The 60948-nt window shown below is 42.1% G+C and overlaps 2 protein-coding genes across 2 annotated transcripts in view; both read left to right on the top strand.

Moving 5' to 3' along the window:
- Positions 1-1334: 1334 nt before the first annotated feature.
- On the top strand, positions 1335-41757 carry LOC117503865 (RAB11-binding protein RELCH homolog). The gene is given in 21 exon segments (XM_034163180.1): positions 1335-1501; positions 2568-2658; positions 3019-3051; positions 3053-3091; positions 3240-3342; positions 3345-3379; positions 3784-3951; positions 4344-4491; positions 7092-7248; positions 7381-7504; positions 9650-9698; positions 13806-13885; positions 15617-15723; positions 15920-16019; positions 18415-18497; positions 22105-22168; positions 22249-22387; positions 22471-22587; positions 32254-32342; positions 36837-36907; positions 40665-41757. Coding segments are annotated over 21 exon segments (2064 nt in total). The 5' UTR covers positions 1335-1355; the 3' UTR covers positions 40786-41757.
- Positions 41758-54017: 12260 nt separating this feature from the next.
- tnfrsf11a (tumor necrosis factor receptor superfamily, member 11a, NFKB activator) overlaps positions 54018-60948 on the top strand; it is a 63461-nt gene continuing 56530 nt past the window's right edge. Inside the window, exon 1 of the mRNA XM_034163069.1 lies at positions 54018-54324. Coding sequence (XP_034018960.1) covers positions 54250-54324 — 75 coding nt within the window. The 5' untranslated portion in view covers positions 54018-54249. The remainder of the gene's footprint in view (positions 54325-60948) is intronic.

The raw sequence follows: 60948 nt of genomic DNA, 5'->3' as shown, positions 1-60948 counted from the left end.
TGTGTACAAAGGTAGAAGGACTTTTTTTTTTTTTTTTTGCTGATTGCTGTGGACTTGTCCTAAGTAATGCTATAGCTAGTAGTGTGCAAATTATTAAGATGCTTGGAACGAAATGGCAACTTTCCAAATATCAGAACTTACTGATCATATAGACATAGTGCTCTATTGCTATAGTATCTCAGACTAAAAATATATAATCGTTTTTCTTGTATGTCTGTTTGAACATTAGAGATGGGATAAGGAGCTCAGACATCTGGAAGGTGCACAGATTAAAAAAAGTTGCTTTTTCTGGATTGGTTCTTGAGTTGTAGTTGTGAGACTTAGAAGATACCCAATGACCTAAAGGCGACGATTGAATGGCTTTGGTACTACGTCTCCTCGGAGGATTCTTGGGTACTGCTTGAATGACTTTGTCAAATGAGTGGTTACTTAGTCAGAATCAGATGAGTATCAGTTACGTGTTTCGCTGGACATGATCCAGAGTGCTTCAGTGTTGAGGACACCAGCAGCTACTTTCTGGAGGTGGGGATGGATCAGTTGTCTGCTTGGCTGGTTAACATCCAGGACCAGAAGCAGTTACATGATGTAGTGGATGCATGGGCGCATCACACCAGCACACAATCCCAGACTTGATTTGCAGTGTCTTCAGGTACCGTTGCCTGGTAGGACAGCCTGGTGTACACCCATACAATGCTGGACTAGGTACTGTATATACTCCAGTAGTCCTTGGAATGCCTTGGAAACCCACAGGAGAAGTTGGAGATCTGGCCTGTCTGGTTTACTCTGCTGTTATAACTCTGCTCTGGATTATTGATGGAAAATGGATGAATGAATAAGATCACCTACTGCAACCAAGGCACTGGCTGAGCATGCCTGTATTAAATGATCCAGGGCAAGTGACCTCCAAGAGAAACGCTAGTGGACCCTGAGCTAAATTATCAGAAAGTTGAATATTACAACACACGTTTACGTCAGAACTACAACAAAATCATCTCTGAGATAACTCGACTGTACTTGTACTGGTTTTGACAGTGGTGGAGTTCTGCAGCTGGATCTGAGCCGAGGAATTAGAGACATTTGGTGTCACATTTCAGCATCTTTATTCGCAGTCTGTGGTTGTTGACAGACATGTTGGATTTACAGTGGACCTCTGGTTACTTTTCTCCTAAAATAATACTTTATCTCTCACCCTTTACTGTACTCCTTCTCCCCATCTCCTGCCTTCTGTGCTCCACAGACCTCCAGGCTTGCTAGTGTACACTCCTCCTCGTGTCAACTGCTGCAACCAACTTTTTCCCTCTGTGTTGTTTACCCCAACGTCAGCCTTGTCCTGAAAAGTAGCCCAGACTGATACCATGTCTTTGTCTGTGTGTCCTGTCCTTCAGGAGTTGATTCCACTCATCTTGTGTACTGCCTGCCTTCACCCAGAACCTAAAGAGAGAGACCAGCTCCTTCACATACTGTTTAACCTGATCAAGAGGCCAGACGATGAGCAGAGGGTGTGGGGTGTGGGTGTGGGTGTGAGAGAGAGAGAGACGTTAAGACTCTAAACAGAGTAATTTCCCAAAGACTAAACCCAAAATGTTTGTGTTTTCTACTCTCAAGCAGTGCAGATTTTATTTCTTGACAAATCAGAACACTTCAAGTGAGACATTTTAGTACTGAATTAATTAATGGATGGACAGAAACAAATGACCTGTTTTAATCATTGATCCATTGTTTATGTCGACTAGCAGTGCTAAAATTTTATCGTGCTATAAATGGTATTTTAACATGAATAGTAGTTGCCAATAACTGTTACCTGTGTAAAGGTTCAGAGGCATAACGACATCCTGAGCACAGAATGAAGCCACGCTCCTTCTGTGTGTGTTATAATCTGAGCTTTTCTCTTCGTTGTTTTCATTACAGCACCAGGCACACACGCATATTTAGTGCATGTGAGTGCCGTCAGGTGAAACTGTTGCCTCTCCCCACATTTGTAAAGAGGCAGTAGGCACATTTGTAAAGGGAGGCCATGATCGGGACTGAGATGCTGGTTTGAGTCTGATGTGTCATTTGTAGCCCCTCCTCAAATATGAGGATTACTATTTTTCTGATTTATTCTGTGACATTATTAGCTTAGTGCATCTGACTGGTTGTTGCAAAAAGCAAGATATTTGAAGATGTCGCAATGGGTACTGAAAAAATTCTGATGATTTTTTTGTTTTGTTTTGTTTTTTTTTTTGTAGGTGGGGGGAGCGGGGGAGCGTTTTAACATTTCATTTAATTTATATAGTGCCACATCACAACAAAGCTGCCTCAAGGTGATTCACACAAGTTTTATTGAGTAAATCTGGCGATAGAGAAAGTAACACCGCAACAACTGACAGTGGATGTAATCATTGGTTGCATTGCTAGCAAAGTTGAGCCTTAAATAAAACTGGACTTGTGCTTCTGGACCTGTAAGTTATTATTTTACTGCTAAAAATGAGAAATATGTGGAAAAGCAGACGGGCGCAGGTAAATGCAGCTACCTCCATTAAAGTATGTTGTTGTGTTGATTTTTTTTTTTTTTCCCCCCCCCAAAGGCAGATGATCTTGACAGGGTGTGTTGCGTTTGCGAGGCACGTCGGTCCAACAGTGGTTGAGGCTGAACTGCTTCCTCAGTGCTGGGAACAGGTACAGTCGATTGATCTTATTTTTGTTATTTTAATGACATTGTGCCTTGAAATAATTTCCTCTCATTTTGCTGTGTTTTTGTTGAGATTATCGTTAAATGTCAGTTCTGTATTTCCACTGTGGTGTCCCTGACACAGACACCTGCATTACCGTATGCGCCACATTTATGATAAATACAATCTGCTACCATGGCAACAACAGCTGCAGCAGATTGGAGACTGAGAATCAGCCGAGAAAGACAAATAGTGGTTTCCACAGGGTCAGCGTGTTGACTATAACAGAGTTGTTTCCATTCCAGTTCAGCCTGCCTTTCCTTACTGTGACTTCTGCTCCTCTCAGTCTTTTTCTGTTCTTCTGCAGATTAACCACAAATATCCAGAGAGAAGACTGTTGGGTGGCGGAGTCCTGTGGAGCATTAGCACCTTACCTACCTGTGAGAACACAATGTGTACACTGTAGGAATGCTGGCATAGGCCATGAGAAGGTTGAATTGTTAAGGCAATTCATGCGGACACGCAGACCTGAGGCAACTGTGCATGAAGTCTGTGCTGATGTGCAGGTGAATTTGTGTGTGTCTGCAGAAGGAGATCCGTAGCTCGTTGGTGCTGTCCATGTTGCAGCAGATGCTCGCTGAGGATAAAGCCGACATGGTCAGGGAGGCTGTGGTCAAGAGTCTGGGTATTATCATGGGTACATGGATGACCCAGACAAATACCTCCAGGTGTGTGTGTGTGGTGTTTGTGTATGTGTGTGTGTTTGTGTGTGTGTGTGTGTGTGTGTGTGGTTGGAGTCAAGGAATAATTGCTTAAATACAGTCAGGTCTGTACAGTGACAGGTTTTGTAATTTTAACAAAACAGTTTTTGTTTACATTTCTTAAAGGAGTCGAAAAGGTACAGTGCAACATCTGTCTGTTGAATCATCAGTTATGCAGCTACATAGTGGACTGGCACAGAGAAGGAATTTTACACAACAAAAACATTCAATCTATTCAAGTGTCTCCCATGTGCCTTTGGGCAAACGTAGCTGAAATATCACGTCATCTTTTTAAGACAACTTAAGTTGCATAAGACAGATTTAACCACAGCCTTCCTGCTTGTACTTGTGCGTGTTTGTCTTGCATCCAGGGTTTTGAGCTGATGCTGTTGTCACTGGGGGACCCGTCGGAGCGGGTGGTCAGCGCAGTCCACCAAGTCTTTATCCCTGCCTTTGCTGCCTGGACCACCGAGTTGGGCAACCTGCACATTTCACTCATCCCTTCTTTGCTGGCACGTATAGAAAATTGCTCACTGTAAGTACCTATGCACGTTCAACATCTTTCTTAACAAGTGCAGAAAGAAGGCTTTGATGGGAATGTGAAAAAGGAATTACGTCAATAATTATAAAAAAATTTTTAATTCAGTAAATCTCTGCAATCTGCACTGTCTGGTTCAAACTAATTGTTTTTTTATGTTGGTGTACATTCTGCGGATTTAAAGTTGCAATTACAGGAATCGAATGTATCAATGATTTGTTCTTTTAAATGTGAAATATGCAAATGTAGTATATTCATAGAGCAATTAATTAAACAAAAATGACATGTTTCAGATTTGTCTACAAGTTTCCTCTGTTGCATTTTATCAGAATTTTGCCCATAGTGAACTGCGCTACCTTTTATTTTACTCATCGTGTTTCCTTCTTTCTGCAGCATGGCGAACACAGTCTGGATGAGCACAAATTGCACATCTTCCTGTCGGCCTTACAGTCGCTGATCCCACCTCTGTTTGCTGTAGTCCTGCTGAATGCACCATTCACCAGCCGAGCCAAACTCCACGGAGACACGCCTGCAATAGAAGGTAGGACAACGACACAACAACACACACAGGTCTGATCCAAGAGATTCAGCATCCTTCACACTGTGCAGGCCTGTTCCTGCAACACCATCACTGAAGAGGAGCTGTTTATGTGTATCATAAGAGTTGCATTGTGTATACTGTTGGTAAAAGTTAATATCAGGGGAAGGATTTTGCATGTTTCCTATGTATTGCAGTTGCACTGTTTGTTTCTATTTATTCCTGTTTTGCAGTGATCCAGAATACATCTGTGTTACTGTATGTGAAATATGTGTTACATGCAGATGCCTCTTGGAAGCATTTATATTTTAAAACAAATCTCCTGTGGTCAGTCATTAGTGTCCGTGTAACAAAATTCTGCCATGATACAAATTTTAGACCACACCATAACACGCATGCATGTCAGTAACTAATGTGGCTGGGGGTTATTGTCATTTTAGTCAGCAGGCTCACAGATCTCCAGTTCGTTTATTGTGTGATTCATTGGAAAGGATTTTGAAGATCATTGTCAATTTCAGTTCATTATTAATTCAATTTCAGTTTATTAAACTTGTAGGTTAAAAGGGTAAAAGAAAAAAAAAAAGCATAGTAAACAATGTATTAATCATATAAAATAACCCCTATCAAGGAGAAAATGAACCCCTCAGAAATAACCCCTCACAAGGATCTTTTACTCTCACAAGGATCCTGGAGGGTGCCTGGGAGTCTGCCCACCCAGTCTACATGTGTTTTGTGGACTTGAAGAAGGCGCATGATTGGGTACCCTGGGAGATACTGTGGGAGGTGCTGCGGGAGTATGGAGTGACGGGGTCCCTTCTCAGGGCCATCCAATCTCTGTACTCACAAAGCGAGAACTGTGTTCGGGTGCTCAGCAGTAAGTTGGACTCGTTTCCGGTGGAGGTTGGCCTCCACTAGGGCTGCGCCTTGTCACCAATCCTGTTTGTGATATTCATGGACAGGATATCGAGGCATAGTCGGGGGAGGAGAGTTTCCAGTTTGGTGGGCTCAGGGTCTCATCACTGCTTTTTGCAGATGATGTGGTCCTGTTGGCTTCATCGGCCGGTGACCTCCAACACGTACTGGATCGGTTCACAGCCGAGTGAAGCGGCTGGGATGAGGATCAGCACCTCTAAATCTGAGGCCATGTTTCTCAGCAGGAAACTGATGGATTGTCTACACTGGGTAGGGAATGAAGTCTTGCCCCAAGTGAAGGAGTTCAATTACCTCGGTGTCTTGTTCACTAGTGAGGGGACGATGGAGCGTGAGATTGGCCAGAGAATTGGTGCAGCAGGGGCGGTATTGCATTCGCTCTACCGTACTGTTGTGAAGAAAAGGGAGCTGAGCCAAAAGGCGAAGCTCTCGATCTACTGGTCAGTCTTTGTTCCTACTCTCACCTATGGGCATGAGTGTTGGGTCATGACCAAAAGAACTAGATCGCGGGTACAAGCAGCCGAAATGGGCTTCCTCAGGAGGGTGGCTGGTGTCTCCCTTAGCGATAGGGTGAGAAGTTCTGTCATCCGTAGAGAGCTCGGAGTAGAGTCGCTGCTCCTTTGCGTTGAAAGGAGCCAGCTGAGGTGGTTCAGGCATCTGGTAAGGATGCCTCCTGGGCGCTTCCCAAGGGAGGTGTTCCAGGCATGTCCATCTGGGAGGAGAGCCCGAGGAAGACTCGGGACTAGGTGGAGAGATTATATCTCCACACTGGCCTGGGAACGCCTTGGGATCCCCCAGTCAGAGGTGGTCAATGTGGCACGGGAAAGGGAAGTCTGGGGTCCCCTGCTGGAGCTGTTGCCCCGCGACCCAAACCCGGAAAAGCGGTTGAAGATGAGTGATCATAAAATAGCAAACAAATGCGTCTTCAGACGCAACTTAAAAGTTTCCACAGAGTCTGACTACCTCACTAGTACAGGGAGATCATTCCACAGGATTGGGGCATGACAGGAAAAGGCTCTACGAGACTTCTTATTCACCCTAGGGACACAGAGCAATCCCGCGTCCTGTGAGTGCAGAGCCCGACTGTGGGTGTGGTATTTGTGCTGGAGACCCTCCTGTCCTGTGCGCCAACAGCATTTCCTATATATTTGTTTTGTGAATTGTTCTGTAATTTATGTCTGTAGCGTGGCCCAAGCAGAGGGTCACCCCTTTGAGTTTGGTCTGCTTGAGGTTTCTTCCACAGAGGGAGTTTTTCGTTACCGCTGCTGCTCTGGGGGAGTAAGGTGAGACCTTACTTGTGTGAAGCGCCTTGAGGCAACTCTGTTGTGGTTTGGTGCTATATAAATGAAAATAAATTGAAATTGAACTGAATTGAAGTAGGGCGGTGCCAGTCCGTGAACAATTTTCTAGGCCAGTCGCAGGACCTTAAAATCTGATCTCACAGAGACAGGAAGCCAGTGAAGAGATGCCAAAATGGGTGTAATGTGTTCAAACATTCTGCTTCGTGTCAAGAGTCTGACAGCAGCATTTTGAACCAGTTGAAGACCCCTGATTCTGGACTGCAGTAACCCAGAAAATAAAACATGTCCAGTTGTTACCCAGCTGAGGACATAAAGTTCTAATCGAAGAAGTCATAATTCTTCAAACATGTTCCTGTGTGCTTGTCCCGGCAGTCACCCGGTTCCCCCGACCAGCCTCTCCCCTCCAGGACGTAGCAACAATCATCGGCAGCAGGCAGATGGTGAGCGCCCTGCTGCTGCTCTACGAGCACCAGTTGGAGCACGAAGGAACCACGGGCTGGGACAGCCTCCTCTGGGTGGTCAATCAGCTGTGAGAAGTGCACCGACACAAACTTTGTGTTCAGCATTATAACCGGCACAGACGATGTGCCGAAATATTCCTGATTTCAGATATAAAATGAGGTTTGTGATGAGGATTTCCTTCTGTGTGTTCTGTGTTCAGCCTTCCTCAGCTTATAGAAATTGTGGGTCGCATCAACGTGACCTCATCCACTTGTGTCCATGAGTTCTCTCGCTTCTTCTGGAGGTTCTGCAGAACCTTCGGCAAGATCTTCACCAACACTAAGGTACAACTAGAATTCTTTACAGCAGCACTGTGTGGTGGTTTTTAGATTGACTGAAAACATTAAAACAGTCCAAGAGCAACATTCAGAAATAATAAATGGTAAATGGACTGCATTTATATAGTGCTTTTCCATCTGCATCAGACGCTCAAAGCACTTTACAATTATGCCTCACATTCACCCTGATGTCAGGGTGCTGCCGTACAAGGCGCTCACACACACCGGGAGCAATAGGGGATTAAAGGCCTTGCCCAAGGGCCCTTAGTGATTTTCCAGTCAGGCAGGGATTTGAACCCATGATCTTCTGGACTCAAGCCCAACACCATAACCACTAGACCATCACCTCTCTTTCAAATAATGTAAGAGAAAAGCCAAACACAGTGCAATAAAATAAAAAACAAATGAAAAAAGGTATAGATTAAAATTTACAAATAGTTAAAAATATATATACATATTTACAATATCACGCAATGAGCCACAATAATAGTAAAGTGACAGAAAATTTAATTCATTATTATTCTGTTATTAGTGGAGACATCTTCATATATCTGGTTTTGACCGACCAGCAGTTTAAAATCCAGAAACCATTTAGATCCTTTTTTTTCCAGTGTCCCTGAACAAGACATTGAACCTCAAAGTTGCTCCATTTGGACCACATATATTTTAATGATGTAGAAAAAGAAGGCAGCCTACTTCAGAATGTTGGCCTAAAGTAGTTCAGCAGCATCGAATATCTGCTTTAAAAAATCCTTTTAAATTTGCATGAGAGCACTTTAGAGTATTCTGTTTGTGTAGAACAGTTTTAAATTAGATTAATCGGGTTAAAGTCAATTCAGTATATATTACTGTTCATTTTTAGTTATTTAAAGCATTGAAAATTAAAACTATACACACACACGTACATACATATATGTAGTACTGTGTTGCCTGTGGGGATCCACGGGCTCTAGACTGGTAGTGGTTTTAAATAGTTAGCTGACATTTTTCAAGGTTGGTAACAAATTATGCAAAGTTTCGATAATGATTTGGAATGGTGTGTGAGTCCAAAATGTTTTTAGAACCTTAGATCTCAACAATTTTTAGAAGAAGAAGAACTAACCCTTTTTATTTCCTCTTAATTACTTATTTTTTTAATGTTAATTTACTGTCTTAATGTATTTCTAATTTATTTTTCATATTATCATATACACATTATTATCATTATTAATATTATTATCAGTATTTTTATTTTATTATTACTTCTGTTTTGTCATTTGATTTTTAAATACACCACAATGGATATGTGTTTTCACTTTCTTGTGTCCATGTTTTTTTTGTTTGTTTGTTTTTTGCGTATTTACAGTTATATGATGTACTTACATTGAATTTGCTAAATAAAATCACACACGCACTGGCTCACACTTTTAATATAAAGATGATTTACCACCCCCTGCTGGAATGGTGTGCAAGTCCAGAATGTAATTCACAATGTCCATTGTTCAGTGTTGTTAGGTAATATCCATAGTTTCTCCAAAAGTATTAGTCCTGTCAATGGTCCCTTTTGGTCGCATTCATCCTTGACCCAAAATACATAAGCATAGCAAATGGCAAATGACAGTTCTTCCTAATTTATCTGTGATCGAAGTTAAAGGCACGTACAGCTTTTTGTGTTTTCTGCATTCTTCCGCAAGCAGGTGCTTTAATTTTACAAACCCACAAACTGAGACGGACGGTGGTGGAAGACATGAAACACACTACACTTTTCACGCATGGTAACGGCAACATGGTAATGGTAAAAAGGCACCTAACTAAACTGACTAAACCAATTGAACTACAAAAACACAATAAATCAATAACACTAACAACACTGCTAAACTAACAGGAACCACAATAACATTTAAAACACCAAAAGCCAGAATTCCCAACGTCCGTAATTCACTGTTGTTAGCTCATATCACTAATTTCTCCAAACGGCAAATGTCAGTGTTTCCCAGTTTCTCCATGTTCGAAACCATACACACGCACACAGAGGCCACTTGGCTATTATAATATAGATGTTTTAACAAGGAAATCATATTTGTGTAGCTGGAAGAAGTTAATATTTGGCAAGTTTCTTAAGTGATGAATCAATTGTTTAGTCACTTTTTTTTGGTACTTATGACTTTCTAGGTTAAACCACAGTTCCAAGAGATCCTCCGACTTTCTGAGGAGAACGTGGGTAAGTGCAGCCTAAGCCTGCTGTCCAGTGGGAATGTTGGTGTAAATAAGTTATTTGGAGTCAGTTATGGGTGTTCCCCTCTTTCTCTTTTTTTTCTTACATCGTTTTGGATTCTGGATGTCTTTCTGGAGTCACGAGATGTTTGGTCTTAGCTGGAAGCCAAGTGATTAACTTTAGTATTGTGGCCATTTTTAAAGTATGTTCTGTGTTGAGAACCCGGCCCATGTTTGGGTCACTGTGACTTTGCATTGTTATTATCCAATTTTCAGTGTTGGTCTGTCATACCTCTCACTTAGCTTAATCTGTACTGTGTTATGCTCTGTTGAGCTATGTTGCTTTTTGGAAAACCACATTGATGAAAAATGAACACCGTGGGCACGCTGTGACAAATAGTTGAGAAAAGTGTAGCACGGTGGGATAAAGGGGTGAAGACACAATCCACTTGAAACCATTATTTACAGTGCATCCAGAAAGTAGCCACAGTGCTGCACTTTTTCCACATTTATGTTGCAGCCTTTTTCCACAATGGATGAATTTCATTTTTTCCTCAAAATTGTATACACAACACCCCATAATGACAGTGTGAGAAAAGTTATTTTGTTGTTGTTTTTTTCATTTGTTTTTGTTTTTTTGTTGTTTTTTTTTTTGTTTTTTTAGATTTTTGCAAAAAAATGTACATAAGTATTCACAGCCTTTGCCATGAAGCTCAAAATTGAGCTGAGGTGCATCTTGTTTCCACTGAACATCCTTGAGATGTTTCCACAGCTTAATTTGAGTCCACTTGGGGTAAATTCAGTTGATTGGACATGATTTTAAAAGGCACCCACCTGTCTACATATAAGGTCCCACAGTTAACTGTGCATGTCAGAGCACAAACCAAGCATGAAGTCAAAGGAATTGTCTGTAGAACTCTGAGACAGGATTGTTTCGAGGCACAAATCTGGGGAAGGGTACAGAAACATTTCTGCTGCTTTGAAGGTCCCAATGAGCACAGTGGCCTCCATCATCTATCAATGGAAGAAGTTCAGATCCACCAGGACTCTTCCTAGAGCTGGCTGCCCGTCTATACTGACCGATCGGGGGAGAAGGGCCTTTGCCAGGGAGGTGACCAAAACCCAATGGATACTCTGTCAGAGCTTCAGCATTCCTCTGTAGAGAGAGGAGAACCTTCCAGAAGGACAACCATCTCTGCAGCAATCCAACAATCAGGCCTGTATGGTAGAGAGGCCAGACGGAAGCCACTCCTTAGTAAAAGGCACATGGCAGCCCACCTGGAGTTTGCCAAAAGGCATCTGAACGACTCTCAGACCATTAGAAACAAAATTCTCTGGTCTGATGAGACAAAGATTGAACTCATTGGCGTATGAATGCCAGGCGTCATGTTTAGAGGAAACCGGGCACCATCCCTACAGTGAAGCATGGTGGTGGCAGCATCATGCTGTGGGGATGTTTTTCAGCAGCAGGAACTGGGAGACTAGTCAGGATTGAGGGAAAGATGAATGCAGCAATGTACAGAGACATCCTGGATGATAACCTGCTCCAGAGCGCTCTTGACCTCAGACTGGGGTGACGTCTCGTCTTTCAGCAGGACAAGGGCCCTAAACACACAGCCAAGATATCAAAGGACTGGCTTCAGGACAACTTGGTGAATGTCCTCGAGTGAAATTGGCAGTGCACTGATCAATCAATCAATCAATCAATTTTTTTATATAGCGCCAAATCACAACAAACAGTTGCCCCAAGGCGCTTTATATTGTAAGGCAAGGCCATACAATAATTATGTAAAACCCCAACGGTCAAAACGACCCCCTGTGAGCAAGCACTTGGCTACAGTGGGAAGGAAAAACTCCCTTTTAACAGGAAGAAACCTCCAGCAGAACCAGGCTCAGGGAGGGGCAGTCCTCTGCTGGGACTGGTTAGGGCTGAGGGAGAGAACCAGGAAAAAGACATGCTGTGGAGGGGAGCAGAGATCGATCACTAATGATTAAATGCAGAGTGGTGCATACAGAGCAAAAAGAGAAAGAAACAGTGCATCATGGGAACCCCCCAGCAGTCTACGTCTATAGCAGCATAACTAAGGGATGGTTCAGGGTCACCTGATCCAGCCCTAACTATAAGCTTTAGCAAAAAGGAAAGTTTTAAGCCTAATCTTAAAAGTAGAGAGGGTGTCTGTCTCCCTGATCTGAATTGGGAGCTGGTTGCTCCCCATCCAGTCTGATGGAGCTTGAGAGGTGCTACAAAGAATGCCAAAACTGCTCAAAGATAGGTGCGCCAAGTTTGTGGCATCATATTCCAGAAGACATGAGGCTGCAAAGGGTGTGAATACGTATGTACATGTGATTTCTTTGTTTTATTTTTAATTAATTTGCAAAAATAAAACCCTTTTTTATGTTGTCATCATGGGGTGTTGTAAGTTGAATTTTGAGAGGAAAAAAATTAATTAGGCTGTAACATAATTTATAATTTAAGTAGCTTATAATGCGCCAAATCACAGCAAAAGCCGTCTCAAGGCGTACATATACTCAACAAAAATATAAACGCAACACTTTTGGTTTTGCTCCCATTTTGTATGAGATGAACTCAAAGATCTAAAACTTTTTCCACATACACAATATCACCATTTCCCTCAAATATTGTTCACAAACCAGTCGAAATCTGTGGTAGTGAGCACTTCTCCTTTGCTGAGATAATCCATCCCACCTCACAGGTGTGCCATACCAAGATGCTGATTAGACACCATGATTAGTGCACAGGTGTGCCTTAGACTGCCCACAATAAAAGGCCACTCTGAAAGGTGCAGTTTTGTTTTATTGGGGGGATACCAGTCAGTATCTGGTGTGACCACCATTTGCCTCATGCAGTGCAACACATCTCCTTCGCATCATCGGTGAAGAGAACACCTCTCCAACATGCCAAATGCCAGCGAATGTGAGCATTTGCCCACTCAAGTCGGTTACGATGACGAACTGGAGTCAGGTCGAGACCCCGATGAGGACGACGAGCATGCAGATGAGCTTCCCTGAGACGGTTTCTGACAGTTTGTGCAGAAATTCTTTGGTTATGCAAACCGATTGTTCCAGCAGCTGTCTGAGTGGCTGGTCTCAGACGATCTTGGAGGTGAACATGCTGGATGTGGAGGTCAACATGCTGGATGTGGAGGTCCTGGGCTGGTGTGGTTACACGTGGTCTGCGGTTGTGAGGCTGGTTGGATGTACTGCCAAATTCTCTGAAACGCCTTTGGAGACGGCTTATGGTAGAGACATGAGCATTCAATACACGAGCAACAGCTCTGGTTGACATTCCTGCTGTCAGCATGCCAATTGCACGCTCCCTCAAATCTTGCGACATCTGTGGCATTGTGCTGTGTGATAAAACTGCACCTTTCAGAGTGGCCTTTTATTGTGGGCAGTCTAAGGCACACCTGTGCACTAATCATGGTGTCTAATCAGCATCTTGATATGGCACACCTGTGAGGTGGGATGGATTATCTCAGCAAAGGAGAAGTGCTCACTATCACAGATTTAGACTGGTTTGTGAACAATATTTGAGGGAAATGGTGATATTGTGTATGTGGAAAATGTTTTAGATCTTTGAGTTCATCTCGTACAAAATGGGAGCAAAACCAAAAGTGTTGCGTTTTTATATTTTTTTTTCTTTATGACATCATAAAGGTCTGATGGGGTAAAAGTCAGACGTTTTACTGTTCCTTTGCCAGGTGGCTGAGTTAATAAGATTTAAAAATTGAGTTTTCTCTGAAAAATATTCCCACTAATGTTACTCCTGATTATTTTCATGTTTAAGTACTCTCCATGTGGTGCATGAGGCTGGAGCGACTCTCTAGTTTCTGTTGTGTGACGTAGAGTTTATGACTCATTTTGGCTGGGATTTTTACAAAACAAAACACCAATGAAATTGTAATGTTGGTTTAACAGAACACCACGTTTTTGTTTTTGTTTTGTTTTTTCATTAAATAATTCAGTTCTTTGTGATGGTTTTGAATTTTTTTACATTCTGTACTCTTGCACAAGAGGCAGTATATAAATACTTTGTCTTCTTGTTATATTTCTTCTGTTTTCATATCTTTTTTCTCTTTCATTACCCGATCAGACGCTACAACAGGAAACGGCATTCTCACCAAAGCCACTGTCCCCATCTATGCCACAGGCGTGCTGACGTGTTATAACCAGGTAATTCATTCAGAGCGCTCACATTGTGACAGCTCTTCTTTAAGAGCTTGTGAATGTCGGCTGTGATAACGTCGCACATGTTTCAGTATAAATCACATTTGTTTTTCTAAAATCTGTTATATAGATGGCGGATAGTGCCACATGTTTAATTGGACTTTTTGCTTACTCTTTAATTCACTTCAGAGCACATCAGGTTTGTTTTCACTACAATAAAATGGGATCAGATTTCTTTATGGATATACATACATTATGCAAACTCAAACAAAAGTGGAAGTTAGTTTTTAAAATGTTATTTGTAGTGGCTTGTGCTAATGAAAAGGCAGCAGTGAATGTGCTTTTAGTGCTGCTGTTGCTGTCCCGTGTGTGTTAGACATTTAAATGGAAAAGAGATTTTGCTCACATTTGTCACACAGCAGTGCCTGCTGCATCTTCCATTTATTTGTGCCTAAGATAATACAGGCTGTAGGCCTAATAGGTGACTCTTTTTCTGGAAAATGCATCATGTGCAGTCATTTAGCATCCAGGCCACTGACAGTTCCAACATGACTTCAAGCTGGCACGTCTGTTTGGCTGATCGAATGTCGGTGCGTCCTCATTCTGGTGTCTGAGTGTTCAGACTGCCACGTCAGCCCGGTGTGATCGGATATCACAAGCTGGATAAAAGTCAAGTGAAGTCATGATGATAGTAAGCAGAAATAATAATTCATTAAACAATGATCAGCCTGTCAGCTCGTGCTGAGAAGACTGCAGTGTGTCTGTTTTCATCAAGCTGACCTGCTGAACTTTACACGTGCTTTCATTTATTTGTTATTTCTAAATCACTGCAATTAGCTTTGCTTGCATCAGTGAAAACATAATTGGGGTTTGATGTTAAAGTTAATCTGCTACAGGTAGCAAAGTTGTTCAGAAAACATGTTTACTTCATTGTCCAATTGAAATAAATGCAAATTTATAGTTTAAAGATGCCAAGTGCTTTATTTTCTCTGCTTCCACATCACAAGAGTTCAGCTGTCTGAACGATGCCGTTGCACTTTCAACTTCAACTTCATTATGCAAATGATGTGCAGCCAACAATTTACACACACACACTTACATCCACCCAAAATCATGTGGCACTGGTTATGGTGACAGGCAGCAGCAATGCACTATGACTTGTCTGTTTTTTTGAGGGGCTTCTCCCATACTCTCACTCACTCATTCATCTTCAACCGCTTACTCCAATTAAGGGTCACGATGGGGGTTATCCCGGCAGTCATAGGGTGTGAGTCGGTGTACACCCTGGACAAGATGCCAGTCTATCTCAGGGCCACATATAGACAAAAAAAAACACATTCACACCCGCACCTACAGGCAATTTAATGTTTCCAATCCACCAAACCTGCATGTGTTTGGATGTGGGAGGAAACTGGAGCACCCACATAGAACCCACACAATGTACAATGATATTGCAAACTGGAGGTCACGTAGCACAATTTCTGTGAGCATGTAACTGCAGGTTGTTTTTTATTTATTATCTGAAAATTTTATTATGTTAATCCAAATGTAGTTGAATAAAATGTAATTAGCCATTGGCCCTCGTTCAACTCTTCCTCACCTGACGGTCTAGAAAAAGTCCCTTTTTTAATTGGGGAAAAATGTTGTCCTCCATGTCTTATGGACTTGAACCCAAAATGCATAATTGTTGCCCAGACAGTGTAATTACTACAAAAGCACAATGTCGTCTGTTTATAGGAGGAGGATCGGAAATTGTTGGTGGGTTTCCTCGAGGATGTAATGACAACGTTGTCACTGTCCCATGCACCTCTGGACAGCCTAAAGGCCTCCTTTGTGGAACTGGGGTGAGATTCACTTTTGCAGGTTTTGACGGATATAATTCTCACTTTTTACCTTCTGGAAAACGCTCCAATATTAACATTTAAATGTTGCTCACACTTTCTTTCTTGCTGCTCTCTTACAAATTTGAATGACCTTGAAAGGTTGTTATTGGTTGTCATTTTCTCAGATATTTTTTGATTATTCATTTTGTCCATGCAGTGCCAACCCGGTGTACCATGAACTCTTGCTGACAGTTCTGTGGTACGGGGTCGTCCATACCTCAGCATTGGTCCGGTGTACTGCAGCGAGAATGTTTGAGGTACACAACACTCAGATAAATCTTCAAAAATGTTAGTGAATATTTTTTAAGAACTTTTATCAGAGTACGTTACTGAATATACTGTAACACAGTTATGCTGTTATAGATAAAATGGTAATTATATTGTTTTGGTATCTCATCTAGTCGTATATTCTGAATGAAATTAAATGTGACATATTTGCATAATTAGACATAGTTGTGCTTTCCTTCATTCTAGACAGTTATAGATTATTAATGTTTACCTATTTGCTGTACTTGTGCTAGCTCTGCTTTCTATTGCTGCTCTTTAATATGCATTCAGTAAATTAGCAAAAGACTCCCATACCCCCCCATAGCACCAGCTAGCATACTGGTTCTCACTGTATGTCCAAACGCTGCAACAACCAGACCTTTGACTGTGCACTGGTCTCAGAACTGATGACATAAATATCTGTTGCATGTCAGAGAAAGGTTGAAAGTCAGCATGTTGGAGTTACAGAAATACAGTTTTCTCAGCACAGTACTATCCAGCTAAAAATAAGTTTGATCCTCCCTGGCCCACAATGTTGTTGGTTCTCTTTAAACATCGATGGAGAATCTGTCATTGGCAGATGATACACCAACAATCCAGAAACAGCAACACAAGCCAAACAGTCGACAATAACGTAAGGCTTTGTCGATAATATCTCCTCATTACCAACAATTACCGACACGTCTTATGTTGTGTCTTGTCTGCTGACTGAGCACTGTTCATAGTTAACTTTTCAAACAATGCCAAGGAGAGACATGGCTATTACACACTCGTCAGGTCAACTGTGCACAAGCTATAAAACTGCGTGGCCTAGAACCCCTATTGGAGGGGGATTGTTTTGACTGTTGCATTTTTATAATTACTCTTGGAGAGTGTACAGAAATGGCTAATGTCACTCTTCTAGCAGCTGTCTGATTGCATGCAACAAATAAATGATCAGGAATGCCAACATCATCTAAACACAAATCGAGTACTATGAGCTGGATGTGTTTTAATGTATGATTAAAATTATTCGTTCACATGTCTGCATCAGAAAAACCGTCACAGCAGTCGTTACAGCAGCAGATGTCTGTCATCTGCCGCAGTTGATGTAAGGCACAGTCATTTTTTCATTGCTAATGACGCGGACAGTAATTTTTGCACAGCATTCTATCAAAAAGGGAATCCCTGGCTCTGATGGCAGTTTAAAAAGTTGAATTTTTGTGAGGTTATAAATGAATTTATTTCTGAAATATCACACATTATTCATGTTTACCCATTCAAAACCAGGTGACTCTCTGCACTTAAACAATCCAAACAACATTTGAAAAACAAACATCAAAGCATCAAAAGTTGAAATTTTTTGTAACTTTTGGCGGCCAGAGGTGATGGAATATTTCTGTCAGCCTTTCATTGAAAATAATAGAACATCTGGTTTTCCATCCACCACTTAGTGCCGACATGTGAATGCAGTTGTAACTGCGTTAGCTGGCTAGCTGTACCACTTTAAACCTGTGTTTTGCGAAACCTTGGCAGTCTAATATGTCCCTGGATCAGTAAAGCCCTGAAGTATGCATTGAAGTCTTCAAAACCACCTGCATTTTTAGGATTAGTTGCTAATCAGTGTTTATCATTAGCTTTTAAATTTCAGTTGTAAATGCAGTTTTGTCAAGATTTTAACAGTATAAAAAGGAACAGATGTTGATCTTTAAATACACCTATTTTTTAAACAGATAGGTGTGATTATCTTGCCTAATTTAATTCCACTGGTCAAATCTCTGAGGCAGGAGTCCCGTCACCACAAACCAAGCTGTTTTTCCTTTGAGATCTGTGCATACTTAAAGTGTCGTGATAAAATCAGGTTTCTGTTGTTGTTATCATCTGGGGAAGAGGAGGGTGGTTTAACTATGCCCTGTTCATTTCCCCCCCCACCAACACCTCCCTGTCACCATCCCATAGTGTGCAGCTGTCCTCCATTGTCCAGACAGTGGGCTGTAAGGTGGCGCTCTGCTACAGATCCTGGATCAGATTTACATCCTGTCAGATGTTTGTTTTTAAGAAAGATGAAATGATGATCTGACCCGGAGTGTGTGCACCGAGCCTGCAGCTTTATGCCCACTGTAGTGTAGCAGCATTTGTGCAGTTTAGCCATTGTCTTTACATGCGTGTGTGTGTGTGCATGTGTGTGTTACACGCAGTGCTGCTCGCTGCCTTGCAGGTTCTTGTCATTGTATATCACTTTTCTTTCTATCTTTTTTGTTTTTTCCTGTTTGTTTTGTTTTTATTCCCCCTCCCCTTTCTGTTGTGCTTTTTCTTCCTTTTATCTATTGGCGGTGTTGCTCGCGCTTGTCCCAATGCCCCGCCCACCTCTGTGACATCACGGCTGGCCGTGTCCAATCCAATCAGCTGCTGGTGAAGGGGGTGAATGAGACGCTGGTAGCTCAGAGAGTGGTGCCGGCTCTCATCACACTGTCCTCCGACCCCGAAATGTAAGTGGAACCACAGCAATGACAAACTGCTCCTCGTCTCTCCTCCCCCCTTCTCTTTGCCACCTGACTCACACAGGAGCACATTCTGCACAGATCGCTTCGCTCGTTTCCAGTTGGAGGGTTTTGTGTTGTTTTTTTTTTGTTGTTTTTTTCCCAGATTGTGCTCCTGTTTTTCAGTTTTGGCTGCTTCATTGTCCTAACATTCACGTTCGCAACACTAACAGCACCCATGCAGCCACATCTGTGCATGCTACATCAGCGCAATCCCAGCATGCTCATCTGTGACCCCTCCCCTCCTCTTCCTCCTCCTCGTCCTGCAGGGCCCCTCCTCCTCCTGATTGACCTGTTAGATGGTGGTTAGTTATCTTCACCGTCTCTCTAGGTTTTTTATTTTATTTTATCCCTCTCTCTAGTCTCTCTCTTTCTTCACCTCTTTCTTTCACCTCTCTCCCTCCCTCCCTGTCCGTGTCTGTCCCCTCCTGTCACCCCACCCTCCCTCCCTCTCTCTCATCCTGCTGTGTGGTGGGTTTGCAGTTGGTTCTCCGAGGCATGAGCGAAGCGTTAGTAGATCGCCGGGCGGCTCCAGCCCTTATAACTCTGTGCAGTGGGCCCGAATTGTGAGTCACTTGACACAAGAGAAACTCTGTACATGTTGTCGTCACGCGGACTGCATCCTGACAGCGTGCAGCATGACGCTGCACGTCTGACCCATAAAGCTTTGAAAGGAAGTGATTCAGTGACATCATGAAGAGCTGCTTTGATGAGATAAACAAACAAGGAATCCCCTCTTGTTTCAGAAAGGCATTTTTTTTTGTGTGTGTGTGTGTTTTTTAATTGCTGTTTCCGAGGGTCTCATACTTTGCTCATGCCTGTGTTTCTTATCAGGCTCATTGAAAAACTCATTAACCAATTCACACATCATTTGATGAAACATCAGTGAAGCCTGCAAATGTAAAGATATACAGTGAAGCAAATAAGTATTTGATCCACTGTCGCTTTTGCACGTTTTCCCACCTACAAAGAATGGAGAGGTCTGTAATTTTTATCGTAGGTACACTTCAACTGTGAGAGACCGAATCTAAAAACAAGAATTCTGAAAATCACATTGTATGATTTTTAAACAATTAATTTGCATTTTATTGCATGAAATAAGTAAAATGCAATACAATAGGAAAAACAGACCTTAATATTTGCTACAGAAACCTTTGTTTGCAAGTACAGAGGTCAGATGTTTCCTGTAGCACACTGCAGCAGGGATCTTCTCTGTACAGGTCTCCAGATCTTTCAGGTTTCACGTTTCAGCTCCCTACAGGGATTTTCTATTGGGTTCAGGTCTGGAGACTGGCTCGGCCACTGTGGACAGTGATGCAAGTTTTGTAATTTTGCCTTATTTGAAACTAAATGATGAAGACGTTTGTTATGTAGACTTTTAGTTGTAATTCAAAGGGTTCAACAAAAAATATTATATTAAGAAAGAGTTAGGACTTGGTCATTTTTCTACACAGTCCTTCTATTTTCAGAGTAATTGGATAAATCATACAAATCATCACTAGTTTCCTTTTTACACAGTCACTGCCTGTCCCAGATAGATTTACTGTACAGTATATATTACCGTAGTACCGTACAATTTGTGTTTCTTAATGATTGATGGAAATTAAGTCATATATCCATCCCCTGACCAGTCTACAGAAAACTGGCTGTAAAACTGATCATTTGTATGAGCAATAATCATATGTTTAGTTTGTCCAATTACTTGTGGCCCCCAAAAATATAGGGGCTGTGCATAAAAATGGCTGTAGTTCTTGAATTGTTTATGCAATGTTTTTGTTAAACTTAAATTAAAGTTGGAAGTCAATGCTGCAAACAGTGTTTAATTTCAACTTGATTATTTTGTGTACCCAGACAAAATTACAGGAAGTGTGTCAGTGTCCAAATATTTGTGAATCTGACTGTATTTACAGTACTGTGCAAAGATTTATAGGCACCCTAAGAATAAATGTAGTTTTTTTTTCTCCTAATTATTTGTTCAACAGAAAATATTATTTAAAATGTTCAAACATTCTTGTGAGAAGAAACGTTAGTCACTCACCAGGAAATAACCCTCACTGTTTTAAATAAGCTGTTCATCTTTTAAGTCCTTTATCAAAACAAAAGTTCAACAAACTTTTAAAGTGTTACAATTTAATGAGGTTTGTGAACTTTGGTCAAACAAAACATGTTATTTAGAGTCTCAACATTTAAGAGTCTAAACAGCAAACAAATTATCTTAAAAATAATTGGAAGTCTCATCCTGAAAAGTTATATATGTTTTTTCACAGTTTCACTTACAGCCCTTTAATCGGTTCCTTTAATGTGTTGATGAGGATCCACATAAATGGCCACAGCCACACTAGTGCTAAAATGTTTTTTATATATATGATTACAACATGGTCATGAACAATGGAACGTATTTTTACAAAACTTGATAAAAGGTTTGGCCATTTCCTGGTTTAAATATCACAAAATTATTCGATGCATCCATATAAACCCTAAAAGTACCAGTAGGTCTCGTTCTATATCGGACTTCTTCATGTATTATTAGGCCGATGTTGTGGCTTATTTTTAGCTCCAGGAGGATAAAGCTGTTTGGTTGAAACAGATTTTTTTATTTAACTTAGCAGAGGTTTGGACTCTCAGAAGTGCTGTCTGTGTAAAAGGAAAATAAGTCTCATTAATGCAAAGCAGCTCATCACTTTCATGTTTTAGCAGACGTGGCCTTCATGTTTGTGATAAGAGAAGTCGTTACTGTTGTTGGATTGTAGCCCCCTTTAGATTGATTGTTGTCTGTTTTTTTTTTGTTGTTTTTTTTTGTTTTGTTTTTTAAAGGCACAGTAACGCAGTGTGGCTGGATTAAATTAACATAATGTCACTAACATCACTGAAAACATTTCATTTCAGTCTTTCATTGTGAGATATCTGTTTTAAAAGAAACTCCATTGTCTTGTATTTCTTTTCTTTTTTTAATTCAACACATTTGAACATTATAAGAGTCTTCATCAGAAACTGGTACAGTTTCTGTACAATCAGAATTCTTCAATTTTCTAACTGGTTGAGTTATAAAGGATTAGAAACTGTGGTCCTGTTTAGTAATGTAGTCCACATTCTACAATGCAGATTTTATTTGAATACATTTACAAATTGTTGTTGTTGTGCGTTGTTTTTATGTTTTTGTGGAATTGAACAAAAGGAAAGTGGAACCTTGCCTGACATGAAATTAGTAATTTAAGTTGTTGAAAACACTTTTACAATACTGTTTGACTCTTTATAAGCTGGCTTTGTTTTAAATGTTTTATGTGCATTAAGTCAGCCATTATGAAAGAAATTATGTGTTAAATATGTGGACCTTAATTCATCTTTTAGATCCATATTTTAAACACAGATCACAAAATGAGGAAAAAAACCCAGCAAAGTTGCATTAATTAAACCAAAAAAAAAAACCTCAAACTGATGCAGTAAGTAAGTAAGTGGCGCTTTACTGTCAGATCGACACCAGTGAGTTTCGGCTGATAGTCAGACTTACTTTGTTTTGTACTTTTAGGCCGATGTTTTGATTTGGTTTTGTCTTTAGCTCCGTGAGGATATCCACTATTCCGGCCTTCGGTACCATCATGGAGACTGTCACGCAAAAAGAGGTGAGAAACCCTCAAACAATCCCCGCACATTTCTTAAGTTGTACTGCACACACGAATGTCCTTTTATATTCTGTGAGCAGCTGCAGGAGCGTGTAAAAATGCAGTTGGCATCGTTCCTGGAAGACCCTCAGTACCAGGATCAGCACTCTTTGCATATGGAGATCATCAGGACGTTCGGGAGGGTCGGACCCAACGCAGAGCCGCGCTTCAGAGACGAGTGTAAACATAAGTGCCACGCACAAAAACCGCTCTCTCCTCCTTTTGTTTGCACATATCTTCTGTATTGTGTATCTTTTTTGTAGTTGTGCTGCCACACCTTCATAAGCTAGCACTGGCTAACAACAGCCAGGCAGTGGACAACAAGAGGATTGACATTGCCACCCAGCTGTTCGAGGCCTACAGCGCCCTCTCCTGCTGCTGTATCCTTCTGTGCAACTGTGGTTCTGAAACTGTGGGTCACATCCAAATCTTTTTATAGGGTCACCAAAATACAAATCAGTGTTCATTCAGATCTTATTTGTCTCACAAGCTACTGTGGCTAACAACATTTAGATTGGCATACGAGCTGGTCTGTTAAACTGTTTCTAATTGGATTGTTTCAACCATGACATTGACTAAGAGAACTTTAATAGAACTCTAAATGTAAAAAACTTCTCCACCAATGTCCTTGTGAATTCTGATCGTTTATACGAGGGATGGCACGACACCATGATTTCATGTCCAATTCGATACGGATACTGGAACATCTGCCGATACCAACAGGATACAATTTTCCCCTTCTTAACTAATATGTTAATAAATACATTTGTCTGGATGTACTTTGCTAACCTTGCTATGTAACTACTGCATTTTCCGAAGTTTAAGTCGCACCGGAGTATAATGGCCCATTTACACCCTGAAGATTAGCCTGACACTTGCTAACACAGAGTGAAAAGTTGATTAACGCCGACCAGCGCCGGGTCCATCAAACTCCGCAGGAGCAGAGTTGACATCACTCAGGCAACGTTGATGTTCCTCGTGATCCTGGAAAAAATTTTCAACATGCTTAAAATTTTCGACATTCATGCTAAAATGCTGGCGAGGATTATCCTCCACTACCACTACGACACCTCCAGTAGTACTCTGTTACTATTTCTTTGCCTCTGTCGGCCTACGCTGGCCAACATCAGAGGCTTAACTGGATGCACCACCTCACGTGGATCCATTGGGCATGAAGAAATATACCTGTATATTGTGTAGTGCTTTGATTCCTGGAAAAAGCCCTATATAAATAGTAATTATAATTACTGTTATAAATAACAAACTTGTTTGGTATACAAGTCACACTGGAGTATAACTTACAAGGACTCCCAAACTAGAAAAAAAAAACATGGCACACTCCAGAAAATACAGTAATCATCAACTCAAACAGCAGAACAAACATTCTGCTCCCCTAAAGGAAAAAAATGCACAGGCCAAAACATGACGCAGATGCGAAAAAGAAGACTCTCTCTGGGTGCGGTTGTTGAGCCCTCCCGATATCGGATCTACTAGTGTTGGCCAATATTTCACCAATACCTATTCAAAATATTAGATTGGTGCATCGCTAATTTATACTTGATTATGGGTGGGAGGTTTATTTATTTATTTTGGTCTAAGGATTATATTGCGGTGGGTCTGTTTATTAATTTAAACTTTTTGTTTTCCGTTCAGTTTTGTTTGAGCACTAAAGTACTCTGAGATGTGTACAAGCAGAGTGTACATGTATCATGAACCTAACCTAAGGCACATCTGAATATGGCGCCAGATAAATAACGACAAAAAAAAAAAAAAAAAATCAGAAGTCTGCACTCAACGTTAAACCAGTTTAACAGCAGAGACTGCACCCACCTCTGAAACCAAAATGCTCAGATGGGCAAGGGCATGACTGGGCGATATGCCCTAAAATTCATATTACGGTATAAATTGAATCTCTTCACAGTAACAGTATATGTTGGCGATATAAAGTTAAGTGAAAAATTATAATGGAAGTTTTTTTAAATGGGTTATATACTCCCTTAGCAAAGCTAAATTGATTTAAAAAAATAAATAAATAAAAAGCAACAAATCAAAAATAGATATAATGCCATTTGAGAACCTTTATTGTTCAGATCTCAAAATTAATCTCATCCTCTGGCTCTCCTCATACTCAAGGACATGTTTTTAAATGGTACAACAAATTGCTCGTGTTTGTTACCTTTGCTTGCAGGCACGGTCACTCAACACATCTTGCAAATGACATTTTTCTGCTCACCATTCAATTTATTTTTTAATCCAAACCAAGTCCAAATCACTGATGTAGCACCGTTTTTTGTTTGTTTGTTTGTTAACCAGCTCCTCCTGCTCCGTGATCTCTCTTGCAGCCATTGTCATACTGAGAAAGATACGATGACATCATCAACAAGCATTATCGCGATTGGTCAGTGGAGTCTAAATCTCTACCGTAGGCTAAATTTATATAATTTATATTGATTATACATTCACCCATAGACACATGTGCATTTAGGATTTTGCACAATGTGGGCACTCCGCTGCACATGAAAAGAATTGTCACTTGGAAACTAGCCGTGTCACTTGGGCATGGCGCTGTGAGCTGCTGCTGTGCGCCGCATGGAATATCGGGTCCTCGGGGTTCACTGGAACATACTGTCCAGATCAGCCTTTTGTTTCAAACCTGAGATTTGATCACGTTGTGAAACCTGAAGTATAAAAGTGTGTCCGCTTGTTTTCCAGATTCGACAGCTGTAACTGCTGTATGTGTTTGAAAATGCTTAACTGTAACTTTGAGTTGGGCTTGACCTGGATTCAGGATTTGCTGTCTGAACAGTGATTCAGAGGGAAGGCCTTTCGCTCAGCGAGCCGCGCACTGGTCACATGTGCCCAGAAAGGCCGGTGGTTGTTGTTCTAGTGCCTGTGAGCTTGCTCTGGTATCTGTGCGGTGCATGTGAGTGTGTGTGTGTTGGCACAATTTGCCTGTTATTTGGCAGGAGGAGAAAGGGAAAATCAGCTGCCTCCATTTTGGGACGGGAGGTAATTACAGGGTTGTTTAGGTAAAGGAAAGGATGAGAGTGGAACAAAGAGACTCTGCATCAATTCCACGCCATGGTTACTGTTCCCAGGATAACCCTTATGTTTACGTTTCTTCTCTGTGATTTTTTTTCTTTGCATATTTCCCTGTTCTCACCCTTTTTATATAAAAAAAAAAGTTCCTTTTACCCGTCTGCTTGTGTCTAATCCATCAGCCCCACCCTTCCACATCCAGCGCGGACATGGAGGTCTGAGGTTCGTTCCTGTGGGTCTTTGTCAGGCTGTGATTTCACAGTGCAGTAGCGTTCAGGAGGTGAAACTCCAGCCTCAGCGGCTTTACCTCCCACTGCTCTTTTCTCTTGTAATCAGGCTGTCGAGCTCTGAAACTGTACGTTCCCATCTCTATAAATATGCCCGTTCACAGTGTATCCGTACGGACTGTGACAGGTGGCAGAACTCTGACAACCTCGGGCACATTCCCAGTGTACTCAGAAAGTCTCTTCCAGTCAGTTGGGTGGCACATACTGGAAAGATCATTTTTCTATTTAAATGTATGACATTTTTTTTAACACAGAATGTTCTCTTCTGGTAATTTCTGAATGAAATGGCCAGAATCTAATTTAGTTTTTAAAGCTGCAATATGTAGGATTTAGGGGCGTTCAGTAACATAAATATAATATAGCATTCATAACCATCTGTTCATTGGTGTATCATTACTTGCAGCAGTGATTCCATGTGTTTTCATAATCTTAGAATGGGAACAGGCTGCCACCTTTGACTATTCTGTTGGCACAGTAGCCCAAAAAGGACAAACCTGCCTTATTTTCTGAAGTATAAGTCACAGGGTTGGTGTTTGTTTTTTCTTTCAAGTTTGGGGGCTCCTATGCTCGTGTGAATTAAATACCGAAAAATCACACCTTTGTTTTTATTAACAGTAATAATAACTGTTTGTATCGGGCTTTCCCAGGAATCAGTACACTAAAATCAAAGGAACACCCATAAGAGAAGTACTGTACGCTACAACAATGCACAAAAAACCTAAATTAAAGATCTGATAAATCAATTGGACTCACATTTTGTGGGCCACAATTGGTGGCCTTCTGCAACAAAGAACATCCAATATGTTGTCTGTCATATTCACTTGTCCATGTTGCATATTTTTGAAATTTAAAAGTCCTTATGGTACACACCACAAGCTGAGGGCTTCCTCCATAAATCCAGACTTCACTTCTCTGTGTCCATCTCACATTTTCTGTTGTCTAAACTGTGTCAGATAACAACAAATATGTTGTCTTTCACACATTTATTTGTCCATCTTGATTAGTTTTGGAATTTAGAAGTCCTTATATTAAGTAACAGCACAGTGGTGTGTATGTGCTACTGAGTTTCCCTCCATTATTAAACTCACCCCCAGGGAAACGTTCTATTAAAAAGTAAGTTCCAAGTACAGAAAAAGGTGCGACATACTTTGGAAAATACATACTCCGCCTTTCACATTTTGTAGCATGCCCCGAAGATGAAGAGAAAAAAGAAAAGTAATCAGTAGTCAGTGGTTGTTTGTTTTACACTATTGATTTCTAGTGCAGGCTCATGAGTTTGAAAACCCTCATGTAAGTAAGCTCTTGTAAAGCACTAGGTCAGTCTGGGCCACCAGTTTTCATATTTGATTAGTCCGATGGACCAGCAGTGAAAGTCAGTATTTAAATTTTATGATGCAACGACTGCAATGGTGCACAATTTTCACGTTTCTTCTTGACATTCCGACTGGCGCCCTTGTCCAGACAAAGGACTTTATCTTCTGTTTATTTTCACATTGAAGCCAGTAATTTTTAGAAAATGGATCACGGCAGTTAATCACCATTATTAGTGGCTTAAGGTGCCCATGGGTGTGGTCTGAATCAGATCAGGATCAGCTTGTTCTTCCAGTTAGGGATGAACTGATTGTCTGGGGTCAACCGATTATTGGTATGAATCGGTCATCTATTAGGGGCCAACTGATTATCAGTGCTGATAATCAGTGAGATATATATATACACACACACACACACAGTGCAGCTGGAACATATTCACAGCGCTTCACTTTTTCCACATTTTATGTGAGCCTTATTCCGAAATGGAGTAAATTCAATTTTTCCCTCAAAATTCTACTTACAACACCCTGTAATGACATGATTTTTTTTTTTAATTTGTGCAAATTTATTAAAAATAAAATCTAAGGAATCACATGTACATAAAGCCCCAGTAACACGGCACTAACGAAGGACAACAAAACGAAACAAAAAATCTGGACTTTTGTTGACTTTCGGAGACATCGTTTAACCCTCGTCCAGCTTCGTTCCTGTAGCTGCCGCTTTGTCAGAATTTTCAAACTGTTGAAAAATGTGAATGAATCCCGACGACAACCTCAGTTCATCTGTATTCTGTTTTGCTTTCTGTCTTGACGGTTCCTCATCGTTTGCATAATTCCTGTACCGTCAGCGTTCCGTTTGATTGTCGTTCAACTTCGTTCAACCTCCCAAGTCTGATGTTTTGCATGAACATTGACGATATCTGAACGGATCTATAACTTAAGCTCAGACGAGCTGAACTTGACTCGTCCACATGTGGGACGAAAAGCAACGTTTTCATACAGAAACAGCGGCAAGAACGTTTTATCAACTATTGTAACTATTCACGCACGTCCCCGACCATCTGTGGATGGAACGTGCGTGTGTGCACACGTCGTTGTTGTGAAGACAAACCTGCTGTCAAGATAACCAGATCCCACACCTGCAGGGGCTGCGGACAGCACAGGCTAGCGCTCAGTCTGATATCCACTGTCAAGTCTTGTCATCATGAATGTTTCATTTTGATTTTGTTTCAAGTGTCAAGGTCGCTGTTCACTTCGTTTTTCTTTTGTTAGTTTCAGTTTTGTTTCGTTCTTTTATGTGCTCTGGACACGCAGGCTTTTCGGTGATGGGAGAAGTGCAGGCTCATTCGTCCATATTTTCTAGACGATTTGTGATTTTGTGACTTTTTTTTCCCCTTCATTCTGCTATCGTCGTGTGCCGCGTGACCGGCCCTAAGTATTCACACACTTTGCTCAGTACTTTGTTGATGTACCTTTGGCAGCAATTACAGCCTCAGGTCTTCTTGAATATGATGCCACAACCTTAGTCCACCTATCTTTGGGCAGTTGTGTCCATTCCTCTTTGCAGCATCTCTCAAGCTCCATCAGGTTGGATGGGGAGCGTCAGCGCACAGACATTTTCAGATCTCTCCAGAGATGTTTAGTCAGATTCAGGTCTGGACTGTGGCTGGGCCACTCAGGGACATTCACAGAGTTATCTTGAAACCACTCTTTTGACACCTTGACTGTGTGTTTAGGGTCATTGTCCTGCTAAAATATGAACTGTTGCACCAGTCTGAGGTCAAGAGCGCTCTGGCGCAGGTTTTCATCCAGGATGTACATTGCTACAGTTATCTTTCCCCCAATCCTGACTAGTCTCCCAGTTCCTGCTGCTGAAGAACATCCCCACAGCATGATGCTGCCACCACCATACTTCACTGTAGGGATGGTGCCTGGTTTCCACCAAACATGACTCCTGGCATTCACACCAAAGAGTTCAGTTTTTGTCTCATCAGACCAGAGAATTTTGTTTCTCCTGGTCTAAGAGTCCTTCAGGCGGCCTTTTGGTAAACTCCAGGCAGGCTGCCATGTGCCTTTTACTAAGGAGTGGCTTCCGTCTGGCCACTCTACCATACAGGCCTAATTAGTGGATTGCTGCAGAGAAGGTTGTCCTTCTGGAAGGTTCTCCTCTGTCCAAAGAGGAATGCTGGAGTTTGGTCACTCTGTCAGAGTGACCAAGAACCCATTGGTCACTCTGTCAGAGTGACCAATGGGTTCTTGGTCACCTCCCTGACTAAGGCCCTTCTCCCGCGACCGCTCCATTTAGATGAGTGGCCAGCTCTGAGAAGAGTCCTGGCAGATCTGGACTTTTACAGATGATGGAGGCCACTGTGCTCATTGGGATCTTCAAAGCAGCAGAAATGTTTCTGTATCCTTCTCCAGATTTGTGCCTCGAGACAATCCTGTCTTGGAGGTCTACAGACAATTCCTTTTTACTTCATGCTTGGTTTGTGCTCTGACATGCACTGTCAACTGTGGGACCTTATATGTAGACAGGTGTGTGTCTTTCCAAATCATGTACAATCAACTGAATTTACCTCAGGTGGACTCCAGTTGAGTTGTAGACACATCTCAAGGATGATCAGTGGAAACAGGATGCACCTGAGCTCAATTTTGAGCTTCATGGCAAAGGCTGTGAATACTTATGTACACAGGATTACTTAGTTTTATGTTTTTTTTTGTTGTTTTTTTTTTTTTTTTTAATTTGCAAAATCTCAAAAAATAAAAACTTTTTTCACATTGTTATTGTGGGGTATTATGTGTAGAATTTTGAGGGAAAAAAATTAATTTAATCCTTTATGGAATAAGGCTGTAACAAAGTGTGGAAAAAGTGAAAAGCGAAGCGCTGTGAATACATTGTGTATGCGTGTGTGTGTATATATATATACAACCCCTGGCAAAAATTATGGAATCACCGGCCTAGGAGGATGTTCATTCAGTTGTTTAATTTTGTAGAAAAAAAGCAGATCACAGACATGACACAAAACTAAAGTCATTTCAAATGGCAACTTTCTGGCTTTAAGAAACACTATAAGAAATCAAGAAAAAAAATTGTGGCAGTCAGTAACGGTTATTTTTTTAGACCAAGCAGAGGGAAAAAATATGGACTCACTCAATTCTGAGGAATAAATTATGGAATCACCCTGTAAATTTTCATCCCCAAAACTAACACCTGCATCAAATCAGATCTGTTCGTTAGTCTGCATCTAAAAAGGAGTGATCACACCTTGGAGAGCTGTTGCACCAAGTGGACTGACATGAATCATGGCTCCAACACGAGAGATGTCAATTGAAACAAAGGAGAGGATTATCAAACTCTTAAAAGAGGGTAAATCATCACGCAGTGTTGCAAAAGATGTTGGTTGTTCACAGTCAGCTGTGTCTAAACTCTGGACCAAATACAAACAACATGGGAAGGTTGTTAAAGGCAAACATACTGGTAGACCAAGGAAGACATCAAAGCGTCAAGACAGAAAATGCAATATGTCTCAAAAATCGAAAATGCACAACAAAACAAATGAGGAACGAATGGGAGGAAACTGTAGTCAACGTCTGTGACCGAACTGTAAGAAACCACCTAAAGGAAATGGGATTTACATACAGAAAAGCTAAACGAAAGCCATCATTAACACCTAAACAGAAAAAAACAAGGTTACAATGGGCTAAGGAAAAGCAATCGTGGACTGTGGATGACTGGATGAAAGTCATTCAGTGATGAATCTCGAATCTGCATTGGGTAAGGTGATGATGCTGGAACTTTTGTTAGGTGCCATTCCAGTGAGATTTATAAAGATGACTGCCTGAAGAGAACATGTACATTTCCACAGTCATTGATGATATGGGGCTGCATGTCAGGTAAAGGCACTGAGGAGATGGCTGTCATTACATCATCAATAAATGCACAAGTTTACGTTGATATTTTGGACACTTTTCTTATCCCATCAATTGAAAGGATGTTTGGGGATGATGAAATCATTTTTCAAGATAATGCATCTTGCCATAGAGCAAAAACTGTGAAAACATTCCTTGCAAAACGACAGATAGGGTCAATGTCATGGCCTGCAAATAGTCCGGATCTTAATCCAATTGAAAATCTTTAGTGGAAGTTGAAGAAAATGGTCCATGACAAGGCTCCAACTTGCAAAGCTGATCTGGCAACAGCAATCAGAGAAAGTTGGAGCCAGATTGATGAAGAGTATTGTTTGTCACTCATTAAGGCCATGCCTCAGAGACTGCAAGCTGTTATAAAAGTCAGAGGTGGTGCAACAAAATACTAGTGATGTGTTGGAGCGTTCTTTTGTTTTTCATGATTCCATAATTTTTTCCTCAGAATTGACTGATTCCATATTTTTTTTTCCCTCTGCTTGGTCTAAAAAGTAGCCGTTACTGACTGCCACAATTTTTTTTTTTCCTGATTTCTTACAGTGTTTCTTAAAGCCAGAAAGTTGCCATTTGAAATGACTTCAGTTTTGTGTCATGTCTGTGATCTGCTTTTTTTTTTTTTCTACAAAATAGGTAGCTTTAGCATTTGGCTAAAGCCAAAGAAATACATCACTATTCACAAATGGTCCAAAATAGCCTCCAATTAAAGGAGAACTCTGACTGTTCAACCTGGATCCCATTTTTATGTTTTTAGGTCAAACTTTTCACTCGGGGCAAAAATTATTTTAACTGGTCTTGTGTTGGTTTTTAGACTGCTAATGCTGTCATGGACTAAACAGCTGCACAGTATATGGCTAAGGGGCAAGTAAAACCCAGAAAGTAAACCATTTCTTGAATAAGCCAATTATATTTACTGAGGTAAACATGCATGTGTTTGTCCTGTCCATACTACCAGACGATTCCAAAGACTGTTTTGCCTTTTCACTAGTGACAAAATGTGATTTGCTTGGAGAGTTTAGCATTCCAGATGGCTTTACTTTTTATAGCGGTTTCGCCCATGACAGTGTTATTCTGAAACAACACCCTGAGCTGAGTTGGCGTGAAGCCCACTAACAAGCCTTATGTTCCTAAATCAGAAATCAGCATCTCTGTCAAAGAGCTGAAACCATTTGTCTTTGGGGTTTAACTTGATTGGTCTTCAGTGGAGTCGTCACTGCCGTCAGTGTGTTTGTGCCTCAAAATCATCAAAACCCAATATAGAAATCTTCCCTTCATCAGTTCAGAGTTTAAAAAATGTCTTTCCGTTTCTAAAACCAACATGGTTTAAAATGGATCCCAGCTATTTTTAAGATGTTCCTTCACACTGTTTTCATGAAGGACAAACCACTTTTATAGAGGCCAAACTTTTACGTTAACATCCGTCAAACCTGCGTAGGAGACAGAGTTGTCACTCCCATAGTCATGTTCCGCTCCTTAACCTGCTGTGCAGTTATCTCTGAGGAGGTGATGGTGAACCACTTCCTGCCCGGCCTCAGGTGCCTCCGTGCTGACATGGAGCAGCTTTCTCCTGAGCATGAGGTCCGAACACACACACACACAGTTGCCATTGAAGCATGGAGCAGACAGACGGTCTCTGTCTCACAGACGCACACACACGCAGACCTCCTCCATTTATATTTATATCTCAGAATCTCATATGAGATTCATTTTATGTGAGTGTTTTGAAAAGGTGACTAACGATCAGCTGATTCTTTTCCTTTCTAAGTCTCTGTGCTGCACTCATGTTATTGAAGATGCTTCACATGCAAACACATAAATATAGTCACTGGACTGCATGTCTGCCATGCTCAGAGTGCTTTACCATGATGTCTCACATACACACACACACAAACACAGGAAATCAAACCAAGGATTCTCTTGTCCAAATGAATAACGTTTCATTTTGGCACGATGGGCTCACAGCTGTCTGGTAGTTGAAGATGTACATTTCCAGTTTCTTGATCTGTTGACTGTCAACTTTTCTTGAAGCAGCAACCTTGGCCTCCCAAATACTGTTGTTTCCCCTCACTGTTAATCTCATGTTCAAGAAGGACCCACAAGTTCTCAGTTGGGTTTAAGTTGGGTAAGTTCGGGGGACATGTCAGTTATTCTGTCATCTTTGAGGCCTCTGTTGGTGAACCAAGCAGTGGAGGACTTGGATGCGTGTGATGGAGATTTGTCCTGCTTAAAAACTGTGGCCTTCCTGGATGATGCGATTTTTTTTTTTTATTTTTTTTTCTCTGAACCATGACTTGAAGAAAAACCTTCTATAAACAGTAGTAGGATTGTAGTAGGACTGGGGGTTTATATTAAGTCCACTTTCAACCTGAAAAGGTCCACCTTGCTCATCCTTAATAATAGCAGCCCATACCAGTACACCACCTCCACCTTGCAGGAGTCTGACTCAATATGGTGCTGTGTGTCCTTTTGAGATCCAACCATGAGCCTGTCCACCCGGTCCATCAAAAGTCACTGTCAATCTGTCCACAAAATGTTTCAGTAATCTGTCATCAGATATTTATTAGCTCGATCTTGATGTTTGAACTGGTGAGTCTTGTTCAGTGGTCTTCGTGTTTCAGTCTTCCTTACTGTGGACATGTCTCTGAGCACTGAACACCTTGTACTTCTGGACACTCCAGGTTGGTCACAGTTCTGGAATATGGTGCCACTGGAGGATAATGGTTTTGTGGTAGTGCCATGTTTAATTCTTTAAGTCTTTTGCACTAATGCTCATCTTTTCTTCACACATTTCTTGCGACCCTGTTGACTCTTTGCAACAAGCCCTTTGTTTGATATGTCATATCTCAGAAACATAGTATCTAGAGTGTTGTGTCTCTCTGAAAGATATTTTAGAATTTTTGACTTTTAAAGTATGTTAAATCTTATTTTGGCTCATTTTGCCTGAGGTAAAGAAGTTGCACAATAATTATACACACCTTGATCCGGGGTGTTAATCACTTTAGGCCACACCCTCCCTCATTACGCAAATACAACCCCAATTCCAATGAAGTTGGGACGTTGTGTGAAATGTAATTAAAACAGAATACAATGATTTGCAAATCCTCTTCAACCTATATTCAGTTGAATACACCACAAAGACAAGATATTTAATGTTTAAACTGATAGACTTTTTTGCTTCTGTGCAAATATTTGCTCATTATGAAATGGAAGAGAGCAAACTTCACACCTCAGACTCCTCAAACGGGTGCGTAGAAGATAAGGGACAAGCCCAGCTAAACATGAAATTTTTTTTTTTTTTTTTTTTGCTTGATGAAGGACAATGTGCTGAAACGTTGGTGATACAGTCCTGAATAAATTTTTCTACAGCAAGTAAGATGGAGTGCAGGACCTTTTCATTTTCTCATTATGAAATGGAAAAAGTTGGGACAGGGCAACAAAAGACTGGGAACACCTAATTGGAAACAGGTGAGTGTCATGACTGGGTATAAAAGGAGCATCCCCAAAAGGCTCAGCCATTCACAAACAAAGATGGGGCGAGGATCACCACTTTGTGAACAGCTGCATGAAAAAAATAGTCCAACAGTTTAAGAACAATGTTTCTCAATGTTCAGTTGCAAGGAATTTAGGGATTCCATCATCTAGACTCCATAATATAATTAGAAGAATAATATATAAATATATATAAGGTATATAAATAGAATATATATATATATAATAATATATAATTAGAGAATCTGGATAACTTTCTACACGTAAGCGTCAAGGTCGAAAGCCAACATTGAATGCCCGTGACCTTCGATCCCTCAGGCGGCACTGTATTAAAAACCGACATCATTGTATAAAGGATCTTACCGAGTGGGCTCAGGAACACTTCAGAAAAACCCATTGTCAGTTAACACAGTTTGTCACTACATCTACAAGTGCAAGTTAAAACTCTACCATGCAAAGTGAAAGCTATACATCATCAACATCCAGAAATGCCGCTGCCTTCTCTGGGCCCGAGCTCATTTGAAATGGACAGACGCAAAGTGGAAAAGTGTGCTGTGGTCTGATGAGTCCACATTTCAAATTATTTTTGGAAATCATGGACGTCGTGTCCTTCAGACAAAAGAGGAAAAAGACCATCCAGATTGTTATCAGCACAAAGTTCAAAAGCCACCATCTGTGATGGTATGGGGGTGTGTTAGTGCCCATGGCATGGGCAACTTACACATCTGTGATGGCACCATCAATGCAGAAAGGTACATACAGGTTTTGGAGCAACACATGCTGCCATCCAAGCAACGTCTTTTTCAGGGATGTCCCTGCTTATTTCAGCAAGACAATGTCAAGCCACATTCTGCACGTGTTACAACAGCGTGGCTTCGTAGTAAAAGAGTGCGGGTACTAGACTGACCTGCCTGCAGTCCAGACCTGTCGCTTGTTGAAAACGTGTGGCGCATTATGAAGCACAAAATACAGCAACGGAGACCCCGGACTGTTGAACAACTGAAGTCATACATCAAGCAAGAATGGGAAAGAATTCCACCTACAAAACTTCAACAGTTAGTGTCCTCAGTTCCCAAATGCTTATTGAGTGTTGTTAGAAGGAAAGGTGATGTAACACAGTGGTAAACATACCACTGTCCCAGCTTTTTTGAAACGTGTTGCAGGCATCCATTTCAAAATGAGCAAATATTTGCACAAAAACAATAAAGTTTATCAGTTTGAACATTAAATATCTTGTCTTTGTGGTGTATTCAGTTGAATATAGCTGAAGAGGATTTGCAAATCATTGTATTCTGTTTTTATTTACATTTTATACAACGTCCCAACTTCATTGGAATTGGGATTGTATACTCAACAAAAATATAAACGCAACACTTTTGGTTTTGTATGAGATGAACTCAAAGATCTAAAACTTTTTCCACATACACAATATCACCATTTCCCTCAAATATTGTTCACAAACCAGTCTAAATCTGTGATAGTGAGCACTTCTCCTTTGCTGAGATAATCCATCCCACCTCACAGGTGTGCCATATCAAGATGCTGATTAGACACCATGATTAGTGCACAGGTGTGCCTTAGACTGCCCACAATAAAAGGCCACTCTGAAAGGTGCAGTTTTGTTTTATTGGGGGGGGATACCAGTCAGTATCTGGTGTGACCACCATTTGCCTCATGCAGTGCAACACATCTCCTTCGCATAGAGTTGATCAGGTTGTCAATTGTGGCCTGTGGAATGTTGGTCCACTCCTCTTCAATGGCTGTGCGAAGTTGCGACGACGAACTGGAGTCAGGTCGAGACCCCGATGAGGACGACGAGCATGCAGATGAGCTTCCCTGAGACGGTTTCTGACAATTTGTGCAGAAATTCTTTGGTTATGCAAACCGATTGTTTCAGCAGCTGTCCGAGTGCCTGGTCTCAGACGATCTTGGAGGTGAACATGCTGGATGTGGAGGTCCTGGGCTGGTGTGGTTACACGTGGTCTGCGGTTGTGAGGCTGGTTGGATGTACTGCCAAATTCTCTGAAACGCCTTTGGAGACGGCTTATGGTAGAGAAATGAACATTCAATACACGAGCAACAGCTCTGGTTGACATTCCTGCTGTCAACATGCCAATTGCACGCTCCCTCAAATCTTGCGACATCTGTGGCATTGTGCTGTGTGATAAAACTGCACCTTTCAGAGGGCCTTTTATTGTGGGCAGTCTAAGGCACACCTGTGCACTAATCATGGTGTCTAATCAGCATCTTGGTATGGCACACCTGTGAGGTGGGATGGATTATCTCAGCAAAGGAGAAGTGCTCACTATCACAGATTTAGACTGGTTTGTGAACAATATTTGAGGGAAATGGTGATATTGTGTATATGGAAAAAGTTTTAGATCTTTGAGTTAATCTCATACAAAATGGGAGCAAAACCAAAAGTGTTGCATTTATATTTTTGTTGAGTGTATATATCACTTGAGAAAATCAAGCAAGCATTCAGAGTTGGAAAATATAGATGTATAAGGTCAGAAGACTCACTTGTCTCATAACTGTGTACGCACTGTAAAAGTGTTACGTCTCTTGTTTTCATTCCCACAGGTGATTCTGAGCTCGATGATCAAAGAGTGTGAGATAAAAGTGGAAAACAGAGGAATTGCCGATGCTCAAGGGTGAGAATCCACACATGGTTCCTTATAGTAGAGGACCTAGCTGAGACTTGTATAGACATCATTTAGGAGAGGATAACTCAACTGTTCTTGACTAATATGACCCCAGTGAACAACTTGGGATATGTGCCAAAATCCCTATCTGGGACGAACAACCCAAAAATGACCACGCCCTTTTCATCCAGAGTGTTACTTCATGCAGCTGTCGATTTTCCAGTACATGACCATGTTTGGGAACAATCAAAATTAGAAATTTTACACTCTTCTGTGACCCTTTTAAACATGTACTGGTCAGTTTGAACATATTGAGTACCTTGGGAAATATGTAGCTGCTGCAGTTTAGAAAATTCAGCTGTATTTGAAGTAACACTCTGGATGAAAAAGGGCGTGGTCATTTTTGGGGCTGTTCGTCCCGGATAGAGATTTTGGCACATATCCCAAGTTTTTCATTGCGGTCATATCAGTCTAGAACTAACTAAATGATATGCATACAAGTCTAAGCTAGGTCTTAGCCCATTAATCACCCTGTTCTTACTAAATGATTAGAAAATATTAATTTATACTATTATTATCTAATTAGCTGAGTCTGAACACAACCATGATAGGAGCAGATAAGGAAATAAATATGTATTCTGCACAGTATGGCAAGGTGGAAACGTCTGGAAGTGGATCCTGTGAAAAACTTTCAAATATGTGCAGAGTTGTTGCACCTTTCTGTAAATGTTCCAGCTTCTAGACATTTTGTGCATTACTCCATGAACAGTTATCCTCTGCCAAAACCATTTAAGAAAAAGTGATAGGTGAGGACAGTCACTCTTTTCTGAATGACATCTGTCCATGTTTTCCTTTAGCCATGCAACGGTATAATTCCAAACGGTCCCGTCACAAAGGTTTCTCTGAAGAAGCAGGAAGCTGACCTGTCTTGTTGACTTTGGTTTGCTCTTGAGGTCTGGATGTTTGTGCTTCTGTTGAGCAACGCCAAAGCTTGGCAGAAGGCTGTGACTGTTGTGCTCTTCGTCCAAGTTTCAGCTAACTCAAAAGAGGAACTGATGCAGCCGTTGGACTATAAAACCGGGGGGTCGTGTCAGTAAGTAGCATTTCCTCTCTGAAGTAGCAGATTGAAAAAGTAGCGCAAGACTGTGTCAACAAATTGTAGCAGTTTTTTACCGTTGTTGCATTATTACTAGCGTCTACGTTTCAGTTTATATAAGATAGCTTGTGCCACAGCAGATACATGGCTGCTCTCAACAGTCTGTCTCTATGGTTGCCAATCAGAATCCAGGACGTACCGTACTGTGGCAGATGCAGCGCATCACAGGAGCATTACATGCTCCCAGACCTGATGTATTAGTGCTAAAAGTAAAATCCTGCACAAGGCTACCAGGCGATTGCAGTGCCTCCCTGCCACCAGCTAATTCATTGACTTTTCTGGACATCATCGCATGATGATGGTTGCTGATACACACTAACACATTTGTTAGCTTCAGGATAACTGGCATCTGTATGGAAAATCTTGTTTCGGTGTTTTATCTAGTTCACCTAATGGAGGTGATGCTCTAGTGTTTAAGCGTTGGGCTGGATACCAGAGGATCCTCTGTTCAAATCCCAACATGACTGGAAAATCACTATGGGTCCTTGGGCAAGGTCCTTAATCCCCTAGTTGCTCCCGGTGTGTAGTGGGCGCCTTGTATGACAGCAGCCTCACATCGGGGTGAATGTGAGGCATTGATGTGTAAAACGCTTTGAGCACCCGATGCAGATGAAAAAGTATAAATGTAGTCCACTTACCATTTCCTCAGATATGGTCAGTAATATGTTTTAGACTCTGACTTTAACATGATTTGTGAGGGGTGATGAGAAGTTTTGTGCCTTACCCAGAAAAACTAAGACATGGTTCTCCATCTTTTACATTCTGAGAAACCAACATTTCTCAAAGTTGCACCCAGTGAGTCAAAACTTGAGAAATTTCTTGAGAAATGTTGGTTTCTCAAAATGCAAAAAAAAAATGAACTACGCCCAACACTTTATGGATCAGGCTCAAAACTTCTCAGTTGCCCCTCGTATGTTGTGAGAGGATGGTCTACTGAGTATGTCCACCAAGTTTGATTGAAATTGTGCTTTGCATTTGGAAGATACCACAGAGGTGAGACAGTGACCTAATTTGACCTTGGCCTATAACCTTGACATAAGGTGAGAAGATGGTCCATTAAATTCATCCACCAAATGTGACTGAAATTTCTCTTTGCATATTGAAGATATTGCTTCGGACATTAGATAATGACCTCTGATTTTACCTTGATTGTTGTGTCAATGACCTTGACCTTTGACCCCATCACCTCAACATGCCAGTTTGTGAGAGGACTGTCTGTTGAGTTTATTCAACAAGTTTCAATTCAATTTATTCATTTTATATAGCGCCAATTCACAACAGTGTCGCCTCAAGGTGTTTCACACAAAACAATTCAAAAAAACTAAATAAAATTAATTAAAAGATTTTAAAATTTAAAAAGAACAATAAAAGAGTTAAAAAATGAAAAGCATAGTAACACAATATGCTAGCCATATGAAAGGGAAAATAAGTGTGTCTGAAGTCTGGACTTGAAAGTCTCTACAGACTGTTTTATTGATGCAGGGAGATCATTCCACAGAACAGGGGCACGATAAGAGAAAACTCTGTGACCCACAGACTTTTTATTCACCCTCGGGACACAAAGTAGTCCTGCAGTTTGATTTGAAATAGTGCTTTACATTTAGAAGATACAGCCATGAAACTATGACCTCTGATTTGGCCTGCTTAAAAACTGATTTGACCTATGACCTATGTCCTTGATATGGCCTGTGTTGTGAGAGTAGGGTTCACTGAGTTTATCCACCAAGTTTGATTGAAATTGTGCTTTGAAGATATTGCTGTGGACGGTTCATGATGAGCTCTGATTTGACCTTGACCATAGACCTATGACCTTGACATGACATGTTGTGAGAGGCTGCTCCGTTGAATTTATCCACCAAGTGTGATTGAAACTACTCAGTGTTCTCTCTGGGGTTCAAAAACTGTTAGCCACCGTGGCAAATTGGTGGTAATTTAAATTAGCCACATGCGAAGTTGGTTAGCCACACATTGATTCAAAAGAAAGGAAAAATGCTAATATGTACAATGCAAATTCAACACAACATTCAAGATGGCTCATGAACTTTAATATGAACAGCTACTCAATTTTTTTTGATGAAACTCTACAGCTGTCTTTGCACCGACAGACAGGCGTGGCATTTACAATGGTCTCTTTCCACTTTGCGGCGAGGCAGTAAATGCTAAGACTAAGAGAGTGCCTTTCATCTACAAGTAATGGAGTTGATATCATAAATTTCATTTGGAATGTTCCTGTTAACTGTGCCCAAAGAGCTTTCACTGCCAAAAACATAAGCGATCCTTTTGTGAAAATAATAAATAGATTACGAGCAAATCAACTCTTCAGTTTTCACTGGTGATCTTGGGAAGATAAAAAGGATTAAAAGCCCATTAATGGGTTTTTTGGTCGATTTACCATTCTTTTACGAGGAAAGAGTAACACCTTTACAGCAGTAAGACAGATTAAGAACACCCTCCAAAAGGAAGTCAACAAAGTAAATATAGAGTTTAACAAAATGTGTAAAGACTCAAAACACATATTCGATTCACATCTGAGACGTGTATCCTTAATATGCTACGTGACGGTCCAGTTTTCACCGCTACTGGAATGTCTTTTTGTTGTTGTTGCCTCAGGTCCATGTCCATTGCATCCAGTTTGGTGGGTGAAGATGCCAAGACCAAGTTTTTGAGTAAGATGGGTCAGCTAACCACCTCCGGCGCCATGCTCGCCAACGTCTTCCAGAGGAAGAAGTGATTGCAACATTCACCGTAGCAACGACACTCTGTTTCGGAACATTTCATTTGGGAGAAAACTATAAGGTTTGGTGACTATAAGTAACGAAGGTCCACTGAACACGGTTTTATCTCCAAAAATATCCACTGTGGCTGGCCTTGGAAAACGTTTTTCCGTCTGCTCGTTTTCTCTGTAATCGTCATTTATGACAAAAGCCTCATCGAGGCGTCGGGATCCATTTCTTTAGCGTTGTCATTTCAGAAAGCTCTGAGGAAGAACAGAAACTGACCAGTATTTAGTTTCACTGAAAGTCATGGAGGTTTTTTTTTTTTTCTGGAGATTTCTGAAAGTATTGCAGAATAATGTTTTCCGTGCAGTATTTGTTATTCCAGAAGATTTTCATCATCAGACAAACAGAGCGCGACTTGTCATTTACAAATTCATGTTGACGTTGTTTGGGAGTCCACCACTGCATTTATATAGATTTGCGCTCTGTGTGTTGAGAACACCTCTGTTGAGCGAGCTCCTACAACTCGGAAAGTATCGCCTACTTGAAGTTCCAAGAAATTTTTTTCCCCTTTATTTTCCCCCTGGTTTTTTGTTTCTTTGATAGCTTCTATTTTATAATTTATTTATGTCTTAAAGAAGAAAAGCGCATACTTTATTTCAATTTCCAAAGAAATTTGCACTTGTTACTATTTTGTTATATATATATATATTTGTTTTAATTTTTGACTGTTCTACATAACAAACATTATCGCTACCGTTAATGGACTTTTTCTTTATCCGTTGTGGAAATGTGAAACTGATCAGAACTGTCGTCTCTGTGTTGCCGTGTCTCATGTTTTTCTAACGTGGCTGTTTGGATTTGTTTTATTTTTGGTTTTGCTCCAACAGAAATCGTAAATAACTGTATTATACACTGAACTAAAGCTGAAGGTACTGGTCTATATTTGGAATTGGTGTCATGATGTAATAAAAGATTGAAATCGAGGTGTGTTCTTAATTGTGTTTCTTATCTGCAGTCCTCGTTAGGGTGTGTGGTGTATGTCAATGTTAGAGAAGCATCGCCACATTTCATTGCGGTTTATGGCTCAGTGTCAGCAGGTGTTGAAGGCCATAACAACGTAGCCAAACACACATACGGCTATTGTTGCTTAATGCTTTGATGTGGTCCAGCAAACCAAAGTCCACCTTACGGGACATTCCCAACAATTTACCACGAGTAAATACACAAATATAAACTCAAATATGCTGCCAAGGTTGCCTTCTTAATTCATGCTGTTATTTACATGGCTATATGGTGGTGTCAATAATTTAGCAAAGGTTAGCCTAAATGAGGGAAGAGAAACTTGAATTCTTATTTATTTAAGATGATTCCAGTCTTTTATTGAACCCTTTGACGTTCTAAATCAAGATTGGTTAAAAATGATGTGGCATGATGTGCTGCTATATGGAAAAGTGGAGTAGGACTAGTGAATGACCAGCACTAGCTAACTATAGCTGCGGTTGTCTTATTAGCTATTCATGCCACATAATTTTCTGTCAAATACTGATGACAAATCTGTCTAAATCTGTGTTAGTGAGCACTTCTCCTTTGCCGAGATAATCCATCCTACCTCACAGGTGTGGCATATCAAGATGCTGATTAGACCGCATGATTATTGCAAAGGTGTGCCTTAGGCTGGCCATAATAAAAGGCCACTGAAATGTGCAGTTTTATCACACAGCACAATGCCACAGATGTCGCAAGTTTTGAGGCATGCTGACTGCAGGAATGTCCACCAGAGCTGTTGCCTATGAACTGAATGTTCATTTCTTTACCATAAGCCATCCCCAAAGGTGTTTCAGAGAATTTGGCAGTACATCCAACCGGCCTCACAACTGCAAACCGCATGCCACATGTACCAGCCCAGAACCTTCACATCCAGCATGTTCACCTCCCAAGATGGTCTGCGACCAGCCACCCGGACAGCTGCTGCAACAATTAGTTTGCAGAACCAAAGAATTTCCGACCAAACTGTCAGAAAATGTCTCAGGGAAGCTCATCTGTATGCTCGCCGTCCTCATCGGGGACTTGACCTGACTGCAGAGTGACTTGAGTGGGCAAATGCTCACGTTTGATTGCATTTGGCACATTGGAGAAATGTTCTCTTCACGGATGAATCCCGTTTTCAAGGGTAGATGGCAGACAGCATGTGTGGCGTTGTGTGGGTGAGCGGTTTGCTGATGGAGTGGCCCATGGTGCACTGAGATCCTGAGGCCCATTGTTGTGCCATTCATCCACGACCGTCACCTCATGTTCCAGCATGATAATGCATTGCTCCATGTTGCAAAGATCTGTACACAATTCCTGGAAGTTGAAAATATCCCAGTTTTTCCATGGCGAGCATAGTCACCGGGCATGTCACCCATAGAGCATGTTTGGGATGCATTGGATTGGTGTATACGACAGTGTGTTCCAGTTCCTGCCAATATCCAGCAACTTTGCACAGTCATTGAAGAGGAGTGGACTAACAATCCGCAGATCACAACAACCTGATCAACTCAATGCAAAGGAGATGTATTGCACTGCGTGACACAAATGGTGGTCACAGCAGATATTGACTGGATTTCTGATCCCCACCCCCCAGAGTCCCTCAATAAAGCAAAACTGCACCTTTCAGAGTGGCCTTTTGTGGCCAGCAGAAAGGCCCCCTGACACTTGCACAACTTTGATCCGCGCACTTGCACACACTCTGCCATGCAGGAGAGTAAACTTGTTGTAAACCAAACTGTGCGCGGCTTCGTGCATGTGCGCAAAGAAAATTTTGAAAAGTTCAAAATCTCCATCATGCACCAATTACGTGAACTTCAAGTGAACATTGTACAAACTGTGAGTGCAAGTGATTGCGTCAGCACACCGCATCACCGCGCAGCTCATGTGATGGATTATATGAGATGTTAAATCTATCATAAACGTACTTTTACAGCTGCTCACAAGAAGGAATGAACATGCCACTGTTTTACCAAGCTATTACAATATAAACATTGCAAATAATTACCTTTTTAGATGGTTCCAAATGTGTTCTCCACCTCATTAAGTGCATGAGAGAAAAAAAAAAAAACTACAGCTGGAACAGTCCTCTGTGATTCCAGATTAGAGTGTTTTCAACAGCCACCTCGGAGAGAAAATGATTAAACCGCTACAACATAATTATTTTATTTAACGCAACGTGGCGTATACAGCTGGGAACACAGCGGGTGGAGATCGTCACAATGTCCATCAATGGACACAACATAATTCAGAACCTCTGATGCTTTAAACAAGCTAGTTAGGAAATTACATTACTGTTGAACAGAATCCTTTGGCTTGTACCTCGGATTATATTTTAATGATACTGCAGACGAGACGTTCAACTAACGTTAGGAAATGGTTTGCTCCACTTTAGAGCATTGGAAATTGTATTAAAACATTTTTCTAGGTGTGAATATACATATATAGTCTTTTTAATGTCCCTGATTGTTCAGGGTCACCACGCGGATCTGTTACAGATCCGTTTTATGCCGGATGCCCTTCCTGACATAACTCCAGCACTATATGAAGAAACACAGTCCCTGAACTTCTCAAGCAGTCTCCCAGCCAAGTACAAACCAGGACCTGCTCTGCTTCACGTCTGACACCTGACGGGATCAGGTGTAGCGAAATATTTACAGTTACAGGTAAGACGTTTTTAAAAATGTTTTGAACTCCCCCAAGCTGTTTTTACCACTTTGGGGGTGTTCTTGTCTTAATTAAGGCGGTCAGATTCCTCCCAGTGCCCCCTTTATTTCAAACCATCCTGTAGCAAACTTATATTTAAATACATTGGAATGTCTGGAGCTGATCTGAAATATTTGAGTAGATATGGGAATTTTACACTGTACTTTCCTGTGGGTTCACCACCTGCAGAGGGGGCCATGGGGGTCGGGTGCAGAGAGAAATGGGTGGCGGTCGAGGGCGGGTGGCCCGGCGGCCCAGTCCATGCTCACAGCCCCTGGCTGTTGGGACGTGGAATATCACCTCACTGGGGGGGGAAGGAGCCTGAGCTTGTGCGGGAGGTTGAGAGATACCGACTAGAGATAGTCGGGCTCACCTCCACGCACAGCTTGGGCTCTGGTACCCAACTCCTGGAGAGGGGCTGGACGCTTCATTTTTCTGGCGTTGCCCACGGGGAGAGGCGGAGAGCTGGGGTCGCATTGCTTATTACTACCCGGACTGGGAACAAATTTCGGCCCTGGCATTTTTCCTCTGGACCAGCCCACTATTGGCCCGACGAATCCACCCCCAAACACGCACACCCACCCGTCCATACCGAACCCCCAGTGAACAAATACTATACACCTAAACACCATGAACACACATCTAAACCCACACTTTCACTGTCATTTCACCTTGATCATAGTACAAAACGAAAGCAAAAGCACACAAGCGGAAAAAAAGCTTTTGTGTCTCCAAAATGTGTGTGTGTGTGTGTGTGTGCGTGTGTGTGTGAGAGAGAGAAAGGTAATGTGTGTGCGTGTGTGAGAGAGAAAGGTAATGTGTGTGTGTGTTTAGTTTAGTTTATCTTACCTTACAGCAGACAGTCTCGGGGAACACAACCACTTATTCAGGGTCTTTTTTGTGTTCGGTGTTGGGTGTTTTTCAAAAAATAAAGACAGCTCGTTTCGGTTCGGGCGGCTGAAATTAACCAATAGCAGGCTCGGCCTCAGACGTAGCTGAAGGGACGTTGACAGTAGAAGCACTAGCATGATGAACTTCAGGTTCTGTCATTTCCTGTGCGTCCTTTCCCACGACCTGCTCACTGGACACAGAATCCTCCGATTCCGACCCAACATAGACATCAATTGGCTTTGAGCCTGGACTAACCTCTCCAGTAAAGTTGTCCTCATTTTCGCCCGTTGAAGTTGCATTTTCGCCCGTTGTAGTAGGGACGTCGGGAGCACTAGCAGCAACGCTAGTAGTAGTATTGGCCACAGCGAACAAATTATCTATTTTAAAACACCCGGAAGTCTCAGCTTGTACAGCTTTCTGCTTTTTGTCCCGAATCTTCTCCGCTCCCCCCTTCCTCTTTTTGCCACCTCTTTCCATGATTTATCTAGTGAAAATATATGCGCGACATGCATACGTGTTCCCATGGACCTGCGCCACTCATCACATCAGCAGGGATGCCAGATGTGACTGACTGATGATTTCCAGCCCCAAAAAATGCTCAAAAACCACCTGGATGCACTAAATTTCGCCCAATTTGAACAAAAGTCTATTGATCTCTATGGCCATAAATCTACAGAAAAACATTTTTTACCCGCAGACGGCCATCCTAAACAGCCCAATTGGGAAACTGCCCAATCTGGCAACACTACACATCAGACGGAAAATGACAGCCTTTAGTTGCATACCCCCATGTACCGCAACACATTTTTTGCAAAATCTTCAGACAGAAATCCGCCAAATACAAGAGGAACATCGTAGTTTTGCTTAAACAAAGTAATATTTATTATAATTTAGTTTGTTGCAAGGATTTTACAGTTTAAAAAAAGAAAAAGAAAATTACACCATATTCCAACCGTCACAAAGATGTTTACTACAGTAAAGGGTATATAAACTGCACGTACCTCCCTATCAATTAATAGTAAAAGTTAAACCTCAATAACGTTTTTTTAGTCATCACTACCTACTCGCAGTTACAAGGTAGAGAACGGGGCCAGTGGGTAGAGAACGGGGCCGGCATGAACTTGGAGGGCCGGCCCACGCACGTCTAAACGTGCAGCGGCCCACCGGGCAAATGCCCAAAATCACAGATTACCAGTCCGAGTGTGAGCGGCAGTGCAGAGTAGCTGACCTTCCTGGAGTCCCTGGGAGGGGTACTAGATAGCGCTCTGACTGGGAACTCTATTGTTCTCCTGGGGGATTTCAACGCCCACGTGGGCAGCGACAGTGAGACCTGGAGGGGGGTGATCGGGAAGCATGGCCTCCCCGATCTGAACCCGAGTGGTGTTCAGTTGTTGGACTTCTGTGCTAGTCAGTTTGTCCATCACGAACACCATGTTCGAGCACAAGGGTGTCCATAAGTGCACGTGGCACCAGGACACCCTGAGCCGGAGGTCGATGATCGACTTTGTAGTCGTATCATCTGACCTTCGGCCACGTGTCTCGGACACTTGAGTGAAGAGAGGGGCAGAGCTGTTGACCGATCACCACCTGGTGGTGAGTTGGATCCGCTGGGAGGGGAGGAAGCCGGTCAGACCTGGAAGGCCCAAACGTATCATGAGGGTCTGCTGGGAACGACTGGCGAAACCCTCTGTCAGCAAGGTCTTCAACTCCCACCTCCGGGAGAGCTTCTCCCAGATCCCGGGCAAGGTTGGAGACATGGAGTCCGAGTGGACCATGTTCTCCACCTCCGTTGTCGATGCGGCCACTCGTAGCTGTGGTCACAAGGTCTCTGGTGCCTGTCGCGGCGGCAATCCCAGAACTCGGTGGTGGACACCGGAAGTAAGGGATGGTGTCAAGCTGAAGAAGGAGTCCTACTTATCTTTGTTGGTAGGTGGGACTCCAGAGGCAGCTGACAGGTACCGGCAGGCCAAGCATGCCGCAGCCCGTGTGGTCACAGAGGCAAAAACTCGGGTCTGGGAGGAGTTTGGGGAGGCCATGAAGGAGGACTATCGGTCGGCCTCGAAGAGATTCTGGCAAACTGTCTGACGCCTCAGGAGGAGGAAGCAGCTCTCCACCAGCACTGTTTACGGTGCGGGTGGGGAGCTGTTGACCCTGACTGGGGATGTTGTTGGGCGGTGGAAGGAGTACTTCGAGGATCTCCTCAATCCCATTGTCACGTCTTCCGAAGAGGAAGCAGAGACTGGGGACTCAGAGGCGGACTCATCCATTACCCGGGCCGACGTCACCGAGGTGGTTAGAAAGCTCCTCGGTGGCAAGGCTCCTGGGGTGGATGAAATCCGTCCTGAGTACCTTAAGTCTCTGGATGTTGTGGGACTGTCTTGGCTGACACGCCTCTGCAACATCGCGTGGCGATCGGGGACAGTGCCTCTGGATTGGCAGACCGGGGTGGTGGTCCCTCTGTTTAAGAAGGGGGACCGGAGGGTGTGTTCCAACTATAGGGGGATCACACTCCTCAGCCTCCCCGGTAAGGTCTATTCCAGAGTACTGGAGAGGAGAATTCGACCGATGGTCGAACCTCGGATTCAGGAGGAGCAGTGTGGTTTTCGTCCTGGTCGCGGCACACTGGACCAGCTCTACACACTCCATCGGGTGCTTGAGGGTTCATGGGAGTTCGCCCAACCAGTCCACATGTGTTTTGTGGATCTGGAGAAGGCGTTCGACCGTGTCCCTCAGGGCACCCTGTGGGGGGTGCTCCGGGAGTACGGGTCCTGGGTCCTTTGCTAAGGGCTGTCCGGTCCCTGTACGACCACAGCAGGAGCTTGGTTCGCATTGCCGGTAATAAGTCAAACCTGTTTCCAGTGCACGTTGGCCTCCGTCAGGGCTGCCCTTTATCACCGGTTCTGTTCATTATTTTTATGGACAGAATTTCCCGGCGCAGCCAGGGTATAGAAGGGGTCTGGTTTGGGAACCACAGAATCTCGTCTCTGCTGTTTGCGGACAATGTGGTTCTGTTGGCTTCATCAAATCAGGACCTTCAGCGTGCACTGGGGCGGTTTGCAGCTGAGTGTGAAGCGTCCGGGATGAAAATCAGCACCTCCAAATCTGAGGCCATGGTTCTCGACCGGAAAAAGGTGCTTTGCCCTCTTCAGGTCAGTGGAGTGTCCTTGCCTCAAGTGGAGGAGTTTAAGTATCTCAGGGTCTTGTTCACGAGTGAGGGATGGATGAAGCGTGAGATCGATAGACGGATCGGTACAGCATCTGCAGTGATGCGGTCGCTGTATCAGACCATCATGGTGAAGCGAGAGCTGAGTAGGGGGGCAAAGCTCTCGATTTACCAATCGATCTACGTTCCGATCCTCATCTATGGTCATGAGATTTGGCTCATGACCGAAAGAACAAGATCGCGAGTACAAGCAGCCGAGATGAGTTTCCTCCGCAGGGTGGCTGGGCGCTCCCTTAGAGATAGGGTGAGGAGCTCAGTCACTCGGGAGGAGCTCGGAGTCGAGCCGCTGCTCCTCCATGTCGAAAGGAGTCAGTTGAAGTGGCTCGGGCATCTTTTCCGGATGCTCCCTGGACGCCTCGCTGGAGAGGTGTTCCGGGCACGTCCCATTGGGAGGAGGCCCCGGGGAAGACCCAGGACACGCTGGAGGGACTACATCTCTCGGCTGGCTTGGGAATGCCTAGGGGTTCCCCCGGAGGAGCTGGGGGAGGTGTGTGTGGATCGGGAGGTCTGGGCGGCTTTGCTTGAGCTGCTGCCCCCGCGACCCGACTCCGGATAAAGCGGAAGAAAATGGATGGATGAATGGACACTGTACTTTATGTGCTGTTAGCAGGTTTAGATTTCTTGTAGTGACAGTGTTTATTGGATTTATATGTGCAAAGAAACTTTAGAAAAAAATCAATAATTGGTAAATTAAAGCGGCGCTGCAGTTAGATGTGATTTATTTATTTCCCATTATGTTTGGAAAAAATGCATCTGTAATCTGTACGAGTATATGAGTGTCAAAAAGTTTTGTGTTTCAAGTGTAGAAGGACAGTTACCACACAAGCTCGTAACAAGCAATCGACCATAAAGTATTACGTTGCGGGCCTCATCCAGCCCTCGGGAAACCAGTTTATGATGTGTAGTGGAAGCTTTTTAGGGGGAAATGAGCTGTATTTTATGACCTTTATCACGTTTTTTTTTCCTCATGCAGGTCAGATTCAACATTCCTGCCACATTTTGTGTTTTTTGTTCTGTTTATAATAAAGAAATGAACAGGGGTTCGACAAGTCCTGATTGACTTTCAGTGGAATGCAGCACACTGATTTGTGTAACAGAGGAATGATGATCCGTCAGGCCGATGAGCTCCTGTAATATCAGAGGAGTTAACTAACAACTCTTGATAAAGAAATACATTTGCATATTGGGGCTAATAATCAACCACCATCAGCGATAAGGCTGCAGGTGGACAAATAGTTTTCAGGAGTGGAAGCAGCATTGTGCAGGTGATTTGCATCTGCAGTGAAACGCTTTCGTCAAAACAACCTGCCTGCCCGTGCAGGTGTCTGCGGCCATGCAAATACACATCCGGGTGTGTCCCTGCACAAACACGTGCCCCGTCTTCTCAAGAATCCTGCAGGGATATTTTCTACTTGTGTATGTAGAAACCACACCGGCAGCTCTTACTCATACGAGTGACTCAGACATCACATGTGTTTCCAAGAGCCAGCAGAACACAACGGCCAGGATGTAATGTCATTCTGCTTCCTTTTTGGTTCTTTTATTTGACCTCTTGAAGGTTCCTCCAAATGTGATGGTGCCAGGAACGGGCAGCGGCTGGTTTTTTGTTTGTTTGTTTTTTGTTTTTTTTTACTTTACATGAACAGAAACCACGCAGCGGCTTGTGGGGCGGGCGCATAAGTGACCTTTGACCTTTCTCTAAAGCGGTGTAGGGGAGCTCTCAGATCTGCAGCGACCCCGGGGTCATCTGAAGCGTGGCACTCGTAAAGCAGCGTGCGTTCTGCCTACAGTGGATCCACGTTTTTGTACAAAACAAAACAAGCAGCTTAACTTAAGCTCCGGGGGTTCACCAAGGACTTTTCTCACCCTCTGACTGACGCTAAGGATTCTGATTGCAACGAAAAAAAAAAAGGTCTAATTTGCATCTTCATTGCGACTGTGCCAACTTCAGAAGCCACGAAACCACTTCTCAGCATTTTTTTACACGTTCCATTAAAAGTCCAGTCATTTCCTTCAAGGCCAAAACTAATAAAATGTCTTTCTCTGGTGTTTTTTTTTCCCACCCGGCTTCACTGTTTTTTGCTCAGGTTCACCACAGCAGACTCCTTATTGACATGACTCATATTTACAATTGGTCTTGACCCACAAGCCTTCTTTGGAAGTAAGAGTACCGACCACTTGACCACCAGACTGCCCAAATTAATATCACTCTTAATTAAGGTCTTTGAGGAAGAGCTTGTAGCCTCATGAGGATGTTGGTGTTTGGTGACACGTTTGTAGGACAACCAGTGTCCAAGTCTTTAGGTTCCTGGTGCTTCCTGTCTTGCTGTATGATTGTGAGACTTGGGACTCTAGCCAGTGATCTAAGGTGATGACTGATGTTGTACATACTTGATCTCTGGAGTGCACTGGTGTCAAACAAGGGGTTACGTAGGGAGACTAAGATGAAGAGCGTCTCTTGCATGATGAGAGAGTGTGAGCTTTGACATTTTTGGCCACGGGGTGTGTAACTCGAAGGACCCCAGTGGCTGCAGAAAACCAAGGAGATAGATGGTTATTTTTGAAACGTGGAGATGGACCGACTGTCGGCCGGGTGGTTGCGCTCCGGGATCCAGAGTGGGTTCCATGATGTGGTAGTTGTGGTGATGTGCTGTTGGGATCTGAACATATCAGGCTGTCCTGGGTCAGAGACGCAGCTGAGTCAAGGACATCCTGACATCTTCACAATGTTCCTGACTTGGCTGTGTTTCTGACCAGGACAGCCTGATATTATTCATGTGACTGTTGCACGCTCCCTGACCTGACTTGACCTTAAATTACCACATACAAAACAACCATTCCAATTTAGATTTTTGGAATGCAAGTTATCAGTGACAGGGAAAACTTGTTCCCTTTATGCTCGATTGCGGTCTGTTTTTTCCCAGCTGTCTTGGGAACGTCATGGGAACCCCCAGGAAGAGTTAAGAGGATAGGGAAGTGTCGGATGAGCTGCATGGTCTGCTGCCACCCCAACCAAGATAAGGGGCAGAAAATAAATGAATGAATGAACTGAGGTTGAAGGTTGGAACACTGAACCTTCTTGCTGTGCTAACTGCTAATCCACCGTGCCGCCGTCTAACCTACCACAAAAATTCAAAGGATGCATTTAATTAATTTTTTTGTCTTTTTCCCCATCACTCCCTCCTCTTCACTCTGAAGATGTTTTCATTCAGTTGCACCTCTTTTGCCTTCTCCTCTGTTTGGGCAAACACTCAACCCATTCACTGCCTCCACACCTAACGTAATATTTGCATAACTGTCAAAAGGGAGCACATCGTGTTCTCCGTGTATGGACTCCTTTCCCCCGCAGCTTCCTTCTCCTGATGTGCCATCAGAGGTATAAACTCTCCCACGCAGCATGAAAGAGGAAAAAACAGCTTTATCCTGCAGGATATCACTACAGCCTTCAATAAGCCACTGTTTTAGTTCCTGGAACCAGGCTCCAGGAATCATCCCACCTGCTTCCATGATGAACAGTAAAATGTGTCCATGTGCTTTTTTTCCCCAACGTGTGGGTTTTTAGCAGAATGTATTAGCATTTTTTGGGCAGTTACGTAAAAACCGACTTGATACATCATGACACAATCATGTGGGGAAGCTGCTTCCCCCTCCCAAACATGCAGTGATCAGCAAATCTAAGGGTTTAGTCACTGTTTTTGTTATTTTCAGTGGTAATTGGTGATGATGCCTTTTTTCTCTCTGTTGACCTAATCTTTGAAATTGCCAAGCTCGAGGTCTTCTTTTAATGCAACTCTTTGGAAAAAGTATAGTTTGTCCTATCTGTGTTGTGTGATTCTTGGTTTATAAAAAGGTCAAAGTTCACTTTTTCAAAATATTAAAAACTGCTCAGCTTTTCATAAAACTGGAATCTTCACTCTTACAAAACAATATGATGTTGGTTTGGTTCGCTCCATCTGGAACACGTCATTCGATTGGTAACAGGACAAAAGAGGTCGACGCCGTTTGTACCAAACTGATTGCAGCTGTGACAGTCGTAGTGTTTTATGTGTAACGTTATCATCGATGTACATGTCATTGGAATGGATTCTGCAAGATGGGCAGGTTGAAACCAATTTTATTAAAATCTGAGTAATTTCTACATTTGACCTGTTGATTTACAATCCAACACCTGCGATTTGCAGATAGTACAAACTATAATTTTTGTGAACTGTTGTGACAAAAGAAACAACTTATCATGGTTGACAACAGGGTCTTGACAGTTTTACCGTTTGACCCCTGCAGGTCACACTACAGGGACTCAAACCTACAACTGAGGAGTGAGTTTGTTTAAAGTTCTCCTGTCATGTCTTGTTGATTTGTGTGCATTTCTTTATCACATATTTTTTATGATGCAATTTTCAAAGTTGAGTAGAACACGAAAAATACAAAATCTGTGGGGTGTTTGTTTTGTTTTGTTCAGCTGCACAGAGTGCACCACTACACAGAATGCACCATGCCATAAGGTGCAATGTTGCACAGAGCATGCAGGTGCACAGAATGCACCGTGCCATAGGGTGCAGCGCTGCACAGAATGCATTGCTGCTGCAGAGTGCACCACTGCACAGAATGCACCGTGTGGCAGAGTGCAATGCTGCACACAATTCACATGCACAGAATGCATTGTTGCACAGAGCTTAAAACTGCACATAATGATTACAAGTATAAAAAAAGAAATGAAAAGTGAAGCCGACATATAACTTAAGAAGATAACAGAGACCATAAAGCTGTTTTCTTGTGGGGGCAGAAGCCTGGCATTTATTTATTTATTTTTTTTAATGGGTGACTGCACTGCTTCAGGCCTGGTTGAGTACCCATTCCCATCTCTGTTATTTATACAGAACCTTATTTTCCTGTGTGAATTAACAATAAATATTTCACAGGTGCTGCAGTAAATTTGCTTGTAAACTTGCACCTCTCTATGTAAAACTAATCCTGTCCGAACAGGGCTTAAGGATGGGGAAAAATGAACTTGTCCCTTAAGTACCTCTGACATGAAGCATTACAACATGCAGCCAGAGAAGCCGGTCGCGTTTTCCAAATCAGGGTAAAGATGGTATCATGCCAACATGACAGTTTGATTAGTGTGATAATTGGTACTTTCAAACGAAAGTAATGTGACACTCGTCCCTGGACTCCCCTAATTCCGGTGTGTAAGGTTTATGTTTCCATGATCATTTTAATGAGTGTCGCTCTCAGACACATTCACGCTTTCTTTCCAATCAGAATTTGGAGCCAAAAGTGGGACGAACTGTTTCTGCTGACCGACGGCAGCGTGGGAGGAGTCCCCTCTCTCCGTCATTCAGCTTTTTGCAAGCCTTTGCATGCACGAGGCGTGGGTGAAAGCAGACGGAAGATGAGAAGAGGAGCAGAGGTGGGAGCTGCGGCGACCTAAGCGCGGAATGAAGGCGCGAGAATGCGCACTGTGCGTACGGTGCAGACGCTCCGCCGCTTTTACGCAGTCGCGCGCGACGAGGAGTGATTTACCGTGAGGAGGAATTCCGCAGAATCCTCTCTGAATTCTGACTTTTTCTGCCTGATACAGAAAAAAAAAACTTTCCCTCAAAAGTATAACCTTCACTAACCAGCAGAGATGAGGCTGAACTTCTCCACCAGTTGGATTTTTCGAGGATGGATCGTGTGTCTGTTCTTCGGCTTTTACGCGCAGGTAAAACGACGCTTCTGCGCTCACTGATTACACACAGAACCATTAGATGACGCTTTGTTGCATTTATTGTGTCTAATTGCTTATTTCGCACGTGCACTCTCAGATCTGTGCACATTAGAAGGTAGAAGGGGAAGGTGGGCTGAACTGTCACACCCGGACAGTGGTTGTATTTTGGGTCAGACCTGCTGACAGGGTGCTTCTTCTTCTGGTCACGTCCTGTCCAGAAAGAGAAGTTTCCTCCAAAATAAAATGCAGTGGACTCCCCCCCACCCCCCCCCCCCAAAAAAAAGATTTATATTGCTTAATTATCCATCACTTTACAGGTATGTATGTGTGATGACAATTTAGCAACGCAAACAGGCATAACTTCTTTTTCCACAACGTTTCTAGGAGCTTGTTAAGGGATGGTTTTTTCAGTGAGGAAGGTTCCCGGTTCAAAATCCACCCATGCTCATTCTCTGTGTAATATCGAGTTGTGTCAGGAAGGGCATCTGGTGTAAAACTTGTGCCAAATCAACATGCAGGTCCACCTCAGATCTGCTGTAGCGACCCTGAATGAAAACAAGGGAGCAGCCGAAGGGTCTTACTCTTACTTTTTTCTATGACTTTATTAATGCCTGGCTCAATGGCACAAAAACAGGCCTCTCTACTTATTATAAGGACTTTGGTGCCTCGGCCTGTATTTAGCTGAATGGGGGAAGCGGGCATCACGTGACGGCTTGTTGTTGTTTAGTTCGGGTAGCTAACTCTGACCAGGTGGAGGAGTTTATAGGATGCGGTTGCGGCGGTGGGACTGGCGGGCACCACTCGTCTATCGCTGTGTTTGCCTGAGTTACCGTAAGCCAGCGTCGTTACGGCTTTGACTGGAACAGACTCTCTGTGTTATGTTTTCTCTCTGTCTCTGCTTCACCAAAATATGCTGCAGCAGACCGTTGTGCAGAAAGGGGCACCGAGCTCGACTCCAACCTGCTTCTTGTCACTGAAGAGGATTTTATTTTTAACAGATTCTGGTTTTTGCTTGGTTCTCACTTTGACATCACACTGTGACTGACTCAAAATATTCTCAAAGAATTCCCCTTCATCTTTTTTTTGTTCCATCCATTTTGTTCCAACTTTATTTCACATTGTCTGCATCACTGAGCAACATAAGCTCATTTCAGGATGTTGAGCTCTTAAAAATCAATAGATTATGCAGAAATCTGAGGTTTTTGGCCAATTATATGGGCTCTTTCTCTCTACATGTTTGAATTTGCACATTAAAAAAAAAGTTATTTATTTATTTGGTTTATTTTTTAGATATATTTATTTATTAGTCTAGTGGTTAAGGTGTTGGGCTTGAGACCAGAAGATCCTTGGTTCAAATCCCCACCTGACTGGAAAATCACTAAGGGCCCTTGGGCAAGGTCCTTAATGCCCTATTGCTCCCGATGTGTAGTGGGCGCCTTGTATGGCAGCACCCTGACATCAGGGTGAATGTGAGGCATAATTGTAAAGCGCTTTGAGCATCTGATGCAGATGGAAAAGCACTATATAAATGCAGTCCATTTACCATTTATTACAGTAATATTCCAGCACCCGGGGTGCCATAACATACTGTAAAATAACTGTCACTGCAGCATTTGAATATTATTTTACATTGGATATTTAAATTCAGTCTATTATTGTAATTTTATGGACATTTTGTGTATTTTTACAATAGAGGAAAAAATCCCCAATTTTTTTTTAAACAGTTTACCTAACTGTGAGTCTCTTGTCCAAAGACTTTCTTTGCTGTTATTTATCAGTACAGTCCCGTTTATAGAACAAACGCTTCAATAATGAATTTTCAAAATGACCGTCTCCCTTTCAGGTTTCACTGGCCACATTTTGAAAAAAAAAAGTAAAAAGAAAGAAGGTGGGCGGGCTTCAAGTAGGCAGATTCTACCAGGAGCAGGTATTTTCCTATACAGTCAGTTTTACAGAGTAAAATAGACTCTGCCTAGTCTACAGTTAGTTTCACTCCAAATCATGTTTAGTCAAAACTATCATAGTGTTAAACCAGCTTTAATGAGACGAAAAATTTCTGCGCTTGCGGTTTTGAATCTGCTCTCATGCAGTGTTAAATCTGCTCTGTTGTGGTGTTGAACCTACTGTTGCAGTGTTAAATCTGTTTGCTCTCTGTGTTAAATCTGCTCTGTTGTGGTGTTAAATCTGCTTGCTCTCTGTGTTAAAGCCTCTCTGTTGTGGTGTTAAATCTGCTCGCTCTCTATTAAATCCTCTCTGTTGTGGTGTTGAATCTGCTCTCGTAGTGTTAAATCTGGTTGCTCTCTGTGTTAAATCCTCTCTGTTGTGGTGTTAAATCTGCTCTCACAGTGTTAAATCTGCTCTCTCTCTATTAAATCCTCTCTGTTGTGGTGTTAAATATGCTCTCACAGTGTTAAATCTGCTCGCTCTCTATTAAATCCTCTCTGTTGTGGTGTTGAATCTGCTCTCGTAGTGTTAAATCTGCTCGCTCTCTATTAAATCCTCTCTGTTGTGGTGTTGAATCTGCTCTCGTAGTGTTAAATCTGGTTGCTCTCTGTGTTAAATCCTCTCTGTTGTGGTGTTAAATCTGCTCTCACAGTGTTAAATCTGCTCTCTCTCTATTAAATCCTCTCTGTTGTGGTGTTAAATATGCTCTCACAGTGTTAAATCTGCTCGCTCTCTATTAAATCCTCTCTGTTGTGGTGTTAAATCTGCTCTCACAGTGTTAAATCTGCTCTCTCTCTATTAAATCCTCTCTGTTGTGGTGTTAAATATGCTCTCACAGTGTTAAATCTGCTCGCTCTCTATTAAATCCTCTCTGTTGTGGTGTTGAATCTGCTCTCGTAGTGTTAAATCTGCTCGCTCTCTATTAAATCCTCTCTGTTGTGATGTTAAATCTGCTCTGTGTTAAATCTGCTCTCCTGTGCTGTTAAATTTGCTCTCTTGGGGTGTTAAAAGTTCAACTCTAATAAGACACATTCATACTATCATAGAGTTTATTTAACACTATTTCATTTGGGACTGAATGTAGTTCTGGCAGAGTATATTTTACTCTGCAAACTTTGCTGTGTAATAATCATTTAAGTCAATGAAGGCAGAAAATAAAAAGCGTGCACCTGCCTGGCAACAGACTACACTTGCACCAGGTGAGAGGACAAGTGGGGACGTCATCTCCCAGACATGAAGGTTTTTGACCGTAACAGGTTGTCGCTGCTTCTTCAGTCTTAAATAGTTTATTCACCAAATTAAGTTTGGTCACACAAACTGGCCACAGCCTCCTAAAACCACTCTGGGGACCATTGTTAATGTTGACCCATGATTCATGCAGTCACTTATGCAACCAGACATCTGCACCACTTGCTGGCCTGCCTCACTAATTGCGTCACATGCACGTCTCTACATCTTGCAACTGCTCCTTCCGACCTGACAGGTCTGCAGATCCAAACTTGATGTAAGTATTTAAACAACAGAGACATTCACCCGCTAATGCAGACAGTCTGCAGCGAAGCACCGGTAGTGACAATAGCGCTTTGTGCTGAGAAGTCAAAGTCGCCTTAAGACCTTTAGAGATTAACTTCTGTGTAGTTCCATGAAAAGCCATTAGCACGTAATTGTGGTTGTCTAACTATTTGTTTGCAGTTGTTGTTCTTGCCCAGGTGTTGCATTTTCTTTCATCTGCTCTTCCGTAGAGCCTTTATTGATTCTACCTGTTTTCCTGCCCTTCTTTTTCACTTTGTTTGCCACCAGAGGTTTTTTCCCCAGTAGAGAAATGACTCACAGTCCCTCCACAGAAGCTAGTAGTTGAGAAATAAATTCTTTGGTATTTTGAGGCTATATTTAGCTTGATGGAAGAAAAATGTGCAGGTGGCCCTTTTAAAGGACGTTTTCTGTGTTGAAATGTGCAAACAGTGCCTTAGAGAAAGCTTCACCTGTTGCACAAAAAGTTTTTGCAGCTCTTTCATCAGCGCGCGCTGAAACCCCGGTCATCCCGTACTTCTCTTGGCTCGCTGCCGACGGCTGCTGTGTCAGTTATGCAAATGGTCTCGCACTCTGTCAGCCAGTGGAATGCGTTCCGTGTCACGCCTCGGTGTGATAGGATTGCTGCTGGTTAATATTACTGGAGAAACTGCACACTTTGTCAAAACCTCCATCAAACCGCTGCCTGAATCCATACAGCGGACAGACTTGGCTAGCATGATAACCTGTAATCATATAGGGTGGATCCCGCTGTACACAAACTCTGTACGCATATTTAGGGAGTCCAAACCTACTGCCTTGCATAACTAAGACCCTGTGGTCAGAAAAATACAGTTCCCAGCATTCTTTTGGGCCTGTGGCCTTGTGAAAATTGACCCTGTCTGTGTCTGAATCTATAGTTTTCTATCTGGCCTCTGTCTGTTTCTCTCTATAGGCACAGATCATTTTCTAACTTTGGTTCTCTTCTCAACCTTTACTTATTTCTGTCTTTTTCTCCACATATTTGCACTTGGATCAGACTGATTACTGTTTCTACCTGCTCTGACTTTTATTGATTTTATTTAGGGTCTGCTCCTTTCTCTGCCCCTCACCATGGCAGCGTCTCTACTAGAGGTGGGCAGATCGATCCTAATATCGATAATATTGATACCAACGCTGGTATTGATATTGAATGATCCTCGTGTTAAAAGATCGATACTCAAGCTTTTTTTCTCTCCCGCACACACTGACTGCTGCGCACGCCCGTAGATTCATCAAAGTCTACTCTCTGTCTGTAAGAGCAGTGCTGTGCTGTGTCACACAACATGGAGCAGCACACCCTTGTGTTGCGGTTTGTCAGTCCTCTACCTCAGGAGATTTTGTTTTAAGTTGTGTTGAGTAGGGATGGGTATCAAGAACCGGTTCCTTTCGGGTATCGTTAAGAAATGATTCGATCCACTGACATCAATAACCTTTTTACTTAATGATTCCCTTATCGGTCCTTCAGAGAGGCTGTTGTTTTTGGGGGTGTTCGTCAGGAAAATAATTTCTCTACATTGATTACAGACCCTGCAGCGGGTTTGTAATCACCTTTTCTGCAGTGCGGCTTTGCTTTGAACCTTGAACCAATCGAAGCAGTGATTCGCAGTGCTTCGATCATTGCTTTGTTGGTTAATTTTTTTCTTTCGCTTTTCCCCGCTAAAACCCTAAAGAGCATATGGCTGTGAGTATTATTTACCTTTTTTATGTTAAACCAACCTGTTATGGTCTTCTGAAACAGATGAAAGATGTATTTTATAACTTAAAAACGGGACCGATGCTAAGACGTTAGCATGTCTTTGGCATTTTCAATGTTAAAATTAACATTAAGCAGTTGCAGCTGTCAAGCATTTGTTGTCGTAAAATAGTCAAATGTCTTATAAATTGTAATATTTTTTAAATTTATTTTTGTTTATGTATTAATAATAATAGCAAGCACAACAATAATAGAAATAATAACTAATCTAATGATTATATACAATTTTAGAGAAAGAGACAAAAAGAACCTGAATAAAAACACAACAGAAAATATAAAACCAACTAACAATGAACATACATACATAAATACATACATACATACATACAGAAATAAATAGTTTCCTGTGAACACCTAGTGACTCTTACGCCTCCATTTCATCCCTGTCTTATTTAAGTTTAATGACAGTTTGTTTTGGTCAAACCATATTTTCACTTTGTTAATTTCTTCAGTGATTTCCTCCAGAACTATCTGCCAAACTAGAAAACTGCTGCATCCTAGTAAGAGCAGAATACTACTGGAATGAATTTGAATAAGGAAAGTTGTTTTTTTTTCTCACCTAAATGGATGCTGCACACACTGCAGTTTATTGTCTGGAATAGTCCCAGATTGCATTTCAGACCTTCTAGAATTCAAACATTTTCGTACACGTGGTGTTGGGGGTAATTTTGGGTTTCAGCTTTTTTTGTTTTTCACCACTTTCAGCCCTGAATATGTGAAATTGTGGGTCACTTTTGTGCGGATTAAAGTTACTAACTGGGACTCCTCTCTTGTTGCGAGAAAGAAACGAGAATCGTCCTCCGTTCTGTTCACACAGCTCCAAACGCTGCACGGCTCTCTGCCGAGTCAAGTTAGAACGATAGAATCCAGTCTGAATTAATAACTTCAAAGCGAAACACAGTTTTGTTTATTTTTATTTATGTCCAGAGATCAAGGATACAGTGACCAATTTCATATTTATTTACTTTAAGACTCAATGAAATACATAGAAAACCTGTAAAGCCTACTTTTAGTACAAAATTCACAAGAGGTATCGATAAGGGAATCGATAAGGAATCGGATCGATAAGCAGAATCGATAATGGCATCGATATCGATAAAATCTTATCAATACCCATCCCTAGTGTTGAGTGATATTTTTTTTAAACAAAAATGTTGATTGTGATAATAAAGTATTTTGTTGTCACGTACAATGTTTGGTGAAATTCTATCCTAGATCTTTTGGATCCTTTGGATCTATGAAGCTTAAAAATGAAAAAGTATTGGTATCAGTATCAGTATCGGTGATACTGGGCCTGTATTTACTTGGTATCGGATCAATACCAAAATCCCCGGTATCACCCACCTCTAGTCTCTACATCTGGAGTTGGT

This window comes from Thalassophryne amazonica, chromosome 1, assembly GCF_902500255.1.
Source record: "Thalassophryne amazonica chromosome 1, fThaAma1.1, whole genome shotgun sequence".
Classification (NCBI taxonomy): Eukaryota; Metazoa; Chordata; class Actinopteri; order Batrachoidiformes; family Batrachoididae; genus Thalassophryne; species Thalassophryne amazonica.
The sequence above is the reverse complement of the archived record's forward strand: the minus strand, read 5'-3'. Positions and strand labels throughout refer to the sequence as shown.